Source organism: Aegilops tauschii, chromosome 2, assembly GCF_002575655.3.
Source record: "Aegilops tauschii subsp. strangulata cultivar AL8/78 chromosome 2, Aet v6.0, whole genome shotgun sequence".
Classification (NCBI taxonomy): Eukaryota; Viridiplantae; Streptophyta; class Magnoliopsida; order Poales; family Poaceae; genus Aegilops; species Aegilops tauschii.
This window is the reverse complement of record NC_053036.3, coordinates 649,979,346-650,040,086: the sequence shown is the minus strand read 5'-3', so window position 1 is coordinate 650,040,086 and position 60,741 is coordinate 649,979,346. Positions and strand designations below refer to the sequence as shown.

At 48.0% G+C, this 60,741-nt stretch overlaps 1 protein-coding gene, 1 long non-coding RNA gene and 1 other non-coding gene across 4 annotated transcripts in view; 2 read left to right on the top strand and 1 right to left on the bottom strand.

Moving 5' to 3' along the window:
* Nucleotides 1-2,930: 2,930 nt before the first annotated feature.
* LOC141042157 (uncharacterized) lies at nucleotides 2,931-6,771 on the bottom strand. Its single transcript, XM_073509706.1, has 5 exons — nucleotides 6,251-6,771; nucleotides 5,820-6,052; nucleotides 4,729-5,710; nucleotides 4,297-4,529; nucleotides 2,931-4,170 (listed from the first exon to the last, which is right to left on the bottom strand). The coding sequence occupies exons 2-5, from the start codon at nucleotides 5,904-5,906 to the stop codon at nucleotides 3,550-3,552; spliced, it is 1,923 nt and encodes a 640-aa protein (XP_073365807.1). The 5' UTR covers nucleotides 5,907-6,052; nucleotides 6,251-6,771; the 3' UTR covers nucleotides 2,931-3,549.
* A 22,515-nt stretch (nucleotides 6,772-29,286) lies between these two features.
* Nucleotides 29,287-55,059, top strand: LOC109784762 (uncharacterized). Its single transcript, XR_012203659.1, has 4 exons — nucleotides 29,287-29,979; nucleotides 41,173-42,357; nucleotides 47,488-49,687; nucleotides 54,780-55,059. It is a non-coding gene; the product is annotated as an uncharacterized protein (transcript).
* Nucleotides 55,060-59,895: 4,836 nt separating this feature from the next.
* The window catches only part of LOC123497430 (uncharacterized), a 2,068-nt gene continuing 1,222 nt past the window's right edge, over nucleotides 59,896-60,741 (top strand). For both annotated transcript variants that reach the window (XR_012203978.1, XR_012203977.1), the window contains exons 1-3: nucleotides 59,896-60,090; nucleotides 60,181-60,384; nucleotides 60,477-60,741. The exon at nucleotides 60,477-60,741 is cut by the window's right edge. This is a non-coding gene — a long non-coding RNA (uncharacterized lncRNA). The remainder of the gene's footprint in view (nucleotides 60,091-60,180; nucleotides 60,385-60,476) is intronic.

The window sequence follows — 60,741 nt, the reverse complement described above, 5'->3', positions numbered from 1 at the left end:
ACCCGCACCTTGTTACTTGCCGGATCGTAGACACGGTAGGCCTTGGAGCCTTCTTCATACCCGACGAATACCATCGGCGTCGAGCGGTCGCTCAGTTTGGTGATGCCGGGCCCGACGTTCTTCACGTGAACCGTGCACCCGAACGTGCACAGGTGATGCACTGCGGGTTTACGGCCGTGCCACGCCTCGTAAGGGGTGACACCATCCAGGCTCGTCGTCGGCGCGCGGTTCAGCAGATAGACCGCCGTCCGCACCGCCTCGCCCCAGAACAATGCCGGCATAGACATGCTCTTCATCATGCACTGCGCCATCTCCACCACCGTTTGGTTGCGTCTCTCGACCACCCCGTTCTGCTGCGGGGAGTAAGGCGCGGTGGTGAAGTGTTGGGTGCCGCCTTGCTCGCAGTAGTCTGAATTCGGCAGAGTTGAACTTGCCACCGCGGTCCGACCTGAACGCGCGCAGTTTGCATTGGCCACTGGCCTCCGCCATGGCCTGGACCTTCTTGAAGCGAGCGTGCGCCTCGTCCTTGGACTTCAACAGCTCGAGCCACATATACCGACTGTAATCATCAACCACCAACAGAAAATATTTGTTACCTGCCGGTGTCGTGGGCTCGATGGGGCCGCAAAGATCGGTGTGGACGAGCTCTAGGCCGCGCTCTGCGCGGTGTGCACTGGCCTGCGGGAACGGCGTGCGGTGCTGCTTCCCCAAGGCACAGCCGTCGCAGTGACTCCTCCACACGATCAATCACGGGCATGCCCCGCACCATCTCCTTGGACCCCATGGCCCGGAGCATGCGAAAGTGAAGATGCCCCATGCGTGTGTGCCATCGCCAGGCCTCGTCGTCCCCGATCGCCATCAGGCACGCCGGCGTGTCCAACGCGAGGGAGCCCATGTACAGACGATTGCTGGATCGCCCGATTCGCGCCAGGACGCGCCGTGACGGGTCACGTATCGCCATCACGCCGTCCTTGATGTCGATAACGTAGCCAGCCTCGTTGAGTTGCCCGACGGAGACGATGTTGGTGCGCAGACTTGGGATGAAGAAGACACCGGTGAGCGTGCGCTGGCCGCCGCTCTGGCAACGGAAAACCACTGAGCCGCGGCCGCGTATCGCCACCACGGATCCGCCACCGAACCTCACCGTGCCACGGACGGTCTCGTCTAGTGCCGAGAACACACGCCTGTCACCTGTCATGTGACTGCTGGCCCCGGTGTCGAAGAACCACACTCCGTCCGGGGATGGGACGGGCAGGACCTTTTCCTCGTTGAGGTACACCTCTTGGGGTGCGACGAGCTGTGATGTGTCGACGGTGGTGACCACGGCCATGTAGAGACCGTGATCGTGCTCTGCGTCGGCCTGTCCGAGGTTCGCTTGCTCCGGCTTGCCCTTCTGCTCCTGCTCGCGGAACCATGTGCGGCACTCTTTCTTCCAGTGCCCCGGGATGCCACAATGGTGACACTTGCCCTTTTTCTTCTTGCCACCGGATCCGCCAGAGCCGCCTGCCCCGGCGTTCCCGGGTGCGCTCTTGCCAGCGCCCTGGGTCTTGGCCTTGCCAGTTGACTTGTTCTTGCCGTTGTTGCCGCCTCCAGAGGACGAGCCACCGCCGCTGCCCACCTTCTCGCGAGCCAACCACTCCTCATGGGTGAGCAGGAGCCCTCCGGCGTTCTGGGTGCCGTCGTCGAGATCGTAGTGATCCTCACAGGCAGAGAAACGGCCGACGAGCTCTTCAATAGACATGGATTTCTGATCAAGGAGGGACTCAATCGCCATGGCCATTGGGCGGTATTTGCGCGACACAACTCGAAGGAACTTTTGAACGGCCTTGTGCTCGGTGACGGGATCGCTGAACAGCTCGAGATCGGCGACGAGGGCGGAGAGGCGCAGCCCAAAGTCCTCGACGGACTCCCCGTCCCTGAAGCGGAGATCCTCGAACTCCCGCCGGCACACCTGCGCCTAGGCCTCGCGGGCGTGCTCGCTCCCCATCCTCATCGTGTTGATGGTCTCCCACGCCATCTTGGCCGTGTCCTTTGCGGCTAGCACGCGCAGCATCTCCGGCGGGACGCTGGTGAGTATTATCTGCAGCGCGCGCCGATCGTCGTTCTCATCAGCGGCGTCGTCGATCACCGTGGACCAGACACGGGCGACTTGCAGCTTGACCTGCGGTAGTTGGTGCGCGTGAGCATCATCGACGCCCCCGACTCCTCTCGTACGACGCGCTCCACCACACGGTACTCGCCGCTGCCGCTGCCGGTGAGGCGCGCGAGCGGGGCCTTCGATGAAGGCGTCTTCGGCGGTGACTTGGTCCCGCTTTTGTTCTTCCCGTCCGACTCGTCGCCCGACATATGCGCCGCCGCGGATCAGACATCGGCGGCCACCAGAGCAGGATCAAACACCAGGCTCTGATACCAATTGTCATAGTCGATGCAATCGAGACCAAGCGAGAGAGAGAGAGAGAGAGAGAGAGAGAGAGAGAGAGAGAGAGAGAGAGAGAGAGAGGAGGATGAATTACAAGACAGTAGTTTTGGTCGCCGGGCGGAACCCCAGCTTTTGCGTATGATCTATTATCTCCTCTGTTACTCTATTTACAAGGAAACCTAGCTATCTAGCCCGGCCAGTCTGCTACGATCCGGTTTCACCGTGCCATCCCACGATGACCACATCGCTAGCTCGCCACACTGACCGGGCAAAAGCAGAACAGAAAACGAGTGCGGGGCGATCGTGCACACGACTCGGCCCCCTGGCTAATCCTACGTGCATGCTGCATGTCCACATCACATCAACACACACATGCACAACTTATTCAAATGAAAAGACTACCCACGTCACCTGGAGCTTACTGAGCTAACAATACATACTAGAAAAGACCATGGCAGGGGAAAAAGACAGACATCATGGACGACATGCATTTTGATTGTACATACACAAAGTAGTAATAGTGACTCTGAAATGGTACTACTACTGAATTAATTGCTTTTCTGAATTTGGTTTCAGTACATATCGGGAGAGGAGCAAGAACAAGCCTAATGGAGCTCACCTTTCCGGCAGTGAGAAGCGAGCGCGGACGCTGCAGATGACGAAAATTAACCACCACCCACCAGAGGTGAAGACAAGCCGCTGGTATCTCCACTACCGGAGCTCACCAAGAACCCTATCGTTGCCGGAACTGTTGCCGGAACATCTGATTTTCCGACTTGGTTGGTGAATTTTTTTGCTGCACAAGTGCTTTGGCTTAGTTTCTTCCTCTCCTAGTCGGATCGATTTGATCTGTTCCGTTCCTTCACCGACCAAAGTCTGGGCTCTAGTGTTGTCTCCTCCTTCCCCTTTCTCCCATCTTGCGCCATAACCTCCACTGAAAATCAATAGTCAACACACACATAGTTGTTGTCGAGATGAGGATACGGCTAACTTGTAGAGAAAAACTGAAGACACTTCATACAATAACCAAATGGACAGAGCAAAGGTTGGTTGGCATTGGCCCCTCTTTCTTCTCACCATAATATCTTATTGGTTAGTGTTGGCCTCTCTCTTCTCCTCGAGATAACATCTTATAATATTAAACATCCTCGTACCGAGATGTCCCACTTCTCAGAAACGAGACTGGACCATGCAACAGTAATCTCCAACTCAATGCCTCCAGTGAGTTTACATGTTTGCTGGCTTATGTTGGAAAACTTGGGCTTGAAGGGCTCATTTTTTTGTGCAACTTTATTACCGGAATCTGAGTAGGCTTCCAAGATAAAGTTCAGGCTTCCACGATAGTCTACAGAGACAACACTCCTTGATAGAACAAGGTAACCCTCAGAAGTAATCGGCACGGTTGTATAACGAGAATCTAGCAGCTCAATTTCCTGAGGGCTGGCGTCAGGTCCAATGACTGAGCAAGCAACTCGACCTCCGAATGCTGGCCATGACCCCTCCTCTTTGACACGGACGCCCAAAATAGTGGCCTGGACTGATTTCTTAATTCTCTCCAAACTTAACTCTACGGTGCAAAAGCAGTTCCTAAAGCAAATGGGGCTTTCTCTGCTGTGGTAAGTGTACACGCCATTGATCAGTGGCTTATCTTGAGACTTTGTTCTACCTCTTACTTTTAGTTGGATTTCGAAGACAACAGATTGCTCGCTGACAATTGCACGAGAGGGGCCAGTCAAGGTCAAAAAGGAACCCTGCAATCATCATCAATCACCTTCTTAGCAACTGATAAACAAGAGGGCCCAGGCAGGCATGTGCACAATATCCCCAAAATCAAACGAAGAGCATATTGATAAGATTAAGATGGTACAGACAGATACCTCTTCATTGAGTATCTGGCACTCACTCCTGTTGCGGGCAAACAGAAGGTTGCGATTGTGATCCACACGGTCTCGGGCAGCGACCGTGCCGTACACTGGCAACGGCCATTCCAGGCCACCTCGTATTTCTGCGAGTTTAACGGAGAAGATCTGCAGGCTAGGCCTGACTTGACCATAGTGCAACCGGGTGCTCCCTGGTATCAAGTGTGTGTATTGCATGGAACTCACTGTCGCTGTATGCATCAGAACAAGATCGGTGGAAGCAGGTGTTAGAAATCTTGTAACATGAACAGGTACTAGAGATAAGCAACAAAGTAATTCCTTCCCTCCACTTCCCTTATGCAAAGAAGTACGACCAAAGGTAAAAAGGAGGAAGGAAACTAGTTAACCAAAGTTCAGTAAGATAAGCAAGATGCATGCATGTTTACTCACTCATGTCTTGGAAGCAACCGAACCCATCAGAACCCCATGACCCTTCCCAGGCATCAACATACATGGCAAAACTCTTCTGTTCGGCAGCCATCTCCTTGGCCTCAATTTTTAATTGTTCGTCTGATTTGCCTCTATCCATCTTCTCAACATCATAACCTGTGTTGGTGGCAACAGAATCTGCAGGTTCGAGTATTGACTTGTCTGGTACAAACATGGAGGTATTCGATTCATTCGCCAATTCACTGGTATCCAGACTCATCGCCGACTCTGTCTCCGCCTCTGGCCCCACCTCCAATGTCAATTTGGAGTCTATCTTCGGCACCTGCTGCTCCATTGATGCAACATCCCAGTCCTGCTCCTCGTCGCCAACACATCCTTGTACCAAAATATCCCGCTTCTCAGAAACAAGACCAGACCAAGCAACAGTGATCTCCAACTCAATACCCTTAAGTTCACAACTATCCTGACTTATGTTGCAAAGTTTGGGTTCAAAGGACAATTCTTTTTCTGCAATGATAGCACGTGATGGTAAGCAGGCCTCTAGGAGAAAATTCAGGCTTCTGTTAACATCTACAGAAACGACATTCCTTGACAGAAGAAGGTAACCCTCAGAAGTCACGGGCATGGCACTTCCACGAGAAACAAGCAGCTCAAGTTGCCCGGATGTGGCGCCAATTTCACCATCAATGACTGAGCAAGCGACTCGACCTCCCCATCCAGAAGGCCATGACCCATCTTTGACACGGACGCCCAAAACAGTGGCCTGGACAGTTTTCTGAAGTACCTCCAATCTAAACTCTACGGTGCAGAAGCAGTTGGTAAAGCAAACAGTATCATCCCCTCTGTTGTAAGTGCACACACCAGTGATCAATGCTATATCTTCAGACTCTGTTGTACCTCTTACTTTCAGTTGGATTTCAAAGTCAACCGATTCCTCGCACACAATTGCACGGGAGGGGCCAGTCAAGGCCAAAAAGGGCTCCTGCAAGCACCATCGATCACCTTATTAGCTGCTGACAAATATGAAGGCCCGGGAAGGCAAACAATATGCCCAAAAGAAAGCGAAGAGCATATTAAGATGGTATACATACATCTTCCTTGAGTATCTGACAGTTGCTCCTATAGCAGGAAAACAGAAGGTTGCGATTGTGATCCACGTGGTCTCTGACAGCAATCATACCATACACTCGCAACGACCATTCCGGACCACCTTGAATTTCTGCCAGTTTGATGGAGACGACCTGGAGGCTAGGCGCGGCTCAACAATAGTGCCTTGGGGCGCTCCCGGGTATCAAGTGTGTATATTGCATGGAACTGATCGTCGCTGCAGAAATCGATCAATGGAAGCAGGTGTTAAAATTTTCGTAACATGAACAAGTACTAGATAAGCAGCAAAGTAAATCCCTTCACTTGCCTTCCCTTATAGAAAGACATAGGACCAAAGGTAAGAAAAGAGAGGAATGAAACTAACTAAACAAAATTGAGTAAGATAAACAAGATGCATGCATGTATGTTTACTCACTCATGTAATGGAAGAGACCGAACCCATTGGATCCCCATTTATCATCCCAGGCATCAGCGTACTGAGCAAATTCCTTCTGTTCAGGGGCCATCTTCTCATCCAAGGCGTCAGTTTCCATCTTGTGCTCCCCGCCATTGGCAGCACCGCCATCAGCCTCATGCCCATTCAAGGCTGCAGTTTCCGGCTTGAGCTCCCCGCCATTAGCAGGATTACGCTCATCCAAGGCTGCAGTTTCTTCAGTCTTGTGCTCCACGCCCAGAATATCCGTCAGGCTGCGGGCTTTGACAGCCCTCATCTGCTGGCTCAAGCGCCTGATTTCATCCGTAACAACCAGTTGCCGCTGTGCGCTGCGCTCGATCCTATCCAACAAATCTCGACTCTGCTTAACAGAACTGCAGCCGGGGCTGGACAAATCTAACCTCTGGTGCTCCTCGGGCATGTCCGTCGGCTCCATCTGCTTCTTCTCCTTCACCAGTTCTCTCCCCTCCTCCTTGAGGTACTTCTCCTCCTTCATCAGTTCAGTGAGCAGAACATGATCCCTCGGATTCTTCCGGCCACGAGAATCGGTGACCCAGGAATCCCCTTCCGCCTACATCTCACGAGGAGTCCTCACCTCGTCTTCTCCCCCATTGCCGCTCGCCGCCGCGTGCTGAGATCTGGCTCGCCGTCCGCCGCCGCCGCCGCCGAACTTAGGATTTCTGAGACGTGTGCGATGTATTCCGCCTCAACGACACGGGTCAGGGCGGCCTACCCCGGCCCGGAGAAATACTACTCATGTCATAGGGCGTGGTAGTCCAAGTATGGCCCAGTTTTTTTTTTTCAATTCTATACAGGTGGACATTTCATCCTTTCCTAAAAAAAATAGTAGACATTTTCATTCAATAAAAAAACTATAGGCATAAATAATCAAAAGCTAAAAATAACCGGAAGCTTTTCTTCAACTTTAATTGACAGCAAACCTCTCTCTAGATCATTTTCTATGCTAATAACACCAATCCCCGTTGGCAGGAGAAAGCTAACCAAGGGGTCTTCTTATATTCTTCACTTATAATCGAAGGGTGTCGCACTATCAAGCTAACTGATTGAGTTGAAGTGTGTGCTGCTCATTTCGTCTTTGTTATACAAAAATGACATATGTGTACATGACATTGTATTTGTGTAGATTGAGTATAACAGGGTCGTGTCAAATAAATCTTGAAAATTAGCCTTCTTAGAAATTGTTTCGAGTGAGATCTGTCTACTTGTGATTTTAACATATAAATGATGCAGACAAGAAAACTGACACGGTCTCTAAGCAACACACAACAACAAAGAAGCATATTTTCGCTTCACTTTTACACTCAAGAATTTAGACCACTCTTTTTTTTGCGCATGATTTGAGCTGTATAAAATTAGTGCGTTCTATTTGCTAGAAAGTGCTCTCCCTGTTGTTCTGTTCTAAACTTTCTTTCCTAGTATTCTTGCTCAGAAAAACTAAGCAAGGTGCATGTAACTTAACAAGGATCCCTGTTGCTGTTGTATGTGTGCTCTTGTTTGATTCGATCTCTTCGCTTTGATCATTATGTGCTTTGGACAACAAGTTAGTGACCTGCGTTTTTACTTTTTACATGAATCGATCCTGCATGAATGACTGAGTAACTACAATGCACAGAGGCTCACGGTTCATTTTTACATGAATCAATCACACATGAATGACCGAATAACAACAATGTACAGATGCTCAAATGCTGCTAAAGATGCAGGATATAGAGAAAGTACAGCGGGTGTTTTGATTGAGATAATGTGTAGGCACACAGAGTAAGCTACATATTTTGTTTTTATTACACGTTACATATCACTAGGTTTTGCAGATGCAATAATGTGTAGAAACTGTGGTTTTCCAGCACTTTTGAGGATTATTTTTTTGTTTTACAATGGGCGTCCGGCCATTTTCGGCCTAGCCCATTCCCAGCCCAACAGAACACAGTAATATGCATGGGCGTGAGGCCACCCACTGGGCTTTGGAATACCCATTGATGTGAACATATAAATTTTTTGCAACCTGCTTCAATGATTGAGTCAATTATGACGTGTTTAGTTGCCTCCATTTGGCCCTACCAGGCCCGCGCAGGAAGATTCTGACCTGTTTGGCAGCCCGCATACACTGTTCGGCCTGCATTGCACGAAGTTTAAACCACCTCCTAGCCAGGCCCAACTACTACGCCCGAATCGACAGTTTCTAGAGAGCCAGACTCGGCTGAAGCAGGGGAGGGAAACGCGGCGCTGAGCTCGTGCGACCACGGAGATGGGGCGAGCTCGCGCACGTCTCCGAAAAATCAGCGGGAGGATTTTGGCTCAGCTTCCGCCGATTCGGTCGCCCCTATTTAGCCCCCTCCTCTCACCGCCCAAACTCCTGCCACCCTTCTCCCCCCTTTCGAGCTTCCCTGCCGATATGCATCGGTACTGATGAGCAGGTAAGCGGCGCTACTTCACCGGCAGGCGGTCCACGGCAGCGACGACTCCCGCCCTCAATTTCTCCGGCCGTTCCCCTGCGTCCTCCTCAAGCTACGGCCATGCCCTCTATGAGTTCAGCCACCCCTTCTCTCTGTTCATTGTATGTGGTCGTAGGGTTTGATGTGCAAGCATGTGGCAGGGTTGATTCGTGCCCCGATCTTGTGTTGTTGTGGTAGCTATTGGCGGTGGCTTTGTAGCATGCTAGAGTAGTATGATAGTGATGATCACACTGGATTCATAGCTAGTTGTGATGTATGCTCCTCCTTTCATAGATCATCTGGTACTGTGTGCTATGCTTACCGTCAATGCGTGCTACGATTGTAGGACATGACCACGCAGACCCAAGATTTTAGTCAGGCCATTGTCCTGTCCGACAGCCAGTACGCTGAGTCCTATGGAGGACTTCCAACCCCCCCCCCCTCCCCCCTCAATTAGCATATGCCTCATGATTCATAGGTGTTCGAGGTATCAGTCAGTGGTTCTCTTTTTGTCCAGTTGTGCTCGTTGAGACAACTGCTGCTGCTGCACTGACGGCAGCCGCAAAGGCAAAAAAGGATCGCAGGGGGAACAACATGAAGTGACAGTCGTCATGTCCATGTTCGTGTTGAAATGGATGTGTGAGCTCATCTCTTATGGGGCTAGGACTGACAAGGGCTTCAAGTAGGTGCACTTGAACACCATTGTGAAGTAGGTGTTCGAGTTCTCTGGCCAGGAGGTGACCGCCACCCAGGTGTAGAACCACCTCAGGAAGTGGAGAGCTTGATGGATCCAGGTGGCCAAGCTCAGAGGCCTTAGCGGCGCCTCATGGGATCAGAACACTTTCTCGATCATTCTGGAGGCAGAGCACTACATCGACCATGTCGCAGTTAGCTCACTATCCCCTTGTTTTTCACACTGACAACCATTGCCTACCCACAACTAACAACACTTGTGCTTCTTTCTTAGGACCACCCCAAAGAAACGAAGTTCCTCAACGCACCCATCCCGAACTACCATCATATGCAACACATCTTCTGCTTCGGGCTGGCAACCAACAAGCATGCCATGGGCTCCGATGAGCCTCTTGGTTCTCCCATGCCGGAGTACCCAGGCATCCCAGACATAGAGGCGGTCCTTAATGGCCCTGACAAACCATTTGAGCATGTCCCTATGGTCAATAGGAAGAGGAAGAGGGGCGGCCTGATGGAGGAGGAGATCAGTGTCTTCACCAGCATGACTGAGGCCATGAAGGAGGTGTCAACCACCATTAGGGAGAGCAACTCCGTCGACGTCCACCCTGACATGTACAACATGTGGTAGCTCCGAGCCACCTGCTAGACAACAAGGCCCAGGGTGTTGGGTTTGTTGCCATGGCAGACGCCCAAACGGTGCTCTGGCTCAGGAGCTGGTTGGGCAAGTACTACTACTAGATGTTGCTGTTGGTTACCGCGTGCATGATCCCTCGACGGCGATGGTGATGGCGACAAGGATGACGATGAAGATGACGACGTATATTTTGTGTAGCTAGGGCTTGAAAACAATCTGATGATCTGTATATTTTGGTGAGGTGGTATATACTAACCCCTCAAGGTGATCACGGACTTGCAGTGGTGGGATTACACCCTCTTTTGGATGTGGTGGTAGGATGACACCATAGTAATGCTAGGTTGAACTTGTTATGTCAAATGATCATGCATATATGCTTACTACTTTTCTTCTGCTCCATTGCTTGTGTTTGTGTGCTCCTTGCTTGCTGCTTGTTTGCTCCATTGCTTGCTGCTTCAACTGTTTCTCTTTCTGCACTGCTAGGATAAGTGGTATGCGGTGTTTGAGGGGAGGGCACCAGGGTTTACAATTCATGGAAAGCTTGCAACCAACAAGTTTCGGGGTACAGGGACAGTGGCCACAGAGGGTTTAAGACTAGGCAAGAGGCAGGAGATGCTTACACCAAGTATGTGCGAAAGCAGGCATGCAAGGTTAAAGTTGGCAAGGTGGCGCCACACTTTGGGTGAAGAACTTGATCATTATCATGCTGTTCGTCGCAATTGTATTGATGCATCATTGGTGTGGTAGCTGTGATCGTGTGTAAGATGCACCGGGTAACCTACCACATATGGTACAAGGATAGCACGCCTCGCACCCTGTGTGCAACCAAACATCGTGCTTATGTGTGAATGCAGACAACACAGGTAACCAAACATAGTGTGCAAAGTTGTCCCCTAATGCACGAAGTGTCGATGCGGGCAACCAAACAGAAGTGCAGATGTTAGTTGTGTGCCTGTTTTACCTCAGCCAGGTTCATTGAGCCAGGCTCAACTGGAAAGGCAACCAAGCACGTCCTTAGCGTCTTCTAAAAAACCAAAGTTGAGTCACTTATATTCTAAAAGAAATAATTGAGTCACAAACTGTTTATAAGTGTAGAGTCGTGATCTATCCACATATTTACACTTTACAACCACCTCCAATAGTGGCTATCTTGAGCGAAAATACATAGAGCACCCGGGTGCTCCACCCCCTCCCTATATTCAAAAATAATTTAGTAATTCAAAAAAAGGTCAAAAATACCAGAACTTTTTATGGAATCAAACGTGACCAAGTATTGCACTTGTATAAAAAGATTAAACACGGAATGACTTTCATTGTATCCGGGGTCAAAGATTTGCCAAAAAAACACTAGATACCTGACCATGTCTCACTAGTAGAAAAAGACTATATATATTTATGCTATATTGTCGTTATAAATTTGGTTTTTTTGCCCTGAAGTTAATGGGAGTAATTCCTTGGTCCAACTTTTTAGACGAGTATAATACCTGACCATATTTGATTTCAAAAAGTTCCGGGATTTATTTTACTTTTTTTGAAAAAATATATTAATATATATAGGGGCTGGAGCACCTGAGTGCTCCTAATCCGCTTAAAATATCTTGAGTCTTTTTTATTCTTGCTGACCGTTGACCCAAGTTGCTATATGCATTAATGGTCAACATTTACCGAACAGAAGCGCTAATCCCTATCATTGCTTCATCTTAGCTTTCATAGAATTTTCCACGGTAACGAACAAAGCTTTCATATAATTTCCTAGAGCATGTCTCACTAGTAGAAAAAGAGGCTTCCATACGCCCCCATTAGTCCCCAAAACAATCGAACCGCGACAAAAAGGGGCCTTTAGTCGCGGTTCGGGAGGAGACCCGCGACCAACTATCTGGGCCCAGCGCGCTCGGTCGACAGCTGGCGGACGGGAGAGGCTTTAGTCCCGGTTGGCCTGGCCAACCGGGACTAAAGGTCCCCGAAGGCCTTCAGTCGCGGTTGGCCAGGCCAACCGGGGCTAAAGGCCCATCCAGCTGGCGGACGGGAGGGGCTTTAGTCCCGGTTGGCCTGGCCAACCGGGACTAAAGGTCCCCGAAGGCCTTTAGTCGCGGTTGGCCAGGCCAACCGGGACTAAAGGCCCATCCCTATATATAGGACTCAGCTCACTTCACTTCACTCAGCTCACTTCACAATTTTCAGAAGGGGGTGGTGGGTTTGCTTTTGGTTCCTCCTATGCACACAAGGTGTTCGATGAAATGCCCGAGAGCCTGAAACAAACATGATATGAAGTGTCCGAGCCACACTTGAGCTTTCTCATTTATTTTTCCTCCGCGATCGCGGTTAGCAACTTGAACCTTTCATGTGTCATTGATAAAATATGCATGTGTGTAGTTCATTGTTTAATTTGTATTATTTCTAGCTAGTTAGTTTAACAAATGCATGATGGTTAATTATATACTTTATATAATAATAATGCAGATGAATCGGCAATGGATGTACGGTCCCCGACTCTCCGGCGAGTTCACTACGGGTTTGAAAGATTTCCTCGTAGTGGCAAATGCGAACAAGCAGCGAGGTTTTATTATCTGTCCATGTGCTGTCTGTAAGAATCAGAAGGGTTACTCCTCCTCAAGAGAGGTTCACATGCACCTGCTTCGGCGCGGTTTCATGCGAAGCTATAATTGTTGGACCAAGCATGGAGAAAGAGGGGTTAGAATGGAAGAAGATGAAGAAGGGGATGATATCGATGACAACTATCATGATCATTTCGGTGATACTTTCATGGAGGATGATGCTGAAGGTGGGGAAGGGTTAGGTGAAGGTGAAGAAGAGGCACATGATGAGCCCGCTGATGATCTTGGTCGGACCATTGCTGATGCACGGAGACGCTGCGAAACTGACAAGGATAGGGAGAATTTGGATCGCATGTTAGAGGATCACAAAAAGTCGTTGTATCCAGGATGCGATAATAGTCTGAAAAAGCTAGGCTGCACACTGGATTTGCTAAAATGGAAGGCACAGGAAGGTGTAGGTGACTCATCATTTGAAAATTTGCTGAAAATGTTGAAGAATATGTTTCCGAAGAATAACGAGTTGCCCGCCAGTACGTACGAAGCAAAGAAGGTTGTCTGCCCTCTAGGTTTAGAGGTTCTGAAGATACATGCATGCATTAACGACTGTATCCTCTACCGCGGTGAATACGAGAATTTGAATGAATGCCCTGTATGCACTGCATTGCGTTATAAGATCAGAGGCGATGACCCTGGTGACGATGTTGAGGGCGAGAAACCCAGGAAGAGGGTTCCCGCCAAGGTGATGTGGTATGCTCCTATAATACCACGGTTGAAACGTCTGTTCATGAACAAAAAGCATGCCAAGTCGTTGCGATGGCACAAAGAGGACCGTAAGTCCGACGGGGAGTTGAGACACCCCGCTGATGGAACGCAATGGAGAAAGATCGACAGAGTGTTCAAAGATTTTGCAGCTGACGCAAGGAACATAAGATTTGGTCTAAGTACTGATGGCATGAATCCTTTTGGCGAGCAGAGCTCCAGCCATAGCACCTGGCCCGTGACTCTATGCATCTACAACCTTCCTCCTTGGTTGTGCATGAAGCGGAAGTTCATTATGATGCCAGTGCTCATCCAAGGTCCAAAGCAACCCGGGAACGACATCGATGTGTACCTAAGGCCATTAGTTGATGAACTTTTACAGTTGTGGGCCAGACCTGGTGTACGTGTCTGGGATGAGCACAAAGGAGAGGAATTTGACCTACGAGCGTTGCTTTTTGTAACCATCAACGATTGGCCTGCTCTCAGTAACCTTTCGGGACAGACAAATAAGGGATACAATGCATGCACGCACTGCTTACATGAGACTGAAAGTGTACGTTTGGTTAATTGTAAGAAGAACGTGTACCTGGGTCATCGTCGATTTCTTCCCCGAAATCATAACGTAAGAAAGAAAGGCAAGCATTTCAACGGCAAGGCAGATCACCGGCCGAAGCCTGCGGAACGTACTGGTGCTGAGATATTTGATATGGTCAAGGATTTGAAAGTCATCTTTGGAAAGGGTCCTCGCGGACAATCAGTTCCGCGGGGAGTTGACGGGCACGCACCCATGTGGAAGAAGAAATCTATATTTTGGGAGCTAGAATATTGGAAAGTCCTAGATGTCCGCTCTGCAATCGACGTGATGCATGTTACGAAGAATATTTGCGTGAACCTGCTAAGCTTCTTGGGCGTGTATGGGAAGACAAATGATACAAAGGAAGCACGGCAGGACCAGCAACTTTTGAAAGACCCAGATGACCGGCATCCGGAATGGTTTCAAGGTCGTGCCAGCTACGCTCTTACCAAAGAAGAGAAGGTCATTTTTTTTGAATGCCTGAGCAGTATGAAGGTTCCGTCTGGCTTCTCGTCGAATATAAAGGGAATAATAAACATGGCGGAGAAAAAGTTCCAAAACCTGAAGTCTCACGACTGCCACGTGATTATGACGCAATTGCTTCCGATTGCTTTGAGGGGGCTCCTACCGGAAAATGTTCGAGTAGCCATTGTGAAGCTATGTGCATTCCTCAATGCAATCTCTCAGAAGGTAATCAATCCAGAAGATCTACCACGGTTACAGAACGATGTGGTCCAATGCCTTGTCAGTTTCGAGTTGGTGTTCCCACCATCCTTCTTCGATATTATGACGCACCTCCTGCTCCACCTAGTCGAAGAGATTTCCATTCTCGGTCCTGTATTTCTACACAATATGTTCCCCTTTGAGAGGTTCATGGGAGTATTAAAGAAATATGTTCGTAACCGTGCTAGGCTAGAAGGAAGCATCGTCAAGGGCTATGGAAATGAGGAGGTAATTGAGTTCTGTATTGACTATGTTCCTGACCTTAAGCCGATTGGTATTCCTCAATCGCGGCACGAGGGGAGACTAAGTGGAAAAGGCAAGATCGGAAGGAAATCCACGATATGTATGGACGGTCATTCTATGACTGAAGCACACCACACAGTTCTGCAAAATTCCAGCTTTGTGGCTCCGTACTTCGAGCAACACAAGAATATTTTACGCTCGGACAACCCGGGGAAGCCTGAATCCTGGATTAGAAAGGCCCACATGGAGACTTTCGGCAGTTGGTTGCGAAAACATTTAATGAATGACAATGATGTTGGAGATCAGCTGTACATGTTGGCCAAGAAACCATCTTCGACTATAACGATTTTCCAAGGGTACGAGATAAATGGAAATACATTTTACACCATCGCCCAAGATAAAAAGAGCACCAACCAAAACAGTGGTGTCCGCTTTGATGCAGCAACCGAGAATGGGCGAAAGGTCACATATTATGGTTACATAGAGGAGATATGGGAACTTGACTATGGACCCTCCTTTAAGGTCCCTTTGTTCCGGTGCAAATGGTTCAAGCTAACAGGAGGTGGGGTAAAGGTGGACGAGCAATACGGAATGACAATGGTGGATTTCAACAATCTTGGTTACCTTGGCGAACCATTCGTCCTTGCCAAAGATGTCGCTCAGGTTTTTTATTTGAAGGACATGAGTAGCAAACCGAGGAAACGGAAAGATAAGAAAACGATCAGTACATCATGCGATGATCCAAAGCGCCACATTGTTCTTTCAGGGAAAAGAAACATCGTGGGAGTGGAGGACAAGACAGACATGTCAGAAGATTATAATATGTTTGGTGAAATTCCGCCCTTCAAAGTGAACACTGACCCAAGCATTAAGTTAAATGATGAGGATGCTCCATGGATACGGCACAATCGTAAGCAAGCAGGGACACAAGGGAAGAATTGATGTGTAATAATTTATTGTACCAAACTTTGTATTTGGTCGATGAATGATGTATCAAACCTTTTGTCAAACCTTCAAGGGATTTTAAATGAATTAGTTTTATTTTTCTGATTTTTTTGATATATAATTGTATTTTTAAGATTTTAAAATGAATTAGTTTTATTTTTCTGATTTTAAAAGGAAAAAGGAAGAAGAAGAAAGAAGGAAAAGGAAGAAAAAAACAGAAGAAAAAAGGAAAAACAGAAGAAAAAAACAAATAGAAGAAAAAAAATAAGAAAAAAAACAGAAGAAAAAAACAAACAGAAGAAAAAAACAGAAGAAAAAAGGAAAAACAGAAAAAAAAAACAAACAGAAGAAAAAAAAAGAAAAAAAAAGAAGAAAAAAACAAACAGAAGAAAAAAGGAAAAAGGAAAAAAGGAAGAAAAAAAAGAAGAAAAACAAGAAAAAGGAAGAAACAAACAGAAGAAAAAAGGAAGAAAAAACAGAAGAAAAACAAGAATTTAAAATGAATTAGTTTTATTTTCTGATTTTTTTGATATATAATTGTATTTTTAAGATTTTAAAATGAATTAGAAACAAAATAATATAAACTTTAATAAAATATATAGGTACAAACAAAATAAAAAATATGCCTCCTACTGGGCCAGCACGGCCTGAATACGACTAGAAACCCATCAATGGGCCAGGATTCAGGCCCGCAGAAGGCCCAGTAGGCCCACAAGCACATAGTGACAGAATAGGCCCGTAAGCCTGCATTTGAGAGGAGCTCGAAGTGGTGAGCGCAGCCGCTCTTATAAACCACTGTCGAAGCCTCTCGGCTAGCGAGGTGGGACTAAACATCCCACCGCACCGTGCCAGTTCCAGCACAACGCCTTTAGTCCCGGTTGGGGAGGCGGACCGCGACTAAAGGGTACCCTTTAGTCGCGGTTGTTGTCCCCAACCGCGACTAAAGGGTCTTTCTGCGCGGGAACGAAAGCGGCGCCAAAACCCTTTAGTCCCGGTTGGGGAGGCGGACCGCGACTAAAGGTGACCTTTAGTCGCGGTTGGTGTGGCCAACCGCGACTAAAGGGTACCTTTAGTCGCGGTCCGCCTCCCCAACCGCGACTAAAGGTGCGTCTATAAATACTGCACTTAGCAGTTTCGCCACTTCCCATTCTCCTCTCTCTCGACGCCGAAGCCCTGCCCCGACGCCGACGCCGACGCCGAAGCCCTGCCCCGACGCCGACGCCGAAGCCCTGCCCGACGCCGACGCCGAAGCCCTGCGCGCCGCCGCCGCCGTCCCCAGTGAGCGCCGCCGCCGCCCGTGCCCTGCCCTTGCCCGCCGCCCGCCGCCCGACGCCCTGCCGCCCGCCGCCCGCCGCCCGCCGCCCGCTGGCCCTGCCTGCCGTCCTCCGCGCGCCGGCAGAAGAAGAAGAAGGAAGAAGAAAAAGGAAGAAGAAGAAAGAAAAAGGAAGAAGGAAGAAGAAGAAAGAAGAAAAAAAGGAAAACAGAAGAAAAAAACAAAAGAAGAAAGAAAAAAAGAAAGAAGAAAAAGGAAAACAAAAAAACAAACAGAAGAAAAAAAATAAAAATAAAGGAAAACACAAGAAAAAAGAAAAAGGAAAAAGAAAGAAAAAAGAAAACAAAAGAAAACACAAGAAAAAAACAGAAGAAAAAAACAGAAGAAAAAAGGAAAAAGGAAAAAAGGAAGAAAAAAACAGAAGAAAAACAAAGGAAGAAGAAAAAAAGAAAGAAGAAAAAAAAAGGAAGAAGAAAAAAAGAAAGAAGAAAAAAAAGGAAGAAGAAAAAAAGAAAGAAGAAAAACAAAGGAGGAAGAAAAAAAAGGAAGAAGAAAAACAAAGGAAGAAGAAAAACAAAGGAAGAAGAAAAAAAGGAAGAAAGAAAAAAAGAAAGAAGAAAAACAAAGGAGGAAGAAAAAAAAAGGAAGAAGAAAAACAAAGGAAGAAGAAAAAAAGAAAGAAGAAAAACAAAGGAAGAAGAAAAACAAAGGAAGAAGAAAAAAAGAAAGAAGAAAGAAAGAAGAAAAAGGAAGAAGAAAAAAAGAAAGAAGAAAGAAAGAAGAAAGAAAAAGGAAGAAGAAAAAAAGAAGAAAGAAAAAGGAAGAAGAAAAAAATGAAAACCAAATGAAAACCAAAAGAAAGAAGAAAGAAAAAGGAAGAAGAAGAAAGAAAGAAGAAAGGAAGAAGAAGAAAGAAAGAAAAAAGAAAAAGGAAGAAGAAGAAAGAAAGAAGAAAGAGGAAGAAGAAAGGAAGAAGAAGAAAAAAAGAATTTTTACTTAAAGAATCTTATTTTTTAATTCCTCCTCCTGTATGTCCCCTTAATCTTATTTTTTAATTCCTTTATACTTAAAGAATTTTTACTACATGCAGGAGTGAAATATGGCGGACGATAGAGCCGAGCCGCTTAGGGATCCGGAGGCTGAACGTTATCTAATGGGCATCATCAACAACGAGATTCCTTATGTGCCGGGCTCAGAATATGAGCAAGAAGAGGATGTAGTCTCTTCTTTTCTGAACCTTGAAGGTGGAACAGAGATTGTCGATGATCAAGAAGGTGAAGGAACGGACATTGTCGACGGAGGTCAACCGTCAACAAACGACGTTCTCGAATTGCAAGTAGCAACCACCTCCGGCGAGGTATATATATACATTGAGCCTCTCGTGATACAAACTTACTGAAATGTGAATACATATGTATTAACGCGGGCGACTCTCTTTCTTTTTTTAGCCCTCCGGATCGAGTACGACAAAGCGTGGCAAATCCAAGGCGATGAAAACAGGAGAAACATATGCCATTGAGTTTGTCAGTGAAACCGGCAAGCCCCTACAGCACACCTCAAAGTTTATCAACCAATGCGGAGTCGTTGTTAGAGACAACGTCCCGATCACCGTCCAGGAATGGAAGGAGCCAAAGAAGGCACGTATTGGTTTCAGTTTTGTCGACAAGAGAACGAAAAAGGATTGCTGGAGAAAGCTTATGGAACATTTCATTCTACCTCCGGAATACAACAAAGTCGATGAATTCGGTAACGAGGTTCCGGGTGGACGTCAGAGGAGGAGGCTAGTTAAAGAGTTCGCTCTTCAGAAGATGGGCGAAGCATTCCGGAACTTCAAGAAAAATTTAACCCGTGACTATGTCAACAAGGGCAAGACTCCGGATTTCAATGGACAACATGAGAAACTGAAAGATGATTGGCCAGAATTTGTGAGGCAAAAGCAATCGGAGCATTTCAAGGAAATATCAAAAAAAATAAGGATAATGCGAGTAAGAAAAAGTTCCATCATATTATGGGGCCAGGAGGATACCGCCTTTCGGAGCCTAGGTGGCAGACGATGGAGGAGGACCTGAGGGTGCGAGGAATCCCTCTAGGTACAGAGGGATGGGACCCAAGGGCCAAAAGCTGGTGGTACGGGCATGGGGGATCGCTAGACCCGGAGACAGGGGTGTGTGTTCACCGGCAGAGACAGTTTGCTCCCACCCAAGCCCTTATTGACGCAATGACCCAAGCTCAAGAGGGCTTGATCAAGTTCAACAGAGAGAAAGACGCACTGACAATAGCCCTCGGGAATGATGAACACGGAGGACGTGTACGAGGCAAAGGCAAAGTTCCGTGGAAAGTAGGGTTTTCCCAGGACAATGACCCGTACTGTTACAGAAGCCGTAAGAGAAAGACGGACCGGGATGCAGATCTTATGATGAAGTTTGCATCGGAACTCCATGAGTTGAAGCAGACCGTGCATGAACTAGTAAAAGAAAAATCGGCTGCAGGGCCGCATGAAGATCATGAAGCGGATCGCGGAAGCCAGCAGCGGAGAAGCAGCGTGGCTTCCACGGATGCCCCGCCTGGTGCTAGTGCACCGATGATCGAGATTCGTGCACCGGAGCCTCACTACCCCGTGGATGATGTAAAGGAGATGAAAGAATGTGATCTGCATTATCCCGTGGGGAACGTTTCCACGAAGGTAGCTAGCGGCAGTGCTTTACCCTGTACACCTAGAGCACTCCACCACAACAACCCCATTGCATATGGCTATGCTCGTGTCACGGTGGAAGACATAGTCCAAGGGTTTGAGGACCTGGAGATTGACAAACCTACACCCGAAGGGGAGAGCAGACTTGGAGATGTCAAGCGCCAGTTCATTCTATGGAAAAAGAAGTACATAGTGTTTCCAGGCGAGGCGCCAAGGCTAGCAAGTCCACCCCCCTCCGATGGTGGTGGTGGTGGTGGTGGCGGTGGTGGTGGTCGTGGTGGTTCACCTACACCTCCTTCACGCCATTCGACGCCGTCCCCCGATCCACAACCTCCGGCGGGTACGACGCCCCCCAATCCTCCTCCGGCGGGTACGACGCCCCCCAATCCACCTCCGGCGAAGAAGCAGAAGCAGGCGGACAGCAAGGAAACCCGCTCCTGGACTATTAACCCGGACCCTTATGTACCTAAGACCACAAGGGTACCGGAGCCATCACTGAAGCCTCTCCTCCCAAGGCCTGGGGAACTTAGTGAAGCTGAAACCAAATTGGCCGCGTCTGCTGATTATGAGAAATGGAAGGCGGATATGAAGGCGAAAAAAGAGCCTGAGCCCAAGCAAGTATTCACTGAGAAGCAAAAGAAGTGGGCTAAGGATTTTTTGACGACACCGTCCCAAGCCGAGCTGAATATGCCTGACGACTATGGACATGAACTTCGTAGGCAAGCAAAAATATTGAAGGAGGAGAAAGAAAAAAGTAAAAAAAGCGGGAAACAAGTTGACCAGCTCGGGATGCAGAAGAAACAATCGATCCCCCCGCTCATAGTGAAAGCCGGTCCGGAAGAGGACCTCGAGATCATAGCAGCTGCGGCAGCACTTGGATTGACTGTACCGGGTGCCATGGAACAAGCGTCCGAGATGGGTTTGACTCTTCGTGCCTTGTTAGGCCTTGAGGATGCGCTAGTATGTGAGATAGCATTACAATATGTGCGGAATGGGCCTCTCGTCGAGCCTGCGCGGGAAAAGAGTCTACCACCACAAATGCGAAATCTGCTACGTTGGTACAAGCAATTCATAACATGGGCCGACAAAGAATATGTTTATGCGGATGTTACAGATGAGCATCACACCAAACGGTACTCTGTAGAAATTCATATGAGTGAATTGTTCCAGCTGTTCAATCTGCGTGACCTCGACAAATCTATGCTGAGTTGCTACGTTCTGTAAGTGATTTATTTCTACCTCATCTCGTTCTTCATTGCCTGCACTGTATATATATATATTGTCCTAACTATATTGTTGCGTACGCTATTATGCAGATTGAAGATTTGGGAATGCAAAATAAGAAACATCCATGATGTTGGGTTCATTGACCCACATATCGTTAATGGACATGTGTTACAACATCACCCCGAAGACGTGGAGAAAGACCTGTACAAGTTTCTTAGAAAGCATCAACTCAAAAGTCATATTCTATTTCCTTACCATTTTGGGTGAGTGTTTCTCTCTTGTGCCCATTCTCTTTGTTTACTCCATGCATGGTATGTCTAATCGATGAGTTATGCATGACTGTGCATGTAACGTGTCCGCAGGTTCCACTGGATTCTGCTAAATATTGAACTTCACACCTCCAGAGTTCTAATCATGGACTCTATGGATTCGGATCCAAAGCGTTGGGCCGACATGAGAAAAATGCTGCAAAAGTAATTATTTTCAATCATTTGAGCTCTATATCGATCGGTCTCTTTCGTTCATTTCCTAATATCAAGTAACTAATAACTTCCTTATTCATTTAATTTTCTTTGCCCTGTAGGGTTTGGAGACGGTTCTCAGAGGAAATTGTCGGTGAATTCAAACATGAGCTAGATTTCAGAAGGTTAGTTAATGTGGATAAGCAGCCACCGGGGACCAATCTATGTGGATACTATGTTTGTGAGAACATCCGGAGACACACCACGGAGCGGAAGGCATCGGATAGCGTGCGGACCGCGACGGATAACTTGCGGAGGAGGCTTAGTCCAGAAGCTCGCTTCCGACAAATTCAAGAAGAATTAGCAGGATTTTTCATGAGGGAAGTCATCAATCCTAAAGGAGAACACTATACCGAGGACGAAGAAATTTATATGCATACCCGAGATTGAAACTTGTACGAAGTTGTATATGGTCATCCATCCTAATTGTGTATGGAAACTTGTTCGAAGTTGTATATGGTCACCCGAGATTGAATATATATTATATATTCCTCTTGAATTCTTCTTGTTTGAAATTTCATATGCATGTATATAGTAGCGTAAAATATGTGTACTGAAACTTTATCAAAATTAAAATAAAACACAAAATATAATATAAAAGAAATAAAACACTCCAAACTAAAAAGAAACCAGGTTTAGGGGGGCTAAAACCCTAAACCTGCGGAGGAGCCCTTTAGTCCCGGTTGGCCACGAGAACCGGGACTAAAGGTCCTCCGCCCCGACGGACCACGGGCGCCCATGTGGACGGGCCTTTAGTCCCGGTCAGACACAAGAACCGGGACTAAAGCCTTTAGTCGCGGTCCGTAAGAGGCGCGACTAAAGGGGAGGGTCTTTAGTCGCGCATATTTAGTCCCGGTTGCACAGCCGGGACTAAAGGCTGTTGCGAACCGGGACTAAAGGGCTTTTTTCTACCAGTGTCTGCTTTTACTAGTCTTGCAATCAATTTATACCACTCGCTCATACGGCTATGCATCAGTATCAGTGTTGACCCGATAGAATAGAAACTTTGTCCCGGACATCAAGCCTCCATATCCTTTGCTGTCATGCTAGTTTTCATAGAATTTTCAAGAGCATCTAGATAATATTTCCATACATTAATGGTCGACGTTGACATACTAGTCTAGAAACTTTGTCCAAGACGCCAAGTCTCTTGCTACCCTTTCACAGTATTTTCAAGAACGCGTCTTTTTTTATTCTAGTATGCAACCAATACAAACTACAGCTAATATTTCCATGCATTAATGGTCGATGTTGACATACTAGGGTAGAAACTTTGTTGACGACACCCAGTCTCGCTACCCTTGCTGTCATATGAGATTTGGTTGATTTTTCAAAAGCGCGTCTTATTCTATTATTCTTGCAGGCAATAAGTACAACTAGTTAATATTTCTATGCATTAATGGTCATACAAGAGTAGAAACTTTGTCCAACTGACACCAAGTCTTGTTACCCTTGTCGTCAATTAGCTTTCATATATTTTTCAAAAGCGCGTGTTTTAAACGACACAATCCCACCTTTTTAGTAAGCCACACATTTTATCATGTAAGTGTTTTCATGATCAAATGATCAAACTTTATTAATCAACAAATATAACACATCATATCAAGGAAATTAGACAAAGATGCACCTTTTTAGTTTTTTGAATTGTTTAAAAAATTCAATGTTAACGTATATTCGAAAAACTTCTTAAAACTCTTGCGTAGATCTTCTAAATATTACATTAATAAAAACATTAGAAGAATAAAGCACCAAAACTATAACCATAAGCGTTATAGGCTAAGAACAAACTATGTAGGATTCCGGGTGGAGTGCTCCAATATTTCGTCGGTAGTGATCAATGCATAAGATGCCTATTAATTTGCATCACTTCAACTATTACCGCCATTTCACTGTGGGTATCTATGTGGTCTCCGTAACATATTTCTTACCATTGGTTCTAGAAATTTTTAAACTCTAGTGCTATAAAACCTATCATTATGGGTATCTACGTGGTTTCTGAAACATAATTCTTACCATCGTTTCACTATAGTACTAAAACAAACAAAACTATAACATTAGAGTCCTTTCTGAGATCAACATATATATGGGACAAAGTTTTTTTATCGTTATTTGTTATTTGTGGGCTTGTTGAGTTGGTGTCATCAGAATTACCCTATCTGTGGAACCTTATGTGTGTGTGGGCATGAGTTTGTATCCCATGTGTGGACACTGTTTGGCTTGAGGCGGTTGCTTTATCTACCTTTTTCGGTAATGGAATTCACACAAATATACATTCATCTTATGCATAGGAAAGTTTATATATGAATAAGCTTTTTTTTCAGTCCCACTTGAAAAGTCATAGAACAATTTGATGGCTAATGGTTGGACCTGGTAAGTCACACAATAGAGTCGAGAGGAGAGATGCTAGGGTTTCTGCCTCCCGTCGGCGGCGCCAGTAGAACCGCGGGAGCGGTACTACCGCTCGTCCTCACGGTACTACCGCAAAGGGTAGCGGTACTACTGCTTGCAAGCGGTACTAAAAAAATACATCCGTGCCTACCACCGCAGGACTTGGGACGAGTTTTTGGTCTGGAGCGGTACTACCGCTGTAGGAGCCGCGGTAGTATCGCTCTGGAGCGGTAGTAAAAAATTACATCCGCTCCAATTCACGGTAGTACCGCTGCAGCCTTTTCAGAACACCAAAACTGCCACAACTTTTGCAAACGGACTCCGAATTCGATGAAACCAAGTTTGTTGGAAATCTAGTGACAAGGGCTAACACAATCTTGAAAGAAATATCAATAAGAAGCAAATTATAAAAGGCCCATAAGAAAATGGTGAGAACTCTTCCTCTGATAAGACCAGTAAAACCTCCAACACCGAAAACATCATAGAAGACGCATGCGAACTCCGTTTTCGATGAACTCAAGCTTGTCATCAAGATGACCATAAGCTCTATGACTCACAAAGAGAACCAAACAAGAACCAAGAAACATGATGCAAGGATGCAATGGTTTGAGCTCTCTACTAACGATACGATCAAGCTACTCATCAAGAGCCCCCTTGATAGTACGGCAATCGATCCTATAACCCGGTCTCCCAACTACCACCATAAGACCGGTAAAATAGAAAACCTATGAAGGGCAAACCTTTGCCTTGCACGAAGTCCACTTGAGCTAGATGATGACAATCTTGACTTCCTCAAGTTGGACCACCTTTCGTGACTGCATTGGCTCGATGAAGGCTAGTTGATTGCTCCCCCATACTCCACTATGGGTGAGTAACTCTTCGGCGCACCTTCACAAGTGATTGCGTTGGCTCGATGAAGGCTAGTTGATTGCTCCCCCATACTCCACTATGGGTGAGTAACTCTTCGGTACACCTTCACAAGTCCATTGTCACCACAGTGGACGGCAAGCTACAAGCATGATTTCTTCGTGATGCTCCACTTGAACTTGCACAACACAACCTTGATTTGATGTCATCCTCCATGGGTTGTATGAGATCTTCCTCTTGACGCAAGCCCATGGAAGCAAACCTAACCCCACATAGAACTCTCACAAAGACCATGAGTTAGTACACAAAGCACAATGGACAATGCTTACCATATCATGGGATCACTTGATCCCTCTCGATACATCTTCTACGCTTTGTGAGTTGATCAACTTGATTCACTGACTTAGTCTTGATCAATCTTGAATCTTTCCAACTCTCTTCATTTGGATGATGTCTTGAAGGTAAACAAAATGATCACACAATCTTCTTCTTCAAGACATGCTTGCAATAATCTCAACACTCGCATGACCAATCTTTGGATAGTTCCTTAATAGCACATTGGTCAACTAATAAACTCGTTAAAACCAACACATGGACTTCAAGAAAAGCCTTTGGACAAATCCTTCAAATATAACTCAAGACAACCATTAGTCCATAGAGATTGCCATCAATTACCAAACCAAACATGGGGCACCGCATGTTCTTTCAACATCGTGTGTCTACCCTCGCTATATAAGAGAGGCCTAGGATACAAGTGTCCTACTAGGACACGACTCCACATCCTATGTAAACACAATACAACTCATAGTCCAACTGTAACCTACCTTGTACACAATATTCGACACAACTCTAACACTAACACTTCCGCTGTCAGGGCATCCGCACAACACTCAATCTTCCAATTTGCACCTACAATGAAATTTCCCTTGTCATCTCTTATAACAGCACCCGTTATGCCCCGTAGCTGGTCATGATCAAAAGAAGCATTCACGTTTAATTTAACAAAACCCATAAGAGCTCTGCTCCATCCTCCATTCTTCTTCTCCACCTTTGCTGAGTTGGCGTTTACATAGTTTGCCGTTAGAGCCCGGATCCCCATCGAGATTTGGGGCGCCTCGTTTGTGTGAAAGAACGACATTTTGATGCTCAATGCGTCACATAGGAATTGTCGGCTCCTAGTTGGTCTTCTCTCATTTACCTTTGCTCTAGCGTGGGTTGTGGGCTCCCAGCTAGGAGGTTGGGTTTGCGTTCCTTGGGCTGCTAAGACCATGTTGTGTATGACTAATGGTAAATGAATGAATTATGGCTTTCCTGTGAAAAAAAAGAGAAAGAATTATGGTTTATTGTGCCACCAACAACATTATGACGGACTACAGTCTACAGTTAGCAGTCCCATTGCTGCCCCTCCTCCTCCTCTGGCTCCAGGGAGTTCGAAGGTAGGCCCACTGTGATCCGGGCGGCGCACCTCACCCGGATCTCCTCCTCGATCTAGAAGCGGCGCTCCGGTCTTAGCATAGCATATGTGGTCTTCTTCTGCCAGGCCATGTCGGATGGCGAGGAAAGAGGGAGGTGGAGACGGAGAGGAATGTGGTCTTCCTCCACCACGTGCCACAGCTCGTCGGCCTTTTGAGCTGCAGCTTGGTGATCATGGCCCAGTCGGAGTAGTTTGTTCGTGTGAGCATCATTGGAGGCATGCTCCCGTCGCCGCCACCATGCATGACACGATCGACGACGCACTTCCCCGATCCCTCCTCCATGGAGAGACGCGCCAGGGTTTTCTCCAGAGCCGCCGCCTCTGCTGCGGCCTTCTCTTCCTCTTGTTGCTTCTTCGTCTTCTCATCGTCCCTGCCGGCCATCTCTCCGGCGGATCAGACACTGCCGGCGCCCAGGATAGATCGTACACCACCCAGTCTCTGATGCCACTTATTGCTGCAAAGACCTGCAAGCACGACGCAAGAGAGAGCAATCAAGAGAGAGCAATCAGACACTAGTTTTGCGCTGCTATAACAACTTGCGGCTTTTCTGTTCTGTTTCTTATTTATTTGAACTCCAACGAACTCCAGAAAACAAGCAAGAAATGGTCATGCACGCCGATCTTACAGGCCGTGCCATCCCACGACGCTCGAACGTGCAGAGCCATACATACCCGCGGCGAGGAATGCGTGATCCATGCCATCCCATGGCGATTCCTACAGCGAGCTGAATACTAGCTCACTAACTGAAGGAAAGAATGCTAGCTGAAGGAAAGAATACTAGTAGCTAACTAACTGAAGGAAAGAATCCATTACAGACACACGCTAACGGTCAGAATTATTCAGAGAACTGAATTTTGCTAAGTCTGAAGCTATGTGTGAGAAGATTATCCATCACAAGCCCCGCCGCAACCCTCGCGATGGCGGCTCCTAGCCGGCGAAGTGAGTCTCACGAATCCCGCCACCACCGCTCGCCGGCAAGCCGTCACTCCGTCTATGACGGCGGCGGCATCGGCGGGGAACAACAACAGCAAAGAGTTTGTAAAGGTAGTAAGAGCATCTCTAGCCGCGCCTCCAGAACGGCCTTCTCAGGCAATTTTTTTGCGCCGGCGACGAAAAAACGGCCCAGTCGCGTTCCCAGGAGTCCGTTTTCACCGGCTTGGACCGAAATCAGCGTCGGCGGACCCAGGCCGAACCCGACGCGCCGGGGGGGCGCCGGGGCGAGTGTTTTGGCGCGAAACAGCCGCAGGCCCGCCGAGTCAGCGAGACGGGGGCTTCGTCGACCTCATCGCCTCGGTTCCCGTGGGAATCAATGTGAAGGCTACCGCGCTGCCGCACTGCCGCGCCGGTCAGCCTCCATTGATGCCTCACGGGCAGCGCAGTGAAGGCGCCGCCGATGCGCGTCCCGCCAGCATGCGGCACGCGTCCGCCCGCATGCCGCCCCCCGCCACCCCGCTTCGGCTATAAAAGGCGCCCCTCCCCGCCGGTGAGCGCCACAGCCTCCCCCCTCTCCCTTCAAGCGAAAGCCTTTCCCCGTCGGCGAGCTCTCCCACCACTTTCCTGCCCCGCCGACGAGTGAAACCATGGCGGAGAGATACCCAGGCGAGGGCGCAGCGGCGAACGGGTTCGGCCGTCGGCACCTCCAGGAGCCGGAGGCGCGCCTTCTGTATGAGGCCGAGTACCCGGCGCCCCCCGACATGCGCGTGCCGGGGGCGCGGATACTGAGCGCCGCCGGCGTCCCGGTGCCGCCAGTCCCCGAAGGGGCGGCACGGCGGGCGGAGATCGCCCGCGTCCGCTCCTCGTTGACGGAGGAGCAGCGGAACGAGCCGAGGTACGCGCCCGACAGCGAAACGTTGTGGACACTGTACTTTGAGCGCCGCCGCGAGGAGCAGATTGCCTCCGTCAACGGCATCATCCCCCGTGGCCGCCTCAATTCCGAAGGACGGCGCGAGTGGTGGGGCGTCCCCGGCCGCACACTCGACGCCGTCCTCGACCACATCGAGACCGGCAATGTGCCGCGGCTGGAGTACCCGACGCGGCCCTCCTTCTCTCGCCGCCGCGGCAGTTCCTGGATGCCGCGGCGAATGGAGCCGGGGTCGTCCTCGTCGTCGGGCTCCGGCTCGCCGGCCCTCCGCCCCGTCAAGCCCGAGCCGGAGGAGACACCGCTCGGGCGTCGCGCTCGCAGCGGCGCCCTCGTCATCAACGAGCCCTCGCCTGCAACGACACCGACAAGGCGCTCCCTCAGCTTGGTCCGGCCGAAGCCCGAGCCGGACATGCTCCCCGTGAAGCCGGAACACGCCGGCATGGTGGCCCCCGATGACGAGTCCGCACTCAAATGGGCGAGGGAGGACTACGTCCGCGAGCAGGTGCGCCGCCAGCGTCGGGCGTACCTGGAGACCCAGGCCCGTAGCCGCGCCGAGGCCCGTCGCCGCGCCGCCGAGGAGGGCGTTATCATCATCGACAACGACGACAAGGACGAGGCCGGGCCGTCAAGCGTTGTCGGCGACCCCGGCGAGGGATGCAGCAGGGACGCCGCAGGTGAGGCGCGCGACGACGACGACGGCGGCGGCGACTACACCCGCTTGTACAGGCTTCTCGGCATGTAGACGGCGGCGGCGGCGAAGGTGGCGGCAGCGGCTAGGCTTTTAGTTCATTTTTAAGTTAGTTCATGCATGTTTTCAAGTTTTTGTACAAATTTCGACGAAAAATGGCCGAGTTCATGCAAAAGTCGGCGAGTTTGCAAATAAATTGAAACGAACTTCGCCAAACCCGCGGCGACCGTGAACGCGTGACTGGGAGCGAACACAATCCCAGGGGGCGATCTAGCGCCGGCTCGCCCCCAGGCCGCTCTTTTTCGGCGCCCTGGGGGCCGAACGGCTGGAGATGCTCTAACTCGTTCCCTTCCCCAAATCTCTCTTCTCTGTTCTGTTATCACCTCTTTTTTTTTTTTTGCCTCACGCAGCATCTAACCTAGTCTAGTACCAGCAGCAGAGAGTTTGTTTAGCGGATAAATAATTTAGGCCCCGTAGTAAATTAGTCTTGTACCTAACGCATCCACTGCACCCAACCAAACAAAAAACTGTCGTGGAAAACAACCACTAAGAAGCATTGCACCTATAGCATCAAACCAAGATCCAGAATCATCACCTTATTATAAGTTATCAAATACGGAGTATATTGTCCAATTTACTACAAGACAAAGCATAGCCCACAGGAATCAAACAAAAGAAATCGTTAGGAAGATGCCTAGCTAGGGGGAGCTGACATGACCGATACGTATTATGGAGGGAAACTTCTTGGCAATTGCTCTGACGATAAGATCCAGCCACCAGAAAGGTGTTATTCCCCATCCCCCCCTACCCCTCTTCTGCGCATCCCACACACAGATTGACGAGAGAGAAGCCATGGCGGGCATCGGGGCCATGATTGCCGCTGCACTTTTGAAGGAGGTGGTGCAGCAGATTGGTTCGTTGGTGGGAGGTCAGATCAAGCTGCAGCAGAACTTCGACAAGGACCTCAAGGAGATGAAGACTACCCTCGAGTCCATTGAGGCGCTCTTCAAGGACGCTGAGCACACCAACACCAACAATTCCATGCGTTTGTGGCTCGATCGTCTCAAGAACGCCATGTATGGCATCGCCGACATGATTGATGATTTTGAAGCGGGAACTGAGGCTGATCCAACACGCAAGGTAACTCGGAACCATGTTTTTTGTTTTATCAAAAATCCGTTGTAAGGAAATTACGAAGGGAATTTGTAAATTCTGAACGTTCTGAATATAGCGATAGATCCGAACGACTTAGCTGCAGTTGGATCAGAATCGAACGGTCGCCAGATATCTTTGTAAATGCTTTTTTTCTACTATTCCCGCACGTCCCCACGATCTCCGGACGTCCCAACGGGCAGGAGGGCAATCAGATCAGATTTCTTCTCCCGTTATGCCCGCACGTCCAAACAAGAAGGTGCGAAATTTTGGCAGTTGCATTTTTTAAACTCGGGAAAAAAGAAGCAAAAACGCCTGCGGGATTCGAACCTAGGACGTGATGGCTCAAATGCTATTAGTTATCAATCTGGTAACCATGTAGGCAGGCAATAGGTTGTTTCTAATTACATATTAAATGATATTTTTACTTTGGTGTTCAGGTACACTTCATATTTTTTTGCAGATCCTGTCACATGGTTCTACTCCCGTTGTTCCGTTTTTTTTTCAGTTTTTTTCTTTCTTAAAAACTATCGAGGTCGAACTCGCAACTTTAACAGGAACACTAGATGGATAACTTCTATGAAAAAGCATGATAATTTGCGCAGAACAGTGCCGATTTTCATACAAACAAACACGGTAACTTTTGATCGGGAGAAATAATTATTGAAAAATACCTCTGATAACTTCTGTGCAAATAGCATGGTAATTTACGCACAACGGAGCTGATAACCTATGTATAAATACCGTGGTAATTTTTGTTGGGTAACGTAGCAGAAATTCAAAATTTTCTACGCATCACCAAGATCAATCTATGGAGTTTACTAGCAACGAGAGAGAAGGAGTGCATCTACATACCCTTGTAGATCGCGAGCGGAAGCGTTCAAGAGAACGGGGTTGATGGAGTCGTACTCGTCGTGATCCAAATCACCGATGATCCTAGCGCCGAACGGACGGCACCTCCGCGTTCAACACACGTACGGAGCAGCGACGTCTCCTTCTTGATCCAGCAAGGGGGAGGAGAGGTTGATGGAGATCCAGCAGCACGACGGTGTGGTGGTGAAAGTAGCGGGATTCCAACAGGGCTTCGCCAAGCGCTGCGGGAGGAGGGAGATGTGTCACGGGAGGGAGAGGGAGGCCCCAGGGCTTAGGTGTTGCTGCCCTCCCTCCCCCCCACTATATATAGGGCCAAGGGAGAGGGGGGGGGGCGCAGCCTTGGCCCTTCCTCCAAGGAAGGGTGCGGCCAGGGAGGAGTCCATCCTCCCCAAGGCACCTAGGAGGTGCCTTCCCCCTTTAGGACTCTCCCTTTATCTTATCTCTTGGCGCATGGGCCTCTTGGGGCTGGTTCCTTTGGCCCATATAGGCCAAGGCGCACACCCCTACAGCCCATGTGCCCCCCCGGGGCTGGTGGACCCCCGGACCCCTTTCGGCACTCCCGGTACAATACCGATAATGCGCGAAACCTTTCCGGCGACCAAAATAAGACTTCCCATATATAAATCTTTACCTCCGGACCATTCCGGAACTCCTCGTGACGTCCGGGATCTTATTCGGGACTCCGAACAACTTTCGGGTTACCGCATACTAATATCTCTACAACCCTAGCGTCACCGAACCTTAAGTGTGTAGACCCTACGGGTTCGGGAGACACGCAGACATGACCGAGACGACTCTCCGGTCAATAACTAACAGCGGGATCTGGATACCCATGTTGCCTCCCACATGCTCCTCGATGATCTCATCGGATGAACCACGATGTCGAGGATTCAATCAATCCCGTATACAATTCTCTTTGTCAATTGGTATGTTATTTGCCCGAGATTCGATTGTCGGTATCCCGAGACCTTGTTCAATCTCATTACCGGCAAGTCTCTTTATTCGTTCCGTAACACATCATCCCGTGATCAACTCCTTGGTCACATTGTGCACATTATGATGATGTCCTACCGAGTGGGCCCAGAGATACCTCTCCGTTTACACGGAGTGACAAATCCCAGTCTCGATTCGTGCCAACCCAACAGACACTTTCGAAGATACCTGTAGTGCACCTTTATAGCCACCCAGTTACGTTGTGACGTTTGGTACAACCAAAGCATTCCTACGGTATCCGGGAGTTGCACAATCTCATGGTCTAAGGAAATGATACTTGACATTAGAAAATCTCTTAGCAAACGAACTACACGATCTTGTGCTAGGCTTAGGATTGGGTCTTGGCCATCACATCATTCTCCTAATGATGTGATCCCGTTATCAACGACATCCAATGTCCATGGTCAGGAAACCGTAACCATCTATTGATCAACGAGCTAGTCAACTAGAGGCTTACTAGGGACATGGTGTTGTCTATGTATCCACACATGTATCTGAGTTTCCTATCAATACAATTCTAGCATGGATAATAAACGATTATCATGAACAAGGAAATAACCAATTTATTATTGCCTCTAGGGCATATTTCCAACAGTCTCCCACTTGCACTAGAGTCAATAATCTAGTTCACATCACCATGTGATTAACACTCACAGGTCACATCACCATGTGACCAACATCCAAAGAGTTTACTAGAGTCAACAATCTAGTTCACATCACTATGTGATTAACACTCAATGAGTTCTGGTTTGATCATGTTATGCTTGTGAGAGAGGTTATTAGTCAACGGGTCTGAACCTTTCAGATCCGTGTGTGCTTTACGAATATCTATGTCATCTTGTGGATGCTACCACGCGCTACTTGGAGCCATTTCAAATAACTGCTCTACTATACGAATCCGGTCTACTACTCAGAGTCATCCGGATTAGTGTCAAAGTTCGCATCGACGTAACCCTTTACGACGAACTCCTTTTCACCTCCATAATCGAGAAAATTCCTTAGTCCACTAGATACTAAGGATAAGTTCGACCGCTGTCATGTGATCCATTCCCGGATCACTATTGTACCCCTTGACCAACTCATGGTAAGGCACACTTCAAGTGCGGTACACAGCATAGCATACTGTAGAGCCTACGTCTAAAGCATAGGGGACGACCTTCGTCCTTTCTCTCTCTTCTGCTGTGGTCAGGTCTTGAGTCTTACTCAATACTCACACCTTGTAACACAGCTAAGAACTCCTTCTTTGCTGATCTATTTTAAACTCTTTCAAAATCATGTCAAGGTGTGCGTTCTTTGAAAGTATCATCAGGCGTCTTGATCTATCTCTATAGATCTTGATGCCCAATATGTAAGCAGCTTTATCCAGGTCTTTCTTTGAAAAACTCCTTTCAAACAACCCTTTATGCTTTCCAAAAAATTTACATCATTTCGGATCAACAATATGTCATTCACATATACTTATCAGAAATGTTGTAGCGCTCCCACTCACTTTATTGTAAATACAAGTTTCTAACAAACTTTGTATAAACCCAAAAACTTTGATCACTCCATCAAAGCATATATTCTGACTCCGAGATGCTTGCTCTAGTCCATGGAAGGATCGCTGGAGCTAGCATACCTTTTAGCATCCTTAGGATCGACAAAACCTTTCTGATTGTATCACATACAACCTTTCCTTACGAAAACTGGTAAGGAAACTTGCTTTTGATATCCATCTGCCAGATTTCATAAATGCAGCTAATGCTAACATGATTCCGACGGACTTAAGCATCGCTACGGATGAGAAAATCTCATCGTAGTCAACTCCTTGAACTTGTGAAAATACTCTTTGCCACAAGTCGAGCTTCATAGACGGTAACATTACCGTCCACGTCCGTCTTCTTCTTAAAGATCCATTTATCTCAATGGCTTGCCGATCATCGGGCAAGTTCACCAAAGTCCATGCTTTGTTCTGATACATGGATTCTATCTCGGATTTCATGGCCTCGAGCCATTCGTCAGAATCCGGGCCCACCATCGCTTCTCCACAGCTCATAGGTTCATCGTTGTCCAACAACATGACTTCCAAGACAGGATTACGCATTACTCTAAAGTAGTACGCATCCTCGTCGTCCTACGAGGTTTGGTAGTGAAATGATCCGAAGTTTCATGATCACTATCATAAGCTTCCACTTCAATTGGTGTAGGTGCCACAGGAACAACTTCCTGTGCCCTGCTACACACTAGTTGAAGTTATGGTTCAATAACCTCATCAAGTCTCCACCATCCTCCCACTCAATTCTTTCGACAGAAACTTTTCCTCGAGAAAGGACTCGTTTCTAGAAGCAATTACTTTTGCTTCCAGATCTGAAATAGGAGGTATACCCAACTGTTTTGGGTTTTCTATGAAGATGCATTCATCCGCTTTGGGTTCGAGCTTATCAGCTTGAAACTTTTTCACATAAGCATCGCAGCCCCAAACTTTTTAAGAAACGACAACTTAGGTTTCTCTAAACGGTGTCATCTCAACGGAATTGCGTGGTGCCCCTTTTAACGTGAATGCGGTTATCTCTAATGCCTAACCCATAAACGATAGTGGTAATTCGATAAGAGACATCATGGTATGCACCATATCCAATAGGGTGCAGTTATGATGTTCGGACACACCATCACACTGTGGTGTTCCAGGCGGTATTAATTGTGAAACACTTTCCACAATGTCTTAATTGTGTGCCAAACTCGTAACTCAGATACTCATCTCTATGATCATATCACAGACATTTTATCCTCTTGTCACGACGATCTTCAACTTCACTCTGAAATTACTTGAACCTTTCAATAATTCAGACTTGTATTTCATCAAGTAAATACACTCAGCATCTACTCAAATCATCTGTGAAGTAAGAACATAACGATATCCACTGCGTGCCTCAGCACTCATTGGACTGCACACATCAAATGTATTACTTCTAACAAGTTGCTCTCTTGTTCCATCTTACTGAAAACGAGGCCTTTCAGTCATCTTGCCCATGTGGTATGATTTGCATGTCTCAAGTGATTCAAAATCAAGTGAGTCCAAACGATCCATCTGCATGGAGTTTCTTCATGCATATATACCAATAGACATGGTTCACATGTCTCAATCTTTTCAAAAACGAGTGAGTCCAAATATCCATCTACATGGAGCTTCTTCATGCGTTCTATACCAATATGACTCAAATGGCAGTGCCACAAGTATGTGGTACTATCATTACTATTTTATATCTTTTGGCACGAACATGTGTATCACTGCGATCGAGATTCATTTTAGGTGCAAGACCATTGAAGGTATTATTCAAATAAACAGAGTAACCATTATTCTCCTTAAATGAATAACCATATTGCGATAAACATAATCCAATCATGTTTATGCTCAACGCAAACACCAAATAACAATTATTTAGGTTTAACACCAATCTCGATGGTAGAGGGAGCATGCGACGCTTGATCACATCAACCATGGAAACACTTCCAACACATATCGTCATCTCACCTTTAGCTAGTCTCTGTTTATTCCGCAGCTTTTATTTCGAGTTACTAACACTTAGCAACCGAACCGGTATCTAATACCCTGGTGCTGCTAGGAGTACTAGTAAAGTACACATTCATATAATGTATATCCAATATACTTTTGTCGACCTTGCCTGCCTTCTCATCTACCAAGTATCAAGGGTAGTACTGCTTCAGTGACCGTTCCCCTCATTACAGAAGCACTTAGTCTCGGGTTTGGGTTTAACCTTGGGATTCTTGACTAGAGCAGCAAATGATTTGTTGTTTCATGAAGTATCCCTCTTGCCCTTGCCCTTCTTGAAACTAGTGGTTTTACTAACCATCAACAATTGATGCTCCTATTTGATTTCTACTTTCGCGGTGTCAAACATCGCGAATAGCTCAAGGATCATCATATCTATCCCTGATATGTTATAGTTCATCACGAAGCTCTAATAGCTTGGTGGCAGTGACTATGGAGAACCATCACTATCTCATCTGGAAGATTAACTCCCACTCGATTCAAGCGATTGTGGCACTCAGACAATCTGAGCACATGCTCAACGATTGAGTTTTCTCCCTTAGTTTGCAGGCTTAAGAAACTTGTCAGAGGTCTCATACCTCTTGACGTGGGCACTAGTCTGAAATCCCAATTTCAGTCTTCGGAACATCTCATATGTTCTGCGACGTTTCAAAACGTCTTTCGTGCCACAATTCTAAACCGTTAGCATTACGCACTGAACTATCACGTAGTCATCAAAACGTGTATGTCAGATGTTTCGCAACATCTACAGACGTCTCTGAGGTTCAGCACACCGAGCGGTGCATTAAGGACATAAGCCTTCTGTGCAGCAACGAGGACAATCCTCAGTTTACGGACCCAGTCCGCATAATTGCTACTACCAACTTTCAACTAAATTTTCTCTAGGAACATATCTTAAACAGTAGAACTAAAGCATAAGATATGACATAATTTGCAAAGACCTTTTGACTATGTTCAAGATAATGAAGTTCATCTGATTATTTAATGAACTCCCACTCAGATAGACATCCCTCTAGTCATCTAAGTGATACATGATCCGAGTCAAACTAGGCCGTGTCCGATCATCACGTGAGACAGACTAGTCATCATCGGTGAACATCTCCATGTTGATCGTATCTGCTATACGACTCATGTTCGACCTTTCGGTCTCTTGTGTTCCGAGGCCATGTCTGTACATGCTAGGCTCGTCAAGTCAACCTAAGTGTTTCGCATGTGTTCCGAGGCCATGTCTGTACATGCTAGGCTCATCAACACCCGTTGTATTCGAACGTTAGAATCTATCACACCCGACCATCACGTGGTGCTTCGAAACAACGAACCTTCGCAACGGTGCACAGTTAGGGGGAACACGTCTCTTGAAATTTTAGTGAGGGATCATCTTATTTATGCTACCGTCATTCTAAGCAAATAAGATGTAAACATGACAAACATCACATGCAAATCATAAAGTGACGTGATATGGCCAATATCATCCTGCGCCTTTGATCTCCATCTTCGAGGCACGGCATGATCACCTTCGTCACCGGCATGACACCATGATCTCCATCATCGTGTCTTCATGAAGTTGTCTCGCCAACTATTACTTCTACTACTATGGCTAACGGTTAGCAATAAAGTAAAGTAATTACATGGCGTTTTTATTGACACGCAGGTCATACAATAAATTAAGACAACTCCTATGGCTCCTGCCGGTTGTCATACTCATCGACATGCAAGTCATGATTCCTATTACAAGAACATGATCAATCTCATACATCACATATATCATTCATCACATCCTTTTGGCCATATCACATCACATAGCATACCCTGCAAAAACAAGTTAGACGTCCTCTAATTGTTGTTGCATGTTTTACGTGGCTGCTATGGGATTCTAGCAAGAACGTTTCTTACCTACGCAAAAGCCACAACGTGATATGCCAATTTCTATTTACCCTTCATAAGGACCCTTTTCATCGAATCCAATCCGACTAAAGTGGGAGAGACAGACACCCGCTAGCCACCTTATGCAACTAGTGCATGTCAGTCGGTGGAACCTGTCTCACGTAAGTGTACGTGTAAGGTCGGTCCGGGCCGCTTCATCCCACGATGCCGCCGAATCAAGATAAGACTAGTAACGGCAAGTAAATTGACAACATCAACGCCCACAACTACTTTGTGTTCTACTCGTGCATAGAAACTACGCATAGACCTAGCTCATGATGCCACTGTTGGGGAACGTAGCAGAAATTCAAAATTTTCTACGCATCACCAAGATCAATCTATGGAGTTTACTAGCAACGAGAGGGAAGGAGTGCATCTACATACCCTTGTAGACCGCGAGCGGAAGCGTTCAAGGGAACGGGGTTGATGGAGTCGTACTCGTCGTGATCCAAATCACCGATGATCCTAGCGCCGAACGGACGGCACCTCCGTGTTCAACACACGTACGGAGCAGCGACGTCTCCTCCTTCTTAATCCAGCAAGGGGGGAGGAGAGGTTGATGGAGATCCAGCAGCACGACGGCATGGTGGTGGAAGTAGCGGGATTCCAACAGGGCTTCGCCAAGTGCTGCGGGAGGAGGGAGATGTGTCACGGGAGGGAGAGGGAGGCGCCAGGGCTTAGGTGTCGCTGCCCTCCCTCCCCCCACTATATATAGGGCCAAGGGAGAGGGGGGGCGCAGCCTTGGCCCTTCCTCCAAGGAAGGGTGCGGCCAGGGAGGAGTCCATCCTCCCCAAGGCACCTAGGAGGTGCCTTCCCCCTTTAGGACTCTCCCTTTATCTTATCTCTTGGCGCATGGGCCTCTTGGGGCTGGTTCCCTTGGCCCATATAGGCCAAGGCGCACACCCCTACAGCCCATGTTCCCCCCCCCGGACTGGTGGACCCCCTTGGTGGAGTCCCGGACCCCTTTCGGCACTCCCGGTACAATACCGATAATGCGCGAAACCTTTCCGGCGACCAAAATAAGACTTCCCATATATAAATCTTTACCTCCGGACCATTCCGGAACTCCTCGTGACGTCCGGGATCTCATCCGGGACACCGAACAACTTTCGGGTTACCGCATACTAATATCTCTACAACCCTAGCGTCACCGAACCTTAAGTGTGTAGACCCTACGGGTTCGGAAGACACGCAGACATGACCGAGACGGCTCTCCGGTCAATAACCAACAGCGGGATCTGGATACCCATGTTGGCTCCCACATGCTCCTCGATGATCTCATCGGATGAACCACGATGTCGAGGATTCAATCAATCCCGTATACAATTCCCTTTGTCAATCGGTATGTTACTTGCCCGAGATTCGATCATCGGTATCCCGATACCTTGTTCAATCTCGTTACCGGCAAGTCTCTTTACTCGTTCCGTAACACATCATCCCGTGATCAACTCCTTGGTCACATTGTGCACACTATGATGATGTCCTACCGAGTGGGCCCAGAGATACCTCTCCGTTTACACGGAGTGACAAATCCCAGTCTCGATTCGTGCCAACCCAACAGACACTTTCGGAGATACCTGTAGTGCACCTTTATAGCCACCCAGTTACGTTGTGACGTTTGGTACACCCAAAGCATTCCTACGGTATCCGGGAGTTGCACAATCTCATGGTCTAAGGAAATGATACTTGACATTAGAAAAGCTCTTAGTAAACGAACTACACGGTCTTGTGCTAGGCTTAGGATTGGGTCTTGTCCATCACATCATTCTCCTAATGATGTGATCCCGTTATCAACGACATCCAATGTCCATGGTCAGGAAACCGTAACCATCTATTGATCAACGAGCTAGTCAACTAGAGGCTTACTAGGGACATGGTGTTGTCTATGTATCCACACATGTATCTGAGTTTTCTATCAATACAATTCTAGCATGGATAATAAACGATTATCATGAACAAGGAAATAACCAATTTATTATTGCCTCTAGGGCATATTTCCAACAATTTTTGACCGACGGAAAAAAATTTGTTGAAAACATACCTCCCCGGTAATTTATGTGTAAATAACATGGTAATTTCCGCATACTGATAACTTAGGTACAAACACCCCGCAATAACTTGGACCCTAAGGAAAAACTGTTTGAAAAACATAACCTCAATAATTTTTTCGTAAACATTATGGTAATATAAGCACTGCATACCTGATAACTAAGGCGAACATACCCCTAGTACTTTCCGTGCAAATGACACGGTATTATAGACACAAAAAAGTTGATAACTCATTACAAACCCCACGGTAACTTATAAACCCTGGGATAAAAGTTTGTTGAAAAATATATCCTCATGACTTGTGTGTAAATATCATGATATATACATACAACAGAGCTGATAACTTACTCAATCCATGCGTGGTAACTTCCTGACCGGGGAAAAAGTTGTTGAAAAATACCTCCAATAATAAACAACATGATAATACACGCACAGGAGAGCTGATAACTCATAGACAAACATTGTGGTAATTTTTTGATTGAGGGGGATGAAAATTGTTGAAAAACGTACATCGATAACTTTTATGCAACATGGTAATATACATATAACAAAGTTGATAATTCGTTACAAACACCAAAATCACTTTTGACCCCGGGATAAAAGTTTTTTGATAAAACATACCCCTATAACTTCTATGTGAATGGCATGGTAACTTGTGTATGGCAGACGTGATAACTTACATCGCCGAGACATGATAACTTTTTTGACATAAACAATTTATCAGAACATATCAACATGCGATCTAATTACGAAGATCTCGTCAAGACCGATTTTCTATGTGAAGATGATTTTTCAATCGAGCAACGATTTGAGCTACAAAACATTTTGAATTTTTTAGTTCAATGGATTTTTTGTATTTTTGAGTTCAATGGAATTTTGTTTACAAAGTCACTAGATTTTTTTTTCTTCTAATGCATGAACCCATGTGCATGTAAGAGAAGATTTGGGAAAAAATATGCCCGGTAATTTATGTGTAAATAACATGATAACTTATGGGCAACTCACCTGGTAACTTGCGTAGCATGCGCATGGTAACTTTTACCTAAAAAAGTCGTCGAAACATACGAACATGGGATATAGTTTCGAAGATCTCATCGCGACGAATTTTTTACGTGAAAACGGATTTTTAATCGGAGCGACGGTTTAAGCTACAGAACATTTTGAAATTTGAATTTCAATAGAATCTTTGATGACATCAGCAATTTCATCTCACATGCATGCATACTCAAAGCAACTACGCAACGCATGCACGATGAGAGAAAGACAACTCGCGGGGTGGTGGAGGGGTGGGATTAGTGTTTGCAGGAATCGATCATGCCTATTGCTTAAAAATATAACAATCCTTTTCTTTAAGCCGGAAACATATCTAATACAACAAGACATATATAGGAAATAATCATTTGAGCCTTCAAGTTTGATGGCGGTACTTGTCGACCTTGAATTCCAGGCACTGCATCTTTTAATCCTTGCCATTTTAGATTCAATGCTCTTTTGGCACAACAAGAATACGATGAATCCAAAACAGAAGATATGCTGGTGCTAGAAAAAAAAGATGCATACTTTCACCAAGTTCTATTTCCATTTCTAAATATTTTAGTGAATACAAATTTTAAATAGACAAAGTTGAACTCATGTACATTTGAACAAAAAATACCAGTCAACCATAAAGTCTAAAATTAATATGTTAGGCATGTCAGAAAATGCATCAAACTTTCTGGCTTAAAATAGAATTTTTCCTAATATCACCAACCATTTTGCCAATGACTAACAATTATGCTAATGATCTCTTGCAGTTCTCTATCAAGAAACATCTAACAGTTATGATGCCTTGTTTCACAATCGGACCCAAGTTCACAATGGCTAACAAGATGAAGATGGTGAGAGAGGAACTGCAGGGGATCACAGATCAATACCAGAAATTCATGTTAGTGCCGGGCACTAATGCCGATGAACCGAATCTGATACAAATGCGTGAAACATCATCAACCATTGAGGCATTAGTCATTGGGAGGACCGAAGAGGAAAATAAAATATGGGTTTCTTTAGCTGAGAGCATAATAGAAGAGCTCATTGTCCTTGCAATACACGGCATTGGAGGCCTTGGCAAGACGACCCTAGCGAAAATGATTTACAATAATAAAACAAAATTTGAAGACTACATCCGGGTATGGATTTATGTATCGGAGACATTTGATTTGAACAAAATTGGCAATTCATTAATAAGTCAACTGTCAGAGAATGAGAGTCCCTACACTGAAAAGCAGATGATACATAGATCACTTGCAAAGCTACTCGCCAATAAGAAGATTCTGATTATTCTAGATGATTTGTGGGTGGAGGATGATTCCCAATTGGATAGTCTGATTGCCATGCTTAAGGTTGGAACGGGTAGCAAGGTAGTTGTTATAGCAACCACACGCAATGAGGAGATTGCGAGGAAAATTTCGGCCATTCATAGTCAAACAAAAATTTCGACCATCCCCCCACATGAGCTAGCATCACTGACGGATGAGATGTGTTGGACTATAATTAAGCAAAAAAGTGGCTTTGAATCTAGAGATGATAAAGAACAGTTGAAGGACATTGGGGAAGCCATTGCAGTGAAGTGTGGAGGTGTGGCTTTAGCTGCTCAATCAATTGGACCCATTTTGGAAACTATGACCTATCATCAATGGAAGAAAGTGAGAGACAGTGATATCTGGAAAGTATCTGCTTCTTGTTTAGATCCAAAAGATAAAGCTGTAACACGGGTGCTTGCATCCTTGAGGTTAAGCTATACTTTTATGCCTCGGTATTTGAAGCTCTGCTTTGCCTATTGGTCAATCTTCCCAAAAGGATTCGAGATATCTAAAGATGATCTAATTCACCAGTGGATTTCTCTTTCTTTTATTGGGGCAACACCAACATTCACCGCTTGGGAACTCGGCGAGATGTACATTACTCAGCTTTTGAAGCTTTCCTTCCTTCAACATTCAAAGGTAGTTGGTTGGTAATTCATACTATGCTTGTTTATATAGTGCACATGTTTATCCAATCTTTCAGTAGTTAATTTATTTTACAACATACTCAACTTATCCGTGCAACCTGTTAGAAAAATTTCAGTTGCTCATGCACACACCACGAGTCCACGACACACCCCATATAAGCATATACCCACACCTATAAGCTCACCGGAGGTCATCCCTGATTATTTTGACTACTTACTTTACGTTTCTATGCTTGTAAAAGAAAAAAGAATCTCATAGAAGTAATGGCTGGAGGGAAAAAAGTAATGTCCAACTTTGGTGCATTATTAATTCTTATATAAGTAAGAGTCATATTTTATGTTTTGATGCATGAAAGGCCAAGCTTAACTTCGCTATTTTTGATAATGGGATGCGGGGCATTTGTGCTTACGTCAAATAGCATCATTGATTAGTACAACCCTAACAAAATTACAGACTAAATGAAAAAGTACATAGACGTATTTTATTTCACCACGCACAGCTATCACTTCAGATGCACGCAACACATAGTGTTATTTTCTACTCCCAAGCGCAAAAATGATGCCCAGAGATGCACTTTTATACAACGGCATTTTATCTTTTGTCCTTTCTACATGGGCAATCAAATCGAGCCCGTCCCTCATGTAGCTCTCGCAAGGGACAGGAGGGAAAACCTAGCCGCCACCGAGGTCTTCCCTTCTCCGCCCTCCTCCTCCCTCCCCGCCATCAGATGGCGTGACTAGGCGAAGCCCGGCCGCCAGCCACGGCGACGAGGATCGATCGTCCTCTCACGTGGCGGGCTCGGTACGGGCCGGGTGTCGGTGTCAAAACCGGCAGATCTCAGGTAGGGGGTCACGAGCTGTGGATTTTGAATCAGTGGGGAACAAGGGACGAAGGACATAATGTTTACCCAGGTTCGGGCCCTCTTGAAGAGGTAAAACCCTACGTCCTGCTTGATTATATTGGAGTGTATATGACGATTACAGAGTCGATCTACCATGAGATCAGATGAACTAAACCCTAGGTGAGTAGGACTATGATTCTTGTTCTAGCCTCTATGGACTAAACCCTCTGGTTTATATAGAAACCAGGGATACTAGGGTTACACATAGTCAGTTACAAGGAAGGAACAATCACGCTAATTCTCTTTTCTTGACTTGGAGGACACACCAAGATAGCAAATATCTCCTGTCCGGATACGGGATCAGTCCATAGTTCGGCCTCCAATATGGCCCATCAGTCCGACCCGTAGGAGATAGGCCGGATGCCCAAGGACCCCCTAGTCCAGAACTCCCTCAATAGCCCCCGAACTAGCCTTCAATGCTGGCGTATTCAGAATTCTCACGCTCCTGCAATCCTCGGCTTGCAAGGCGAGTTCCTCTTTCCCTGTATCTTCAGAGTAGCTCCTTGCAGCAAAAAATCCAAAAATCATTATACTGAATTCGACCATGTGCTAACCAGATCAAGTTCGGATTCTGAACTGTTGGCATCGCCTAGCCTCGAAGGCCAACCATCCAACGGTGAACAATACCTTTTTTCTGACAATTTCTAGTGAAAGGTCGTGACCAGTCTCAAATACCGAACCGTTCTGTGCGCTCGATTCACGGCTCAAGGCAACACCTCCATTGGTATGTCCCATAAATACGAAGATCGTGCCCGTTTTTTAAGGGACATGATCAATGATTTTGGTTAAACCATTCACCGATTTTATCGGGAAGAGGCGAGGCCCGCAGCGTAGTAAAAGGACTCTTGGTATCTTGGTAGATTATAAGAGGGAAACAACACCACTTTTCCTTTAACGCCTCCTCCATCTCGCCATTTCTTCCCAAATGTTCAGAGCTCTAGCGCCCCAAACCATCCTCCTGCGGGCCCTTTTCCGGCATCCATAGTTCAACCATGGCTGGATCAGGCGCCAAAGGCAAGTTCTTGTCTGTCACAAACAATGACATCGAGGACCTGAAACGCGCCGGCTAACTTCCAACCGACGTCGCCCACACGACCCCCGAGAAGGACCAAGTCATCCCCATGCCCCTGCCCGGCGAGAGGGTGGTGTTCATCCCCCACTTTATTCGGGGGTTGGGCTTCCCGCTCCACCCTTTCATGAGAGGGCTGATGTTCTTCTACGGTCTGGACTTTCTCAATCTAGCCCCGACCTCCATTCTACACATTTCGGCCTTCATCGTTATCTGCGAGGCCTTCTTGTGGATCCAACCACACTTTGGCCTATGGCTGAAGGTCTTCAATGTCAAGCCGAAGATCGTCGATAGTTAACGGGCGGACTGCGGAGGAGCCATGATAAGCAAGCTCGCCCGGATCGAGTGGCCGGAAGGCACCTTCATCGACACGGTCAAGATCTGGCAAAAGGAGTGGTTCTACATCACCGAACCCCGCGGCGCAGATTGGGTAACGGCTCCCGAATTCAGATTCGGACCCCCCACGAGGTTGACCTCATGGACCACAAAGGGCATCGACTGGGGGTCGCCCACCGAGGTGGCTGCGCTACAAAAGCGCATCTTTAACATAATACAGGCGAAGACGCACCTGACCAATGTGGTCCAGGTGATGCTTCGCCGCCGCCTCCTGCCCTGCCAACTCTGGGCTTCCCCGATGTGGGCTTACAAGCCCGAGGACCCAATCACTATACAACGCTTCTACGTCACCACTCACGAGAAGTTGTGGAAGGAAGACATCGAACTCGATGCCGCAAACCCTTCTAAAGAGGTGACAAAGTCTTGCCCCTTTTATTTTTCGGGCATATGTCTCCTTAATAAGTAACTTAACCTTTCCTTCCATTTGCAGGGCTGGCTGGCCAAAGCGGAGCAGATCGACAGTCCGGCCCCGCTGCCCGAGGACCCCAGGTCGGACCTGCTGAAGGAGATGCTGGTCGTGGCGCCTTACAAGGTACCCGAGAAAAAGGAGAAGAAAAAGAAGAAGATGGGGGAGACCAGGGATGGTCTCCGCCCAAGGAGTCAGCCGGATTCTAAGTCCGCGGAAACACAAGCTCTCTCAACCCATGAGGAGGAGCAAGACGAGGACGGGGAGGAGAGCGAATGCTCCCACACAAGGAGGAGGGCGGCGTCCCAGGATGTCGAGGAGGTGCAGCCCCCCCCCCCCCCCCCCCCCCGCCCCGCCCAAAAGAAACAGTGTCGGCCCAAGTTGGTCCTGCCTGAAAACAACTCTGATTCTAATAAGGAGTCCGCAGCGTACGAAGAGGTTCCATGGAGGAATCCCAGGGTTAAGCCCCTGTCGCAAAGGTACGAGTATGGGACCCCCTAGGCGCCTCATCCATTAGTCTATTACTGACCATAAGCGTGTATGTTGCATTGCAGCCCGCCGCGCGACATCCCCACCGATCGTATCTCGGAGGGTGATTCTCCACCGCCTGAGCTGGCGGAGAGCGGGACGGCATCGCGCTCCATGCCCCCACCAGCCACCGAACAGGCCGGGGAGGTGTTGTCTCAACGGACACCTCCTGGTCCGGAGATGGGGGGTGGGGGTGACGATGTTATGGACAAAGTACATACCTTGGCCGCCGAAGACCAGGGGGAGACATCCCCTCTCGTGGATAAGGAAGGCGAGCCTGGGAAATCCGAGCCTGCCTGGAAAACAGTTCCGGAGCCAGCAAGGTCTCCGGAGTTGTCGATTCCGGCCCCTAACGAAGGTTGGGACCAGGGTTCCGTCTTTGGCGCAGTGAGCCGCAGAGCAGGTGGCGACTGGGCGACCGGATACCCTGGAGGAGGCGTTGAACAACGCCTCCATTGTGGAAGACCATTGCGCCCTGATTGATGTGGTGTTACAGAGAATTCAATCTGTTAACAATGAATTGAAGGAAGCCTTTGGCGGCCTCCTGACGGGCTCCGAGGTGAGCAATGTAATAGCTTTACTATAAAGTGAAATTCTCATGCCGTCTTTATATATATAGTAGTCCCCGAGACTTTGTCAGCTTTGAAGAAACCGGGCAGAGGATCGAAGACCGTTGACCCCGGGGAATTAAGAATTATGGATTGTACTAGCAGGCCTCGTCACTGGCAGCGGCTGCTAATGCCGCGGAGCTAGCCGAGTTAAACCGGAAGCTCAAAAGTGCCGACGAGGAACTTGATCGTGTCAACCAGCGGTTTGACGAGACGCAAGGTTAGTGTCAAAACATTATAGTTCGGATTTCCCTATTCGTCAGATTATTCGGGTTTAACCCTAAAAAATATTTTGATTGTGGTCGCAGCCGGCGCTGTGGAGGTCGAGAACCTCAAGGCCGAACTTGAGAAGGCCAAACAAGAGGCGGCGGCGGAGGAAGCAGCGGCCGAGAAAGCAGTTGCCGAGCTGTTGGCGGTGAAGGCCGCTTGGGACCGGCATGAGGCCAGGGTGGGCGAGGTGCAGCAGGAGCTCAAGGACGCCATCACTAAATGTGAGGTCGTTGAGCAGAAGAGTACTGATCAAGCCACGGAGCTTTCCAAGATAGGGAAAGAGGTCCAAGAGGCAAGGTCGGACACTCGGGTCGCTCAGGAGGAGCTCCGCCAAGTGAAGCAGATTGCGGATGCTAAGCACTACTTACTACAAAGTGTTTTTGGAGGTCCGAGATTCGCTTTACTCACCCGAGTATGGCGCTCCTAGGCGCGTTTGCGGATCTTCCGAGGAGTGCGGCGGACGCGGAAAGGCACTTCGCGGCTCAGGAGGGAGAGATCAAGAGCAAGCTGTTCTGGGCGCAGTTCCAGGCGCCCGAACACCCTCCCCTCCTAAGCAATCAAATGAAGAAGTTGATGGAGCTGCATCGGATAGCGGAGCTGGCCATGAAGGCGTAGTCTAGCTGTATTTTTCATATTGATGTCGTCTTGTAACATAGGGTTAGTGGCTATCTGTTGGTGTTACAGTCGCAAGGCATGTGGCCTAGGGTCAATGTTGTTCGAAGTTTGGATTTTGCACTCTTAATAATATATATGGTTGCATGCGTCGTACTGATGCAAAGGCCGGGGATTATCCTCCTTTTAAAAAAAATTAATAATTTCAAATCGGTTGAACGACACAATTGCGTAGCTTATGTCCAGTATGCTACCTATCGCTGTTAAATTTGTCAATGCATCAAATGCTTGAAATATAAAAATCTAACACTGCTAATGGCTTTTGTTTCAGACTGCACGATTCCGCTATGGCGATGCCAATGTTACAACGTTCACCATGCATGACCTGTTGCATGATCTAGCAAGATCGGTGATGGACGACGAATTTCTTCTGGCTGGCAATGATGGCAACATTGAGGGAAACCGCTGCCACTATGCACTGCTCAATGATTGTAGCAAGGCATTGGAGACACTGGAGGATAAGGGCAATCCGTTTTATGGGTTCGGATGAAATTCGACTTGATGATGCTACATTTTCCTCTGCTAAATCCCTGCGTGTCTTGGACTTGAGCGAGTGCTCCATTCATAAATTGACAAAATCAATTGGCGGATTCAAGCAGTTGAGGTATCTTAATGCTCCAAGAGTAATACATGAATTTATCCCAGATAGCATCACTAGGCTATCAAAATTACGTTATCTCAGTCTTCGAGAATCTTCACTATCTGCCCTGCCAGCGTCAATCGGAGAAATGGAGGGTCTGATGTATCTTGATTTGTCACTCTGTCGGAGAATCAAAGAACTGCCAGAATCATTCGGGAAGCTAAAAAAGTTGGTGCATCTTGATTTGTCAAAATGCTCTGCTTTAGAAAATATATCCAAGTTTATGTGGAGCCTCATGGACCTACAATATCTTGATTTGTCAGGCTGTCGGAGAATTAAAGAACTGCCAGAATCATTTGGCAAGCTAAAAAAGTTGGTGCATCTTGATTTGTCAAACTGCTCTGCTTCGGAAAATATATTGAAGTTTATGTGGAGGCTCACGGACCTGCAATATCTTGGTTTGTCAGGCTGTGAGGGAATTAAAGAACTGCCAGAATCATTCGGGAGGCTAAAAAAATTGGTGCATCTTGATTTGTCAAATTGCTCTGCTTTGGAAAATATATCAAAGTTTATGTGGAGCGTCACGGACCTGCAATATTTAAACTTATCAGGTTGTTATCGTATTGGATGGCTACCAGAATCTCTAGATGGCTTTACTAGTCTAAAATACTTAAATCTACATGGGTGCCTTCGATATGGTGAAAATGACAGTTTGATGGACCGTATCAGTGCCCTTTCCAATCTGGAGCATTTGGACTTGTCTTGGAATGATTATATTATCTCTCTGCCTGAAAGTTTTTGTAACCTGAGAAAGCTGCACACACTGGACCTCTCGTACTGCAAATATATTAAGAAGATACCAGAAAATATGGGTAGAAATGATAGTTTGAAGACCCTATATTTAAAGGGCTGCCATCGTCTTCGTGAAGAACCTGTACCTCATCCTAGTACCAGTTTCGTATCATTACCACGTTTTCAGGTGCGCGTTGGAGATGGTGAATCCAGCAGCAATCTTGTCTGCTTAAAGGACACGAATCCTCAGAGGCTGGAAATAGTCTGGCTTGAAAATGTGAAGTCCGCAGAAGAGGCTCAGAGTATAAAGTTGATGGAAAAAAACAAGCTCCAAGCATTGGAATTGTCATGGACAGTAGGTGCTGAGAGGTTTGTGGATGATAAAGTGTTGTTGGAGAAACTAGTGCCACCGAAAAGTTTACACGGCTTGGCAATAATGGGTTATAATGGCGTCAGCTTGCCAACATGGGTCGGCCAACAGAATTCCGTGACACTAACCAGCATGGAACATCTGCAAGAGTTGAGTGGCATGTCGACTGCGTACTCTGAGTTGAGCATAAATTATTGTCCCAAGTTGAGGATGCGACCACTTCTTCCTAGAGCAGTTCGCAGCTTGAGGATAAGAAGGAGTGATAATGTGCTGTCATCATGGGGAGAGTGTACAATGTCAAGCACCGGTGCTTCCTCCTCCTCTTCTTCTTCTTCTTCAGGATTAACCACTGCAGTTGGTCTGATGGTTGGATACAGTGAGCTGCCCATGCAGCAGTGGAGACTGCTTCGCCACCTCTCTGGCCTCGATTATTTAAATATCGAGAGTTGTTCTGACCTGACAGTCTCCCCTGACATCATCCCACATCTGTCCTCTGTTACACATCTGAAGATAAGGACATGCAACATCTCATCACTGCCGCATTGGGTCATGGACTTAACAGGTCTCCAGAAACTTGAGATAGAAGGTTGTAGAGGCATCAGGTCTTTGCCGGAGGGCATACAAAAACTCACCAAGCTCCAAAGACTTGAGATTGACGGATGCCCTGATTTGAACAAGTGGTGCGAATCGGAGGAAAACAAGATGAAGCTCGCTCACATAAAAGATAAGGTACTTTCCGGTCCGGCCACGCTATCTTGTCTATCGATCTTACTTTTTTATGGCTGCTCCTTTTTATTTTCCCAATACTAGTATAAAAAATATATTTTGTTTCTATTTCTCTCACAAAACTGAAAGCATGTGCTTCATATGATATATTCCTTACATGAAAAAACGCCTATGATATATATATATGCCGACGGCCCCGTCGGCATAGATGGACCTATGCCGACGGCCAAGGACAGGCCGTAGGCGTAGAAAAGCCGTCGGCATAAACGAGGCCGTCGGGACCGCTCGAGATACACCTACGGGGCCCGTCGGCATAGGCGCGGCCGTCGGCATAGCCCGGGCCCACCTACCCGGTCAGCGCTGACCGTTTGACGGCGTTCAAACTACGCCGACGGGGGTAACGGCGGCCGTCGGCATATCTATGGCAGAGATATGCCTACGGCCTAGCCGTCGGCATAGACCTGGCCCATGCCCCTCTGCCACGTCATCGATCCGTGTGCGCAGCTATGCCGACGGCCTTGCCGTCGGCATATGTTTATTTAGTTTTATTTTTTAATTTTGCTTTATACTATCTATGGCAAAGGTATGCCTACGGCATAGGCCCCTCTGCCACGTCATCAATCTGTGTGCCATGCCACGTCATCGATCCGTGGGACTGCACCTCCGTGTGTGCACAGATATGCCGACGCCCTTGCCGTCGGCATACATTTATTTTACTTTATTTTTTATTTTTACTTTATTTTGTTATTTTTACTTTGTTTTAGTTTTTTGTTTTTGCATAAGATAATTATGCCTTATCTAAAAAAATACCCCGATGGTATATCGATTGCCCTCCGTTACGAACGTCGCTATCGCCGTGTCACGGAGGGGGGAAACGGTCGACACGGAGGGAATTCTGGTTGGTGGGGGGATTCGGGGTGTAGCTATGTCACCGAAATATCGCACGGGTCCCGATGCATATGTGAAAGTGTTCAGGCATGCGTAGACGCTCGCTTGGGGATCTGCGGTGTGCCCCCCTGCACGCAAGGCAGTGCCGCCGTCACTTGGAGGGGGCCAAACCCCGGAGACGCGTGCCGCCTCTTCGGACATGCCACCACACCGTACGGCATGTATGAGGTCCCGGTGCGACGCTCGGGTGGCATTGCTACCCCCGCAGGCTCCCCGTCCCGCCTAACCCTGTAGCGTTTGACCACGGGATCTAGCCCTTTGACTTTGCACGGATGGGCTTTGAGCAGTGGACCATCCACCCGGTTGTGTTAGGTCAGCCCATAGGAATACTTTGGAGCAACATCCGGGCCAGACCCACAGCAAGATCCCCTCCGTGTAGACCCGACGCGTCCGTTTCCCACCTCCAGGTGCCGGCGACGGCGCCGTCCGTGAGGGGGGGCACACCCCGGAGACGCGTGCCGGGCGTTTGTACCCGCCACAACACTTCCAGACTTGTGAGAGGCCGCCTACGCAAGACTTGGCGGCATGCTAGCCCCCGGAGACCGCCGGCCACAGTCGTAGACACGCGAAGAGCAATCCGCGTAGAGGGAATTGTTCAGATACTACTCCATCACGAACAATTATGAAAAATTACCATCAGTCCTATAGCATATGTGCCCACGTCGTGTAAAAAACTCATGATTTTATCGCGCTCCGAGTATTTAATAATATTCACGCCGCATCGTTACCGCAGAACGTCTACTACCGTGTCATCGCCGTCCGTGAGGGGGGGCACACCCCGGAGACGCGTGCCGCCTCTTCGGACATGCCACCACACCCCGCATGTACGAGGGCCCGGTGTGACGCTCGGGTGGCATTGCTACCCCCCAGGGCCCCCGTCCCGCCTAACCTTGTAGCGTTTGACCACGGGATCTACCCCTTTGACTTTACAAGGACGCGCTTTGAGCAGTGGACCTATCCACCCGGTTGTGTTAGGTCAGCCCATAGGAACACTTTGGAGCAACATTCGGGCCAGACCCACAGCAAGATCCCCTCCGTGTAGACCCGACGCGTCCGTTTCCCCCTCCAGGCGGCGGCGGCGGCGCCGTCCGTGAGGGGGGGCACACCCCGGAGACGCGTGCCGGGCGTTTGCACCCGCCACAACACTTCCAGACTTGTGAGAGGCCGCCTACGCAAGATTTGGCGGCATGCTAGCCCCCGGAGGCCGCCGGCCACAGTCGTAGACACGCGAAGAGCAATCCACGTAGAGGGAATTGTTCAGATACTACTCCATCACGAACAATTATGAAAAATTACAATCAGTCCTACAGCACATGTTCCCACGTCGTGTAAAAAACTCATGATTTTATCGCGCTCCGAGTATTTAATAATATTCACGCCGCATCGTTACCGCAGAACGTCTACTACCGTGTCATCGCCGTCCGTGAGGGGGGGCACACCCCGGAGACGCGTGCCGCCTCTTCGGACATGCCACCACACCACCCCGCATGTACGAGGGCCCGGTGCGACGCTCGGGTGGCCTTGCTACCCCCCAGGGCCCCCGTCCCGCCTAACCCTGTAGCGTTTGACCACGGGATCTAGCCCTTTGACTTTACACGGACGCGCTTTGAGCAGTGGACCTATCCACCCGGTTGTGTTGGGTCAGCCCATAGGAACACTTTGGAGCAACATTCGGGCCAGATCCACAGCAAGATCCCCTCCGTGTAGACCCGACGTGTCCGTTTCCCCCCTCCAGGTGCCGGCGGCGGCGCCGTCCGTGAGGGGGGCACACCCCGGAGACGCGTGCCGGGCGTTTGCACCCGCCACAACACTTCCACACTTGTGAGAGGCCGCCTACGCAAGATTTGGCGGCATGCTAGCCCCCGGAGGCCGCCGGCCACAGTCGTAGACACGCGAAGAGCAATCCGCGTAGAGGGAATTGTTCAGATACTACTCCATCACGAACAATTATGAAAAATTACAATCAGTCCTACAGCACATGTTCCCACGTCGTGTAAAAAACTCATGATTTTATCGCGCTCCGAGTATTTAATAATATTCACGCCGCATCGTTACCGCAGAACGTCTACTACCGTGTCATCGCCGTCCGTGAGGGGGGGCACACCCCGGAGACGCGTGCCGCCTCTTCGGACATGCCACCACACCACCCCGCATGTATGAGGGCCCGGTGCGACGCTCGAGTGGCATTGCTACCCCCCAGGGCCCCCGTCCTGCCTAACCCTGTAGCGTTTGACCACGGGATCTAGCCCTTTGACTTTGCACGGACGGGCTTTGAGCAGTGGACCTATCCACCCGGTTGTGTTAGGTCAGCCCATAGGAACACTTTGGAGCAACACACGGGCCAGACCCACAGCAAGATCCCCTCCGTGTAGACCCGACGCGTCCGTTTCCCCCCTCCAGGAGACGCTCCAGGGTGTGCCCCCCTCACGGGCGTCGCTGCCGCCGTGTCCCGGAGGGGGAAACAGCCACATCGGGCCGACACGGAGGGAATCTTGGGCTGGGTTGGGCCGGGACGGTGTTGGGAGGTGTAGCTATAGGCTGGGCTATGACAACCAGGTGAAAAGGTCCACCGGTCAAACCCCGTCCGGTGAAAGCAAAGGGCTAGAACCGGCAGTCGTCTGTTTCAGGGTTAGACGGGATGGGGTACCGGGGGGTAGCAATGCCGCCAGGTGTTGCGATGGGCCCTCCTACGGTTGTGGAAGCGTGGTGGCAGGCGCAGGCACCCGGCCCCGCGGCTCTAGGGTGTGCCCCCCTCACGGGCGTCGCTGCAGCCATGTCACGGTCGTCGCACCGGGTCCCATACACACAGTAAAATAAAAATCTAAAAAATGTAATAATTCAATTTATTAAAAACTCCGGCATTCATCATGGAAAACGTACTATCATGGTGAAACCTTCAGTGCCTGGGCACCGGGCTGGCTGCCCGGGCATTGAAAGTTTCACCGTAATTGTACGTTTTCTTCATATAAGTCTAATGAATACCGGTGCTTATGACGTATGGATTAGTGAACTACTTAAACATGTCAAATTGCTTGTCCCTCGGCGAGGTGGGACTATTTTTTCAAAAAAAGTGGTTGCCATCTATGCCTACGGCCTTGCCGTCGGCATATGCCTCCTATCTATGCCGACGGCCTGGCCGTCGGCATAGAGCCACCCTTATCCACTCGACGGCCCTCTCGCTGCCAGGTGGGACCATGCCTATGCCGACGGCATGGCCGTCGGCATAGATGCACCCTTATCCACTCGGGCCTCGCCATGGCCACTCGTTCAACTGCCCCTTCCCCACTCCTCCTCCTACTCTGAACCACGTTGCGCTGCCGCCCGACCCAGACCCCCACCCGCACTGCCGCCGCCACCGGATCCTGACCCGCGGCGCCGCCGCACCCTCGTTCTAGTCCCTGCCACCCGCCGCCCCGTCCGCCCGACCCCTCCACCCGCGCCCCGTCCGCCCGCCGCCCCGTTCGCCCCCTCCACCCGCCGCCACGTCCGCCCCCTCCACCAGCCGCCCCGTCCGCCCCCTCCAGCCGCCGCCGCCCTCCATCGCTGCCGCCGTCCGCCCCCCTCTATCCAAGCCCCCCTCCACCCACCGCCCTGGCTGCCCCCTCCACCCGCCGCCACGCCCCCCTGCCCCGAGCCGCACCCCTCCGGCGGCCGTCGTGTGGTGCTACTCCGGCCGCCGTCCCCTGCCCCGACCCGTACCCCCTCGCCGCTCCCGTACTGCCCCCCTCGGTGAGCTCCCCCGCCAACCTGCCGCTCTCCCCTCGTTTCGCTGCTGTTTTTTTGCTATTGTTTTTGTAGTTAGATAGTTAGATAAATAGATAGATAGTTAGATGGTTAGATAAATAGATGAATGGATGGATAGATAGATAGATAAATATATTTTTTCTGTATGTTTTTTCTTTTTCTTGCTAGTGTTTTTAGGTGGATGGATCTATGGATTAATTTTTGTTAGATGGATGCATGGATGTTGTTAGAATCATAGATGGTGGATGGATGGAATGTCGGCGATTTTTTTTAGAAACTTTGTTTGTCATAAATTTAATGTTAGCTCATGTTGATACACATAATGATGTTGATAAAATAACTGAAGACAAAATTGTTCATAATGATTTTTTTGACTAAGTTGTTCTTTCGGTGGATTTTGCAGGCTTTGTGGTGTCGCATTTCATCGGAGTGACCGTTGTACGACGCGTTGGTCCCCCTCAGCATCCCTCTGCTGTTCGACTACTTCCTCTACAGCCGAGGGTGAGCTACAAGTCTATCTCCTCCATTTTTTCATATCACTAGATTTCATTCTCAAGTCAACTGGCATAACCTAGGCGTCTCCCGTCCGAAAGGGTTGCATCGATAAATATGCATTCAATTGCATATTTATCACCGCAGCTGTTTCGGATTGTCCAGCGTTTTCCACGGACAGCCCGAGGATGTCTAGATTCGGTATGTTCTCCATGTTCTACCCCGTTCCGAGACAGGATTTCGGCGGCGCCTCCCCATTGTTCTCCGGAGCACATTCTCTCGGCTATTTGCCTAGACGTGTATCTGGAGAACAGCGGGGAGGTGCTGCCGAAATTTTGTCTCGGAACGGGGTAGAATGGAGAACGTACTCAATCCACACATCCTCGGGTGGGATTAGGACCCATCTTTACCTATTGGAGATGTAGGTGGATTCAACGCTGTAGAAACTGAAAATTTGATGTGATTAATTTAAGTGAATCCTTAATTATGTTGTGTGGCTTGCAAAAAAACAGAGGATGGTAGATAATCAGTGGATGTACAGTGGTTTTATCCGTCGGAATCGAGTAACATCAGAGTGGATCACGAAAACCGATGTGTATTTGAAGGAGATATTCCGTCGTCCAATGAGAATTATCCCACCATGCCCCTGTGCGAGATGTGCCAGACGTCACCATAGAAATCAGACGGACATGAGTGAGCACCTTCCCACGCATGGATATATGCCAAACTTTGACATGCCGCTGATAAACGTAGCCGAGCAGGACCGTGGTAGAGAGGAGGTGATGCGACAACGCATCGATGGATATGAGGACGACGGGGTCAGGGACATGCTAGATGATGTCATTGTTGCAGAAACGGCAAATGCGACACCTTCAGAGAATGAACCGGAGGAGCCGGAGGCAACTGCAAAGGCCTTCCTGGAGGTCTTGGCCTCGTCGAAGAAACCTCTTTATGCGGGTGCGAAAATATCTCAGTTGGATGCCATCTTGCAACTGATTGCAGTCAAGGCTGAGTACAGCTGTAGCCAGAAATGCTTCGAAGCATTCCTGGGAGTATGGGCTAACAGCCTCCCTGAGGGTCATGAACTGCCGAAAAGCATGTACAATACAAAGAAAATCATGAAGGCACTCTCTATGGATTATGAGAAAATAGATGTTTGCCCAAAGAATTGCCTTTTGTTTAGGCACGAGTATGCGGATGACAAGTACTGTAGGAAGTGCGGTTCGTCTTGGTACATTGAGGTGGTCGGTGAGGATGGTGAGAAAAAGCAGCTAACCATCCCTGTTAAGGTTCTTCGGTATCTTGATTTTATAAAAAGACTGCAGCGCCTTTTCATCACGAAGGAGTCTGCCAAAATGATGAAGTGGCACAAGGAAGGTATAAGGTACAATCCAAAAAAAATTGTACATCCATCGGAAGGGGAAGCATGGAAGTCGTTCGATGAAGAATACCCCGAGGAAGCAGCCGAGGCTGGGAATGTCAGAATAGCCATATCAGGTGATGGGTTGAATCCATATGGTATATGTCGTCTAATCCATACAGCTGCAGGCCCGTGTTTGTAATTCCGCTCAATCTTCCTCCCGGTGCCCTAATGCAACGGAAGACCATGTTCTTGTCGCTCATCATTCCGGGGCCTGAATACCCGGGGAAGCAATTGGGTGTGTTTATGCAGCCGCTGGTGGATGCTTTGCACCATTCTTGGTACTTTCCGAGGTTGACATACGACCGGGATCTGCAGAGAAATTTCTTGATGAAAGTTTGGTTGCACCATTGCATGCATGACTTTCCCGGCTATGCTCTATTCTGCGGATGGTGTACAAGTGGGAAGATGCCATGCCCAGTGTGCATGCAGGCTCTGCGAATGATTTGGCTGAGTAAGGGTGGCAAGTATGTAGCCTTTGACCTGCATCGACAGTTCCTCCCTCCAGACCATCCAGACAGGGAAGACAAGAAGAACTTCACGAAAGGCCGGGTTGTTCATGAAGTAACCGAGATTCCAACATTTTCGGGGGCAGATGTTCTTGCTCAGCTAAAAGCTCTCAAGCCTAAAGTCAAAGGCAAAGGCAAAGCCAAAGCCAAAGGCTTCGAGGGATATGATGAGACGCACAACTGGACTCACATTACCCCCTTCTCGCAGCTTCCCTATTTCAAGGACCTCAAACTTCCTTACAATATTGATGTGATGCACACCGAAAAGAATGTGGCAGAGTCCCTTTTCCACATGATCCTCAACATTCCTGATAAGATGAAGGATTACGTTAAAGCTAGAGCCGATCAACAGAGAATTTGTGATAGACCGCGCCTGAACATGAAGCCTCCCACAGGCGGTCGAAAAAACTGGTTCAAGCCAGATGCTGACTTTGTCCTTAAACCGCCAGAAAAAAGGAAGTACTTATCTGGCTGAAACAAATTTTGAAGTTCACCGATGGTTATGCATCGAATATAAGGGAGTCAATCTTTCAACGGGCAAAGTGCCCGGCCTGAAGAGTCATGACTACCATGTATGGATTGAGCGGATAATGCCGGTGATGGTTCGAGGCTATGTCCCCGAGCATGTCTGGCGAGTGCTGGCCGAGCTTAGCCATTTCTTCCGCACGCTCTGTGCTAAAGAAGTAAGTAAAGAGATTGAAAAATTGCATAAGAAGGCACCGGAGTTGATAGTCAAGCTAGAGAAGATCTTTCCGCCGGGCTTCTTTACTCCGATGACACATCTCATTCTGCACCTCGCGAACGAGGTATTGTTGGGGGGGCTGTGCAGAATCGCTGGCAGTACGGCCCTAAGAGACAGAACAAGCATCTCCGACGGAAATGTGGAAACAAAGCTAAGATTGAAGCTTCCATAGCTAAGGCAGTTATCCTAGAGGAGGTGTCAGACCTCAGGACATCATACTATCCAGACCACGTTCCTCATCTGCATAACAAGGTGCCTCGATACAATATAGAAGAGCCCAAGTATCAACCTAGGCTCCATCTATTCAATGCGCAAGGTGGGAGGGCTGGGGCCTCGAAATCTTATAACATGCCACGACAAGAGTGGGAGGACCTCATGTTCTATATCTTGCACAACATCAAGGAAGTTGAGGAAGTGTGGATGAGGTAATACCACTACACCATTCCTTTATGTCTTCCACATCATCATGTTCCATGTTCACTTAGTCCTGGTCTAACACCGCTTTTCTTTTTTTAGCGATTTCGTTCAAGAGGAATGGACGGGAATGAATTCTCCTACTGAGGCGGAGGCACTTACTCTTCTCCGTCATGGAAACCCTGGACGTAAAAATTTTGTTGCTTGGTTCATGGAGAAAGTAATGTTCCACACTCCCCTATTAAATACCTAGTTCAACATTTATTAGTTAACCGAACTAATGCACGCAGCAATTTAAATTATACTTGTAGGGAAAAGATCCGAACATATCTATGGATGATGAATTGAGATGGGTTTCCATGGGTTTTGACCCTGCCGTCATGACATGTAAAAAGTATGATGTGAATGGGTATCGCTTCCATACAGAGGAGCACCAAAACAGCCGGCTCGATCCCAAAACTATAAATACCGGAGTGTACACCCGTGGTCAAAATTCAGTAGACTACTACGGAAGGGTACAAAATATATACGAGGTTAAATTCCGCCAGGGGCGTGAGACCCTAAGTCTGCCTGTGTTCAAATGCCGATGGTTCGATCCGCGGGAGGGGGTAAAACATACGCCTTCCATTGGTTTGGTCGAAGTTAAACCATCAACCGTCGATGCCGGAGCCGATCTCTTCATTGCGGCTACCCAAGCTACACAAGTATATTATCTGCCTTACCCATGCCAGAAAGAGTATCTAAAGGGTTGGGAAGTTGTGTTCAAGGTGTCGCCACATGGTAAGCTACCGGACCCGAATGAAGACGATTACTACAACATTAACCCCATGACATACGAGGGAGTGTTCTATCAAGAGCAACCTGATGATGATGATGATGATGATGATGTGGTTGGAAACGATGACGCTAGACCATTGGGTGATGATGATGTGGATCCAAACGTCGACGATGCACGGAATGATGGTGAGACCATCGTCAATGAAAATGACATACTTATGCTAGAAAAGTTAAACGAAGACGCTGACGACGAGGAAGAGCCTCCACCTCCGTCAGACAACGAAGATGATATGATTGATAGTGATGATGAGACGGACCGAGAAAGAGGTTACAACAGTGATGATTCATATGGGTTCTAGCAGATGTACGTTTCAAGTCTTTTTTTATAGTTTAGGAATATGCCTTTTTATGCATTTTTATTAATGTGTTTATTATCATGCCTTTTCCTTCATTTCATTAATTTACTAATTGCTTATTCTCTTTTCAATGCAGGTTCGTGGAACATGGGCAAGGGGAAGGCCGACGGCGTGGGTTTCCTACGCAAGGTCATCGGCCTGCCTAGTCGGATTGGTCGAGCACGTAATCCTCCCCCTCGGCTACTTGACGATGACTCCTCACAGGGAGGTCGAGGGAGAGGTGCCCCTAGAGGAGGAGGGGGCGGGGGGAGAGCCTCTAGAGGGCGAGGTGGTGGGGGAGAGCCACTACAAGGGGTCGCAGCCAGAAAGAGCGCACCCTCACCGACCTAGGGGTGTTGTCTTCGAGGCCCTCCTCTAGTGAGGTACCCTCTGGCGAGGAGGAGGAGGAGGAGGAGGAGGAGGTTCGGGATGGGGCCGAGGAGGAGGTGGAGGAGGAGGCAGGCGAGGAGGAGGAGGATGAGGAGGAGGAGGAGGAGGTTGGGGAGGGGGAGGCAGGCGAGGAGGAGGGTGGTGGCGGGGATGATGGTGGTGACGGGAAGGGGGTTGACAACAAGGGGTGGCTGCGTGGTAGCGCAAAGCTACCAAAGCAGGTTCCTGCTATTGAGGAGCAGAAGTGGCTCATTGAGCCCACGGGGAAAGAGTAAGTGCCACTTTATAATAATTTCATTATTTTGCTTGTCACATGCTTATTCCAGTTGTTATTTATTTTGCTTGTCACATGCTAATAGTTCATTCTTTTGCAGCAACTGGATATATTCTAAAGGGGTCCGTATTCCCAACGGCCTCATCACCGTCTTGCTGAAGTTATACTGGCCGGGTTGTACTGTCCGGATCCAGTCAGGAACCCGGACCGTCGGGTTTTGGCCACGATCTGGGACCACTAGGAAGCGGCCCTCCACGCGGACCATGAGACCCATGCCAAGGCCGTGATCACTACTTTCTGGGTGAGTTCTCTTCAGAAGCACAAGTCCATTCTAGTTTCATGAATGATTAACTCATGGCTTCTTCCATTCTTGTTTCATGCATGATTGTAGAAATTCTATCGAGTTCTTCCGGAGCACAGGGCCAGAGCGGACCAGATCGTGCTGCGCCAATGCAAGAAGAAGGCCGGCCAGATGTAGTACGAGGTGCGCTATGTGGCCATCTCGACATACTACTACGACTATCTTCGTGTGAAGATGACCAAGGAAGAAGCGCGGAGGATGGGCATTACCTTGGAGAGGGACGAGTTCTTGGCGGTAAGTATAAAAGTTTTTTCATTATGCTTTCATTACCTTGTGGTACATTTCACCGTTTCGTGTTGACATGCCATTATGCTTTTATTATGTAGGTGTGTCCAAATTGGTGTTATGGAAAAGACGAGTCCTGGGCGGCATTGGTGGATCTTTGGTGTGACGAGGCTGGAGCCTGGGCGGCTATGAGAATAAAAAACAAGGCTAACCGAGGGAAGGAGGGAGTACATGCTCAGGGAAACCGAAACCACTATCTCCACAAGGCAGTTAATGGATGACTAACCCCATTAAACATTCTTCTTCTTCTATTTACCATCACTTTCTTATGTATGACTAACCTCTGTTTGGTGGTGCAGGAGGAGA

What these genes read in the sequence shown, in the direction of transcription:
- LOC141042157 (XM_073509706.1), bottom strand. Translation starts at nt 5,906, where the DNA reads ATGATTGCTGTCAGAGACCACGTGGATCACAATCGCAACCTTCTGTTT. An exon ending in GTCAGATACTCAAGGAAGAT is followed by an intron (nt 5,711 to 5,819) that starts GTATGTATACCA and finishes TGGTGCTTGCAG; the next exon opens with GAGCCCTTTTTGGCCTTGAC. An exon ending in GCCAGATACTCAATGAAGAG is followed by an intron (nt 4,171 to 4,296) that starts GTATCTGTCTGT and finishes TGATGATTGCAG; the next exon opens with GGTTCCTTTTTGACCTTGAC.